General features: G+C 36.6%; 3 protein-coding genes and 1 long non-coding RNA gene across 6 annotated transcripts; 2 read left to right on the forward strand and 2 right to left on the reverse strand.

Moving 5' to 3' along the window:
- Positions 1–6665: 6665 nt before the first annotated feature.
- LOC147522684 (protein IQ-DOMAIN 29-like) lies at positions 6666–14488 on the reverse strand. 2 transcript variants are annotated; one of them, XM_086594724.1, is made up of 8 exons: positions 14180–14319; positions 12620–12752; positions 11426–11722; positions 9787–9930; positions 9541–9624; positions 7416–8562; positions 6883–6947; positions 6666–6788 (listed from the first exon to the last, which is right to left on the reverse strand). In XM_086594724.1, exons 2-7 carry the CDS (start codon positions 12707–12709, stop codon positions 6916–6918), a joined length of 1794 nt encoding a protein of 597 aa, XP_086450850.1. In that variant the 5' UTR covers positions 12710–12752; positions 14180–14319; the 3' UTR covers positions 6666–6788; positions 6883–6915. The 2 variants fall into 2 exon arrangements, with proteins under 2 accessions (XP_086450850.1, XP_086450846.1); XM_086594720.1 differs by having other exon boundaries at positions 6666–6947; positions 14180–14488.
- Positions 14489–17734: 3246 nt separating this feature from the next.
- Positions 17735–21034, forward strand: LOC147522685 (uncharacterized). The gene is made up of 6 exons (XM_086560478.1): positions 17735–17873; positions 17957–18056; positions 18836–19175; positions 19809–20286; positions 20366–20448; positions 20744–21034. The coding sequence occupies exons 1-6, from the start codon at positions 17834–17836 to the stop codon at positions 20780–20782; spliced, it is 1080 nt and encodes a 359-aa protein (XP_086416604.1). The 5' UTR covers positions 17735–17833; the 3' UTR covers positions 20783–21034.
- A 2989-nt stretch (positions 21035–24023) lies between these two features.
- LOC147522686 (putative LRR receptor-like serine/threonine-protein kinase At1g14390) lies at positions 24024–28327 on the forward strand. The gene is made up of 7 exons (XM_086594727.1): positions 24024–25879; positions 25980–26113; positions 26880–27123; positions 27216–27409; positions 27523–27578; positions 27687–27810; positions 27955–28327. The coding sequence occupies exons 1-7, from the start codon at positions 24628–24630 to the stop codon at positions 28189–28191; spliced, it is 2241 nt and encodes a 746-aa protein (XP_086450853.1). The 5' UTR covers positions 24024–24627; the 3' UTR covers positions 28192–28327.
- A 1152-nt stretch (positions 28328–29479) lies between these two features.
- LOC147522687 (uncharacterized) lies at positions 29480–31381 on the reverse strand. Of its 2 annotated transcripts, XR_015214004.1 has the most exons (4): positions 31237–31381; positions 30992–31056; positions 30878–30924; positions 29480–30351 (listed from the first exon to the last, which is right to left on the reverse strand). It is a non-coding gene; the product is annotated as an uncharacterized LOC147522687 (long non-coding RNA). The 2 variants fall into 2 exon arrangements; XR_015213999.1 differs by lacking the exon at positions 29480–30351 and having other exon boundaries at positions 30458–30924; positions 31237–31365.
- Positions 31382–72089: the final 40708 nt, after the last annotated feature.

Genomic DNA, 72089 nt, shown 5'->3' on the forward strand with positions numbered 1-72089 from the left:
TTCGGTATCAATGTAGGAGATGTCATCTCAAAATTACGCTCTGGAATAGCCGTGAATGATGGAAACTACGTAGAGGGAATTTTTCTCGGTCCACGGAAGTCAGGCGCTGCTTCATTATAAGAGTCCTGAAATTTTAGAATTCCATGTTTGTTGGTGCTCAACATCAGGACCAGGTCCGATAGATGAGGGCTGGTCGCTCACGATGGTCTGAAACCGGAGTTTAGATGAAAAAGAAAGTAAAACTTGGAGTGGATGGTGCGGGATGATGGTGGAATGTATTGTGGTTTGTTAGTGTAGAAAGAAGAGAGTTTTTATAGGTTTTAATTGTTAAAACGAATCGGTAAGTTGCAAAAAGTTTTAAGGCAATTTCAGGAAACAATAAAATTTGTCGGAAACAACTCATATTCTTGATTCAAAACAACCCTAGTATCTTTTTTATCTTTGGATTTAGACTAGTAACTTCTAAACTCTCTTATATTTCATCCTACCACCACATCTAATTATAGGTATGCCAATTCACGACAATATTCTCAACCTTTCCAAAACAAACTCTAAAATGGAGGATCTTCTACAAATCATGATAGAATAAATAATACCACCCCCAAACAATTAGGAAGGTGGGATTAACAATAAAATCTATGCACAATTTGAAAAGAACCACATTATATTAAAATTGAAATTCAAACAACATTTAACTACCAAATTCAAAGTTAACTACGAATTTAACAACGTAACATCCTATCTACTAAAAATAATAAAAACAACATCAAACGACAAACAAGAAGAAATCTAACTACTCTTCAAGGGGTGGGGTAAGAATAGGAATTTGAAGTGATCAAGAATGGAAAAACCAAACACTTTTCCCCAAACAAATTTTTGAAAACAGGTTTGTAAAAATTTGTTTTAAAACGGGTCTTTTCCCTTCGATTCCTAGACTTAAAGTGATATATATGTATTTACATCAGGTTTCCATATATCAATAATCTAAAAGTTGTGGGTCTTTCCACAAATAATTAACATGGAATGCACCATCAAACGAGAATTAAGCACCAAGATTTCCTATGATGTAGCTTAGTGGAATGAGAGTAAAGCCTTATAGATCTAAAAACCTAATCGGCATACAGTTTCTTCTTTGTCCTCCCACTGAAGGGATGCCAAGTAAATGAGCATGAGAAAATTGATGGTTTGGAAGATAATCGTGGGATGTGGATAATTTTGAGAAGGAAAAAAATGAAAAAAATGGAAAATTGTCAGGGTTTGTTTTGGGTGTTACTTCTTCACCAATTGGTTTTAGATAGTTATGAAGCATAGGAGAAACACCAAGGTCAAATTACAAACTCAATGGTTCTTTGAAAAGGTAGAGGGCGAGGGACATCGTGATGGAAGGTGAATGAGTGACATGAGGATGTGAGGTGGGTGAATGGTGTTCAACTAGTGTTCGAGGTCTATATCATCGAGCTTTTGAGATATGCAAGACATTCCTCAATAGGTGGGTAAGAAGAATCACCTTTGGGATAGAGGGCGAAAAATTCTTCTTCCGTCATTAGGTCAAGAGATGAATGGATGTCAATAGGAGAGAACTTCGAGTCGAAGGAAATCTTCCTCGATGTTATCTACGCCTAGGGAGTAGAAATTGTGATCCTTGTCTTCTTCCATAAGAGGGGTATCTACTAGTGTGGGGACTAAAGTGTCACCGTGACTAATGTGAGGTACAAAACTCTCAATGGACTTCACTTCTCCTTATATAGGCAAACCTAGTTGTCCCTGTTTTTGTCTAAACATGTTAACTTCTTAAAGATTTCCAAAAGAAAGAGTCATTGAGCCATCCCGACAATTGATTTGGGCATTGGCGGGTTGCCAAGAAAACTCCTAAGATGATGGGAATGGAATCATGAGCAACTTCTATGTCGAGAATAACAAAGTCGGCGGGGATAGTAAAAATCCTGAACTTTAACAAAGAATATTTTCAACTACACCCCTTGGGATACTTAATAGAACGATCGGGCAAACTGTAAAAGTCATTTTGGTTGGTTGAAGTATTGTTAGACCAGTTGTTTATATAAATAAAAAGGGAGTAAGTTAACACAGAGTCTAATAAAGCGGTTGTTATGAAGGTATCACCTAAGGTGCATTATCTGATGGGGCGACCGAGGTCCTTGTACTTAACAATTCCGTTATGTTAGGATAAAGAGGGATATTGTTAGTTAAGAATGCTTCGTGGGGTATGTTGGTTTTCCCTCTTCTTGGTGCACAACTCTTTTAGAAACTTAAGCGTGTCCATGTAGACTTTTTTATAGCTTCTAGAAAAGGTAGGTTTATAGTATAATTTTTAAACACTTCCCTAATCTCATCAAAATTCTCGTCATTTTTAAACACAACTAGTCTTTGGGGATATGGTGCTTTATATTATTTTTAACGAAGGGATAAAAGTATTATTAGGCTTTGCTTTATCTCTATCCGTTTTCCATCTAGGTATCCATATTGGAACCCTCTGGGTGTAGGGTCTTCACTTTCTATTATTGAATCTTGTAATGTTTTCCCTTTTGGTTGTGGTTTAACTTGGTACTTACGGTTGTAGGGTCTAGGTTTCTATTATAGTATGTGGTATGGTATCATTTTTAGTTTGTGGGTAATCTTTAGGCATAGTCACTTGGTTATCAACTACTCGAAGGCGAGCGAAGGGTAGTATTGTAGGTCCCCCTTTTGGTTTATATTACCATTACTTTTTGAATACTTTTTATTTCAAAGTGGTGTTTGTTGACTTAGGATTAGGCCTTTGCTTGACTTGGAAACCCGGTTTGGTTATTATTTTGGTTAGAAGACATGTCAATAACCTTTTGGCACAAAATCGCATCATTTGCATCGTTTGTTTCATCATATTAGAGTTTTGATCATCTTTGATCTTTCATCAAGTTGGAGTTTTGTTGCATAATTTGATTTTGTTTCTCAACAAGGTCACTACTACTTTGTCCGTAGATGGTTGTATTGGAATTAAAGCTTGTTGGCGTTCATGTCTTGATGTTGATAGCGGGTTATGGGTACTAAACCTCTATTACAGTCACCTAAGTTCCCTTTTTGTCCTTGATGTTGAGTTAAGCTGGTTGAAGTGTGATGGTTGTGGTGGTGTTTGTGCATAGACAAAGAGGACAATAGAAGTCGGAATGCTCAAGACTACAAACGAGACATTACAACCAGTAGAGTTAATGTTCATGACTGGAGTGGGTTGTTGTTGAGCAGAGATGGCATCTACCTTTTAGTGAGGGCATCGATAAGAGTTTTACTTCGAGATCATGTTTAACCTCACGAGAAGAAGGAGAGGAGCCGGGAGGAATCGTTACCTCCCCAATTGTTGTTCCTCTTAGATTGATCTTCTAAGAATGTATAAGCCTCTAAGGCTCCTTTACTAAGAAAACTACCCCGGTCATGATATCTAGAACCTCCTTATGGCAATGTGAAAGCCCCTTGAAGAAAGAACGAACAAAGCGTGTCTTTCGCAAGATTATGATGTGGGCATTCAATGAGAAGATCTTGAAAGCGATTCCGTGCCTCCGAAAAGGATTCATGAGGATTACGGCTGAAGAAATGAATCTTGTGAAGCATTTCATCCGTCTTTTAGTGGTGGGTAAAATTGTTCCATGAACAATTGAACAAGTTGAGCCCATGAGTCCCACGAGTTTGGCGTTTGGGAGTTAACCAAGACGCCTTTAATCGGCTAGGGTGAAAGGAAACACCCTAAGTTTAACTTGTTCGGACTTACGCTAGGATGATGGAATGTAGTGAGAACTTGGTCTATCCCACGCGATGTCTTTGGTAAGGCTTCTCGTGGTCTAAACCATGAAAACCCGGTAACAAGTTAAATATATTTAGGGGGATTCGAAAATCCCCACTAGGTCTAAGAACGATGCGACTTAGGGCCATCGTTTTGGGGCTTTATAAAAATCAGAGAGGAGTCTCTTGTTCTTTAGCCATTGATGCAAGTGTAGTGTGTGAAATTCTAGATAGGCGTGTTGTATTTATTTTACGAAAAACAAGCCCGATTATACTAGAATTAAAACTCCTCCAACGTAAGAGGAAGGAGTGGAAGAAGGATACTGAATGCCTCCTTTACAGCGTTTGAATAGCGTCTTGTATCGTGATTTAAGTGTATTTAACAAGTTAGAAACACTTAATAACTTTAAGGAATAAAAATATGCATTTACCTATGAAAATTGGGAACATTAGGATGAATTTTTCCTTGTTGAAGTACTAGGTAGGAAGCGGGTTGGGCCTTATAAGCTGGCTTCAAGGTAAGTTGAAATTACTGAATGAATAAGTATGGTCGCTCACAATGATTCTCCGGGGTTTTCAAGTTTTAGGCCTTTTATCGTACTCCAAAAATCTGAAATTTTTACAGTAATTTGCTAAGGCGTCTATCAAGTAGCCTGTAAAATTTTAGATCGATCGGAGAAAGTGAAAGTGGTGAGTATTCCCTTTGTCCGGGTGGGTGACGGGTTCGATCATTGGCCATTTGATAACCCGTAAAAATAATAGAACACTAAATATTAATGCTACAAGAACACTAATCGTAATCCTACCGTTCTTACGTTTAAATCAATTCTTTTACTCTTTCATAATAATGCAATATAATGAGTAAGGATTCGTTCCACTCTCAATCTATCAAGACTAAATAGAATTCAACTAATCAAACCAAAAGGAACAATGATGAGAGTGATGTGTTTGGTGTGAAATTTCTATACTACCATTCTCAACACAAGAACAATAATAACAATAAGACATAATTAAATTAAACTGAATTTAAAACTAAGATTGTGAATAAAGATAATTAACTTTATTGATCTAATAAAAAATAACAATGATATGATTGAATGAATAACAACTATTTTATTTATCTAATGAATGATATTCAATGATTTAAATAACTAAGCTAAAACAAAGAATGAAACTAATTAATGGAATGAAAACTAAGTAATTAATTAATCTAGATCTAACTTTTTTCTAACCCTAAACTCCATTAACATTAGCTTCCTAACCTAACTGCCATTAACAAAGAGTCAAGCTTTTTGTTTTATACATCCAGATCCAAAATCGTGCATGGGCTTGGAGCCAAGAATCGGGCCCAAAACCGAATTCTTTTCGATCAAAAAGGCCTCTTGTTGCAGTTGGCTTCCACAGACTTTTCGTCCACTTCTGCTCCTCTGATTGGGTCAAGGCTTGGACCATTGCGAAGCTCTTTCCGAGCGGTCGTTTTGACATAAGGTAGGCCTCAATCCGGTGTCCGAGTCCAAAGATATGGCATTGGAAGTTCTGCGACTTTTGCTCATTTATCTCGCTAAAATTATAATGGACTTTGAAGCTGAAATCGTAAAAACACGTAATGAGTATTAACTTTACTTATTATTCACATAAACTCTAACAGTATGATTATTAAGGGGTTAAAACTATGGTTTTGGGCTCTTATCAACATCATCATGACTGTATAGAGAATCCTATAACATTTACAATGAATTATGATGTTAGGTAAAAATTTGTCACACGAAAAATGTATATCAAAGTAACTAAGTGATGACCAAATTAGACCGTCTAATGTTTCATAGGCCACTCCAGTTGGGGCTCCAGAGTCTTAGGAAGTTAGTTGGCCTGGGGCATCTCGAACGTAAGGCTATTCTCATTTCCCAACACTTACTATTAAAATCAACCATAAATGGAAGAGATTGAGTTTGCATAAATATTTTGTAATCACATTTTGTACAAGTTATCCTCATAATGATCTCATAATAATTGATATTGGAATCATTATGAACAATTGTTGTGTATAGAGTTATCTCATCTTGGTCACTTGATTGAAACTTCTCTTCATTAAATAGTTCATTTTCCAAATTAAAATCATCATATTCCCATTCCATTTCACTCAAAAAAAAAAAAAAGGTTTTAGGGTTGTAAATAGAAATAGAACAAAAAATTTTGAAAAAAAAAATAAATGTGTAGAGAAAAAAGAGACGTGCGGGTTAAGTTTTTTTGGATTGAAAAATGAGGGAGTGAAAAAAAAATGTGGGTTTAAGAAAGGTTTCTTGAGAGTAAAAAAACAAAAATTGAAATTTGAGTGTTTTCACGTTTAAGTGGGATCTTCCTACTTTAGTATAGAAAATTGACAAATGTATGCATCTTCTTTTTGTCAGTGCCTTCTGAGTTCTGTCCAACCTCAAGGGACCCGGTTGGCGAAGGTTAGTAATACCGACTCTGTCTTTACCGCTCCATGCAACACTTCTATACTCTCCCTATCCAGCTGCCGTAGGCAACATGCATTGTTTTATAGCATTGACCTCGTGTCGTGCTGGATGTGTTGGGCCCACCTTCCTGCAGTGAAACCCTCATTATTGTGTACTAACTTCGTTTTACTTTGACTAATTAAATACCTCAACTATATGTCTATATCTGGCGTAATCATGGAGATATCAACTCCATCTATTCAGATTGAGGAGGGTTACACTCTGAAAGACAATCATTTGAATGACTCAATAAAAACCTCTATACAAAACGTCATGGAACTAAGCTATGAATGTGGATCATTTCAAACACTTACGCATAAAGTGAAAGGAAAAACCTTGTAACAGAGAACAATTGCCTATCATTTGTCAGAAAAGAAAAAATAGGAGCAAAATAAGAAATTAGATGTTAACAGAGGATCTCAAATAAGTAAATCAAACGGTAAAGCCTATATAGCTCTGTACACACTCAAGAACACCCCATAGTGTGGAAAACAAAACAATCTCAGACACAGTACACATCACCTGTTCATCAAATACAGATAAAAAGTTTTAAAACACTTTATCATCATAAAGGACAGAGAAGACTGCAGAAATGTAGTTAACTGGTCACGCCCACCTCCAAAATACCGCCTTAAAGATTCTTCTTGAATCACCTCCTCCACTCAACTTGGGTAACCTTCTCTGCAATTCATGAAATCACATATGTCAAATAGTGTACCATATATAAGCTTAAGGATGTAAGAATAATAATAAAAGTTACTAGCGTATAATGACCACCATTATTCATATGAATACAAAATTACAGTAACTCAGAAGCTCAATTATTCTGACAGCAACCTTAAAGCTCCGCCAATGCATATAGTAACTACATGAGAGATCAGAGAAACTGTCCACCACATGCTGTTCAAAAATCTTTAAAAAAATAATAATAGGAAAGTTTCGCAAAAAAAAACCTAATAGGAAAGTTTCGAAGGACTGAAGGCTACCATGAAACCAAGCATTTGAGTCGAGTGTAGAACCAAAACGAAGACACCATAAACAAGGATGCACAAGAATTATGCTTCAATTTTACCGAGGTCCAGAAATAGAAAATAGAAAAGTTTCACCGTTTCTGGAGAGAATAATACAGTCATATTTAAGATGTCTTACCATTACCATCTTTTGAAGACAATATGGATCTTTCATTCTTAACCTGCCCCTTGCCATTTCCTTGAGGTCTGTGTGTCCGTGGTGATAGAGAGCTCAATTTGCCATTGGTGGGAGACGGCAAAGAAAGCCTCCTGGTTAAACCATTCTGTTCATTCACATCAGGACCAGACCTTGGAGAGCCTTGTGCCCGGAGCTTCGCCTTAGCAGATTCTGTTGCTGCCATATAGCTTGGCAACTTCGGAGTGTTTTGTAAGCCAGTGTCTGGATAATCCTGCTTTACTAGCAAAGAAGATCTCCTCCTGCTCTGGCTCTCATTGCTAGCTTGGTCATCCTTCAATGTTACTTTATCACTTGTTACTGGAGTACTTTCATCCTTTTCACAGCTTTCGAAAGGTAATGAATCAAATGTAGGATTATCACTATTCAACAACTCAAGCATCCCATTTTCTGGAAATTGTTTCGGAGTACATTCCTCAAGATCTTTAGAGACTGGAACTAATGTAACATTCGTCATCATCTCAGCAGACTCAACCATGCCATGATCTTGAACATCTGGAGCTGGCAAGCCCAATAAATTCCCAGAAATACATTTTTGCTTCTCACTCTGCGTCCCTTCTGTATCAGCAGTTTCAGTTTTGGAGCTTGACACCTTCCTATGATTATGTTTCGGCTTCTCCGTCTCAGCAAGCTCACCCATTCCTGCTTCTGAAACATTTGGAGCTGGTGAGCCTGATGACCTTCTAGGAATGCGTTTTGGCTTCTCAACCTCGGCTTCATAATGATCAGTAACTTCATCTTTGGAGTTAGAAATCTTTCTCAAGTTACGCTTCACCTTTTCAAGTTCATTTTGTGAGCCTTCCTGGACCATATCTACAGAATGGACCACAATTTTCCTCATGTTGCGCTTGGGTCTTTCGGAAGTCGAAGTGGAATGAGTTGAGCCATTTTCAACACTTGCAGCAGGTACCTTTCGAACACTACGTTTTGGCCTGGTATGACTTTTTGAACTAACTACCTTCTTAGGTGGTGGAAGTGGTTCCGAAACACGGGAATTTGTCCAGCGCTCAAGCCAACTCCAGGCTGAGTTTGACTCCACCAGACCATATTGGAGACGCAGAGGCTTTGCGTTTGATGATGAAGCAAGAAGCTAAAAGCAATGGAACAAGCTTAGTCAACTGCCCAACTCAAGATTATAGCACAAACACAATGAACTACACAATTTCTTCATAGATACTGTAAAACTCCGGAATGTGTGAATAATTAATCTTAGTCAAAAGTGCACACCATAGCCAGGAAGCAAGAATAGGATGACGCAGTCCTTAAGCATGCAAATGTAAATGTCATGCAAACACACTTAATTAACCAGGCTCACATGATCCAACAAATAAGCATGCATCTCAGTATCTCACTCAACTCTATACCATATATATTCAGTGCTCATATATTATACATCAGCACGGTGTTAACATGCATCTATACTTGGGTTTACTAGTGTTACCCCCCCCACTAGATGAGCCAATTAGGATTTCCCCCCTGCTAGATGGGAAATTAGGGTCTCCCCCCCCAAACACACAGCACATCCAAGTCAACTTTGGTTGACCGTTATCCTTCAAGTCAAGCTAAGCAAAATGACACCACTACCCTCACCACTTTTAAAATGAACTTTGCAAAAAAGTCAGGGGTTGTGAGGGAAGTGGTGTCATTTTGCTTAGCTTGACTTGAAGGATAACGGTCAACCAAAGTTGACTTGGATGTGCTGTGTGTTTGGGGGGGAGACCCTAATTTCCCATCTAGAAGGGGGGAAATCCTAATTGGCTCATCTAGTGGGGGGGTAATACTAGTAAACCCTCTATACTTTATACCATAACATCTAAAACTAATTGGATTAGATCAGATGGTACTGGTTGTCCATCTGCTCTTTTTTGCTTTTGACCTATGAAACCTCCAATATGAGATTAGTGAAGGATAGGTAACCCAAGCTGATATGTAAGTTCTCAACTATATTTGTATCATGCATTCATGCTGCAGCACACATGCAAATCATACCAAAAGATGTACTTCTTTTAGTTCTTCAGGAATAACAAGCCTAGACGGCTAGACTCCAACATATAAAAACATAACTTACCTTACTTATAAAGGAGTTTCTCAAGAGCTCTTCTGCATTAGTAAGTGTATGTAATCCACGAGAACAGGTACGCTTAGTATCAACCTGGTAGAAGATGGAGAAATAGTAACTAGCTAGTTCATCGTCAATCATTAAACATATTATTTGATGCATATTTAAAACCAGACTTGGTGATCTCACTTGAACAGAGAAAGAAAGGGGGGCGTATAAACTACTACAGGAATTTTACTTTTGCATTTCTTATACCTTTTTTCCACGAACCACTGCCTGAAACTTTATGATTCCCTGCAAACACCGTAAAGTAGCAACCGCTTGCCTCCTCACCAAGTGACCACGAATAAGTGCCTGCAGCCTTATGATGCCCATGAGAGCCCTAAATGCCCTGCGAGCCTTCACAAAGTTGAGTTTTCCATCAGTGGAGTGACAACAATATGGGATTGGGGGTGGGACTCGAACAAATTTGATCCAATTCCAAATAAATTGTCATTATTTACTTTTATGGTTATGGTGCTGTAAAGTATTGTAACTTTTAACTAGCTTTCAAGGCCTTCACAAAGCACGGGCCCTCTATAACTAAAACATCATGATCTGATTTTGTACTGGATTGGAGGGTCTGATTGTGTCTTGGATGGAAGATCCCTCCGGGTGAGAAACATGTTTTCGTGGGTTTAATGGTTAATTGTAGGAACCTTCCATATAGGGTGTCGCACCCACTGCTGAACCTTAACTCGACACTTTTAAATGGAAACTTCCTTGGAACGTTGCTCCCAACTAAAGGGATCCTTGTTTCCTCGTTACAATTTTTATGCAACAAACACTACATAATTAAAGATTTAAGCTTATAATTCTTTTAAAAAAATAAAGAAACTATATCCATGACAGAATCCATATAAATTTGAAACTGATATAACTTAAGTTACTACTTATCTGCTAAACTTTGATTAAATAGTGGAGTGAAATATCTGCTGATTTAGATTCCTAAAATTTCATTGTTGCATATTCTCTCTTCACCAACTTTCATGTTTATAGACTAAACATATCCATGACAGAATCCATACAAATTTGAGACTAATAAAACTTAAGTTACTACTTCTCTGCTAAATTTTGATTAAATAGTGGAGTAAAAAATGTGCTGATGTGGATTCCTAAATTTCCATTGCTGCATATACTCTCTCTACCAACTTTCATGTTTCTAGACTATATATATATCCATGACAGAATCCATACAAATTTGAGACTGATAAAACTTAAGTTACTACTTCTCTGCTAAATTTTGATTAAATAGTGGAGTGAAAATTCTGCTGATGTGGATTCCTAAAATTTCATTGATTAAATTTTAGAGGCCCTCACAGTGTCATACAAGAAGTATGTACAATGCATGTCAAAACTTTACACATGTACTACTTAGATTTTCCTTTATAAAGACGAAAGAAACATGTCACATACCTTTCTAAGTAATATACTGCCTGTGTGGCTTGGATTGTATGCCATGTCGCCAATTCAGTATGTATAATTTGGTCATTTAAGAAGGGCGTGTTTGACGGAATAGGGAAGGTATGAGTACAAAGTACTTGAACCACTTAATCGTTTTGGGTTCTCAAATAAAAGGAACACACAACATTGGTGTCCCTTACAAAAGTCCCCAGGCCCCACCTTAAGAAACCCAACCTTATCAGTTTCAAATGAAACAAGCAAGCCAATCAATTGGGGTAGTCCAGTCGAACAATTTTTTTGCCCTCTTATCATGATAATAACAGACAGGGCTTACTTACTCTCTAGAGGAATAAAATTAAACTACTGAATAAACCATGTATCGAGCAAAAAGAGTAACCACTTTCCCTGAAGAGGAAGCGACGATAAATTTAACTAAGTTAAAGAATATTACCAAATAGCCTCTAAAAGCTGCCTGTACTTTGGTAACAGCTTGGTCCTGCCTGATTTTCTCTGGACCATCTAGTGCATTCAATCTTATGCTCCCTTTCCTATCTTCACCTTGATCTCCTGGCACAGAGACCACCCCTTCATGAGTAATAGTAGATGCTGCCCCCTGATGCAAATCTGAGTTATTTCCAGTAGTACAGTTTGCAACAGGCTCTGGCTGAGAAATCATGGGAGAACTCACAACCAAACCAACAGTAGGTGTCTTGGCAGAAACCAACACCTCCTTCTCATTTGAGGATTTCTTCAAAGAAATAAAATATTTGTTAGTAACAAGCAAATTTACATAAAAAAGTCACACAAGAAACATATAAAAAATTTGATTACTAATACAGTGATACTGAAGCTGCAGACAACTACCTGTGATTAAATGGATGGGAGGAAGACCGGGGGGGGGGTTACATTATAAACTAATATGCTGCATTATATTGAGTAAAACACTACCGCCTGACAACTTGAAGTTGTGAACCACTATCTATAGAAAATCACCAACCAATCTCATTTAACATGCTTACAAAAGGTGGCACATGCATGATTCTGGTTGTAGCCTATCATATAATCCTCATCCTACCTCTAAAGAAAATTTTCACTTGTCTTGAGTGTGAACATTTCTTCACAAGTGCAAGAGTTTTCTTTAAAGATAAGTTCATGCTAGTGGGGCCTAAGGCAAGTCCATCAAGCTAATTTGCTACCAGATTAGACAAAGACAACGAGTCCACCAAGCAAATAGAATACACTCTCAATCAGATAAAAGTTGAAAAATCCTGGAACAAGGAGAAAACTGCAGAACAGGGTCTGGATGGGATATCACATATGTGATATGTCCATATCTGGAGGCATATGCATCAACCGTATATTATCATGCCTATCATTATTGGTTGTTATATATTAATCGCATGAAAGTCGTTTTTCTGGTGCATACCCATAGAATTATGTAAAAGATTGACAAAAAGGCAACTCTGCAAAATCATAGCTTGAACATGTGAACAATTAGCATGTTCTTATAAATGAGTAACACATTAAAAAACAACACTGTAGCGGAACATAGGAGGTAATTAGCAACAATACCAGTTAGTTACCAACAAGAATGACAACGACAATAAATAAGACGAGAAGAATATTGAGTCGGTAAACCACTTACCAAAGCATCTTTTCCTTTTGATGAATTCGATCGTGATGCTTTCTTGCCAAAAAGCACAGTTTTGATCCATTTTCCTGGAGATTTCCCCATTCCAAGAAGCAAAGATCCAGATAACCAAGCTGAAGTTCACAATCTGTACGGTGTGAAACAAAGCACAATCAATGAATATAAAGTAGTTTTTTTCTTCTTTTTTTGTGTGGGGAAGGGTGTGGCCCATGACCCAAGGCCCCACCAAATCACAAAGCCCTAAAGATCCTCTCAAACAGATTATGCCAACATTCACAGAGATGCGGTATTGTGTAAACAGAGAACTCAGAAAACATGAGCACAAACTGCACCAGATCTGAAACTCATTACAACAATGCAATCCCTCAAAACCCCTGATCTACCATTTTGTATGACCAAGAAAACAACAACAAATATACAAAAAATGAAACTATACTAGGGGTATCAAAAGCACCCATAATGACACGAGTGGAGTAGCCCTGGGCAGGTGTGGCAGAGGTTCGATGGGGGGTTCAGAATGTCATGAGTGATGTAACCACGGGTCACCAATAGTAGAGAGAGAGAGAGAGACAACTTCATCTATGAATTTCCTTTGTTTTATCCTAATCTAACTAATTCCTTAACAAATGTGACACAAAGTAGGACACGCATTGACAAATGATGAGTCTTCTAACATGTTTTCAAACGTAATTTTCTTGGAATTAGCATACAAATATTGTATCACCTCTCAGCTACTGAGCTACAACAATTTTTATCCTAGTAAAGTATACAAGACACACACCAAACCTAACTCAAAAACAAGTCCAAACCCATCCCTTACATGAAATGCTTAAAAGAAAACCACCCAAGTGAATATTTAGGCACCAACAAGCCAAAGCACTCAAAACCTACTTCCACTACTAGGGCTAGCTACACTGCCACAGTTATATTAAGCAAGCTACACCCCATATTATTTTAGCCCCTTCACTGATTCTTTGCCCTCGTAGGCTCAAATTCCCGACGCAATTATGGAGCCAAGGTGTTATTGCATATACTAAGGAACTCTAAACATTCTCAGCCAGTAAATACATTGTCTACAAGACTACAAATCATTATGCAAAACACCCAACAGAACAGAAACAGTATAACTTATTTTAAAATAGAAGAAAAAAAAAACACCCAACAGAACAGAAACAGTAAACCTGAGTATCAACTCACTCCTAAGCACTAATTTCAATACCACTATCAACTACAAACAACAACACCCACACAAACACTCAAATGAATTTAAAGTATAAAACCAAAATCCACACAACCAAATCAGACCTCAAACTTTAAAAAAAAAAAAAAACATGCAGTTATACAAGCAAACACAAACACCAGATCTGAGCTTACTATCGAGACGTTACCCTTCAAAACCCAATATCTACCATTTATAATCTTCACCAAGATATAAAAATGACATAAACAACAAACTAAAACCCAATGTTGATAGATCTGAATAACATAATAACTAAAACACAAGATAGGTGAAACATAAGCTAATAAGATAAGTGCAGAGTGTTTGTTTATTACCTTGAAAACAAAATGAGTAGAGAGCTGGTGAAGAAGAGATATGGGGCTCACTCCACTCTCACTTTTTTTTAGCTCTTTACTCAAAACAGTGATGAGAGAGAGTTTAAAGAAAACAAACAAACAAATGAGAGTGAATTAATTAGGTGGATTTACTGGCACGTGGGTTTCACGTGTTTAACTCTACATTGAAACTACTTTGGTAGTTAGTGTAACTGAAGCCATTGAGGACATGTTGAAATAATCAGTTGGAGACGAACTCACTAAAGGAATCATAGCCCCCCTCTGAATTTAGAATTTATGTCACGGCCCTCTTCTATACAATAATTATTTACTCTTTTTGGAAACAATTGGATTGCAAGCTGCTAGTGACTTTATAATTGTTCCATAGACTGACAGACCATAGTTTGGTGTCAAAAACTAAATTGGCCTTTTTGCGACCAGACATAAAAATGAATTAGGAATCAGGATGCATAATTCCTAGCTAGGCAAGATAGTCACGGCCAATAAAGTTTCACGACAGCTATCGGTTTACGTTATTCCCAGAATTGCTCTCGTCTTTTATCCCCCAATTACTAACTCACTCGCCAGTGTCACCGACAAAATATGGTAACTTTTAAAACCACATTCAACAAAATTCCCAAACAAAATTCTTAAACAATGGGTTCGCATATTGTGATTTTGCTACCGCCAATATATCTTCAACACCACACTAAATTCCAATCAATGCTAATTGATATACACACCGACACTTATTATCGCTGGATTGACTACCAGTGTATAGTGATTCCAAACTGTTGGACAACATCTTGTCTAGCTAATCAAATGGCTCATGATAGATGGGTCGTTTGGTGAAAGCTACACCCAAATGGGACCGTTTTGATTATTCCCTTCTACCAACTTCGTGAGATGGACGAGTGGAATATACTTTGGCAAGGTGGTTGCAGCTAAATAATGGGAAATTAAACAAGGTGGTGAAGCCATGTTGTCCTCATTAGGACAGGTCGTACAAGAGCCAATGCTGGCTACTAGTGAGACTACAATGTTCAGTCACTGTGCTAGATACATTTTGGAAAAAATACATATATATATACACCTTTAAAAAGCCAGGTATGTCTTGTATTTAAAGAAGAAAAAAAATAGTGAAGATAAAATATTAAAATGTATCCAATTCATGATGGTTCCCAGAGTTGGGATTTGTTTCTAAAACATATATTCCATATTAATTCCAATCCTCAACTAGTTCTTCATTAAGTCGAATTCGACGGTAGTGGACTATCGGCTCATTCATTAGAGTTTTGAACATCATTTTGAGTAGAGCTATTAGACTGTCACAATAATTATAAAGTCAATTATGCATGGAAAATTTGTTCCGTTGCATTAATTACAGAGAGGATTCTATAAAAGAAAAAGTTTTGCTCAATTATTGAAATTTCATTGAGAGAATTGATCATTATATCTAAAACTAGATGTTCCTATATAAAATATACAATATCGAGAATAACCCATATGAAAACAATAGTAAGTATTAATAAAAAATGATTTCTTATAAGGGTGGGCAAAAGAATTGAAGATGAGTCTTTAAACTAACGTAAGAATTAGCTAAAGTTGGGTTTTAAGAGTTTTATACGAGTAGCATTTGCTTCTCTAGATTATGTTAGTTAAACTTTTGTGATTAGGTTGAACATTTGGTACACAAAATTTTAAAGTCACACATAATGTGTACAATATGGTTTAACACTTTAACTTACTACTATATTTTTTTTTTCAAAAAAGATAAATAAAATAAATATTTTATACATTATCGAATGTTTTAATGATGTGTTACCTAATGTCGAATTTGGCCTGTTTTTAGATTTAAAATGTAATATATTAATGTTATTTATTTTCTCATATAGGCATTCCTAAGATTGTACTTAAATTAGCTTATTTTGAGATTGAAATAAAAACTCATCTTACTTGAATCGAAAAAATAAACGTATGAGAGCATTCCCCAATCAAACACAGGCAATAACTATTACTTAATTTTGAGTAGTTTGAGAGTTACCAATAAAATCATCGCAAAGCAAAGGTTAATTAGTTTTCAACTTTTCATATTTGTATGAGATTAAAGAAATCGTCCAAAATGCCACAAACCAGATTGAAATAAGTTATTTATGAGTTAATCCAAATTGAATTGTAGATAAACACGAGTTTTAATTATATTATTTATAAAGTCTTCACCTTTTTTCCATTAATATTCACTCGAAGTCTCAAATTGCTTAATTTGTTGATCCCATACACGTGAAACCCATATTTTAAAATAGTAGTAATGATCGTTGAAACTATTTTATCTCATTTTCAACCATCGATATAAATCCATTTATTATTTCAACACTTTATTTTTTCAGCTTAGACGGCATATCAGATGTCACCGCCTCCATTGCCCATTCTTCCGCTCTTTCTTAATTTTATTTTTTTTTTGTCTCACTTCCTCTTTTTTGAGGTTATAAAAAAATCATAAAACATAGAAGCTGTTAATAATTAAGCATAATCCAATGGTTCTGGTAACAAGCACTCAAAACTCTTATTTATTGGTTTCTATCTTATTAAGTTTATATTTATTTGTTTGGTTTTTCAGGAAATATAGTGAAATAATCAAAGTTTTGATATCCACTATGATCTACGAATAAGACGAACAATGCAGTGGATGGGTCATTTGCTATTCTGCTCCAAAGAGGTTTTTTAATCTTTTATTATATTTATTAGTTTTTGTTTTATGGCTTTTGTTATTAGTTTTAATTCATCGAAATTATATTGGAGAGTTGTTTAGTTAACTATAAAGACTAAAGCAATAGAATTGTTAAATTTGTTGAGTCATTTCATACATTTTATAAACGAGTCCGTTATATGAACTCCACTACCAAAATTAGATTTATAAGATGAATTGAGGGCAAATTTTTTGTGAATATAGTTTTCTCATAATGGAGAGTTTTCCTACAAAAAAAAAATCAGCCTAAACTAACGAAAATATTTAACATTATCAAAAATTGTTTTGAAATTTGAAAAAATCTAGACTGTTAGATAATTTTATAACATTATAAGCAATTTTTGATATTTAGGTCTAGACATCTTTAAATGTGTTGTTTTTTTTTTCTTTTAAAGATGATCTATATTGTGGTGATAACATCTTCACTAAAAATCAGCTTCTAATTCATTGTTTTTCATGGTAAAATTTTTTCAGAGTTTATATAAATGGAATTCATACAACAGGCAAATTTTATAAATATGGGAAATAAATGATAAAGGTTACGAAGGTGTTATTTTTAAGAGGGTTAAATAAAAAAGGAAACATAATATGCAAACAAGAAACGTTTCCAAATTTTCGAAATTCACTTGCAGCCTTTCCACAGACATCAAACGGCCCAATAACAAGTCTTCAATGGGACCCAAGACGCGGGAGACGTTGAAACTAATTTCACTCATTTTCAACCGTCGATATAATATTTCAACATTTTTTTCAACGCTTAATTTTTCCCGCCTAGATGCCACATGTCACAACCTCCACTGCCCACTCTTTCTCTATATAAACCCTCTCTCCGCTCCCTCCTCCTTTTCAGTTTTTTTTGTTTTCCCACTTCCTCTTTTTCGAGTTTATCAAAAAAAAAACATAAAAACATGGAAGCTGTTAATAAGGAAGTAGAAGCCAATGGTTCTGGTAACAACCAGTTAAAACTCTTATTCCTTTGTTTAATTTCTATCTTCTTGGATCAGTTTATATTTATTTGTTTGATTTATCAGGAAATATAGTGAAATCAAAGCTTAGATATCCACTTCGATCTGCGAATAAGACGAAGGATGTAGCGGATGGTTCGTCTGCTACTTCTGCTCATCCCAAGAGGTTTATTACTCTTTTGTTATTTGATGTTTTGCACGTTCATTGTTGGTCTGTGGCTTTTTTTATGTTTCTGTTCGGTTAACAATCAAAACGTTAAGTTTGTGGAACCATTTCTTACATTTTCAGAAATTGTGAAAAAAGGAGTGTGAGGTGTGTTTTTAAAGAGATTAATTAAACAAGTTGGTAGTTTGCATTGGTTGTAATGAAATAATGAATGGTGTTAATTTGAGTGCCACTCATATGTTAAACAAACATTATAATGCGCTGCAAGTATAGAGCTTTATGTCATATGGTCACAAATTCACAATGCATTTCTATGTCAGGGCAAATTGTGCTATTGATCAGTTTGGCATACTTTAAACAGTGTGGTTTTGATTTTGTTGTTGTTGTTGATATGTATGCTTGACTGTTCCCATTAGAAACTAGAAACAATTTGGTATGAGTGAGAAATCTATGATGCATGCTGCCTGTTTATTAGTCTATTATATGTGAATTAGGTTGCCTTATGTAACTTACCTTTTATTCTGATGATTGTGTAGATTATAAATGTAGAAATTAACATTTTGTAAAGTACCAGTACTGATATATATACATGCCATCAGTTTGAACTTTGAAGTATAGTTATATAAGGCAGTTGAACTCTGACAATTGAGTATCCAAATTGGACGCTTCCCGTTAATAGTTGGACTTCTATTCTTTGAGTTTATTTCTGGGAACATGCTGATTGGTATTGGTACTTGAATAGTTGAATGCTTTGCTTACTTCTGGATGTTTATTTTTAGGGGTAAGCCTACATCAACTGTTAGCATAAGTGTGAGTGTTCTCGATCTTCCTGGGAATGACAAATCTGCCAAGCCACTAAGAAGGCTCTCTATTCCTGCAAAATCTTCTATCAGTCCCACCCCTAAGTTAACTGGCACTCCACTATCTGAGACCAGAAAGAATGGATCTAGCAAAGGGCAAGGGAGTAGTAGTGAAAAGCGAGTTTCAATGAGCAGAAGGAAGTTCATTCTTATATCCTCAGCTTCATATTGGTTATCACAGATCAAGCTCTCTGAGTCAGCTGCAAAGCACTTGGTTTCACTCGGCTTCTTCAAGCTTGCATTGGAGTCGGGATGCGAGGTGAGTCGTAGCTAGAGTTATTTTGCTCCTTGCATGACTATATATTTAGTAACATAATTTATGCATATTGTACGCCACTTTCATATATATACGGTACAGATGCATATTTTGAAAGAATGACAAATTCAACCAGTTTTGAAGAAGCTTAATCCATAGTTGAGCTTCTGATATGATCTTGTTGAAATGCACTATAACACTTCAAAATAAGTGTCTCAAATTGCACAAAAGTTCATATTATTATGTATTTGTCTTGGTATTCCTTTTCTTTCTTCCATCTTGTTTATCTCATGTCATTGACCAATGCTGTCAGGGTTTAGGTGTATAAACGGTCTCGTGCTACAATATATTTCAAAAGAGTTAAGATCGAAAATCATCTTTGCATGATCCAACACTTGATTTATTAACATTAGACTGAGGAGCCATGTATGAAGGTTGTTTATACTGTGTATAAATCATAGACTGGGAACCTTTTAAACATGTAGCCATTTCTTTATGCACATGAGATAGCCTCATAGCCATATAGAGTTAGATAGTTGTGTTATACATCCGAACCAAGTAGTAAGTTAGTTACTTGTCGGGGTGACTATTGAAAGCTTTTAAGACGCAAATTTTAACTTTAATTTGTTTTTGCAGCCTTTGCAGCATATGCACAATGAGTTGAAATCATATGTCCGTCGACACAAGCTGGTTGAATTTGGAGAATCTCTGAAAGAATTACTTATTAGCTACGACATTTCAGAGGATATTGAGCAGTTACAAATTTCAGAGACTTGTTCCAAGTTACCTGTGGAAACAACTCAATTATCTGAAGAAGGTGTGCACAGCTCATCTTCTGTTAATGGTGGCAAGAAACTGAAACCCAAGGCTTTCAGCCAAGAAAATGTTCAGGACTCCTCATATGTAGAACCAGCTAAGAAAGCTAATACCCAGAAGATTTCTCCAAGCAAGAACAGGGTATCAGCTGTTAGCAGGAAGTTTACGAAATCCAATACTGTTAGAGATATTGGTGGTGCGAATCGACAGAAAAAATCTTTAAGGCCTGCTAAGCAAGTAGCTAAAATGGAAAAGGCAAACACTGAAATCCCGGAAGAGAATTTTACTGGGGAAAAAGGTGAAATGAAACCGTACATTATAATTACTTAAGTTAAATTACAAATGTCGTCTTAACAAGTTTATTTTTATTTTTTCAGGTCCAGTTGAATCTTTGCTTTCTGGGGAAACAGATGAATCTTTGCTTTCTGTGGAAACAGAACATGAAAACAAAGAGAACAAGGTGAGTTTCCTTAAAGTCTTAAACCACTATTAAAAGTTTGGGTTTTGCATCTATAAAAAAAAAAAAAAAAAAGTTTTATTTCTGCTTTTCACTTTATCTATGAGACTTGAGATAATTTTACAAATGAACGTAAATACGGTTTGAAAACTGTAACGGTAATGTTCAATGAACTGACTGGTCTCTTTTGGCTCCTATTGTCATAGAGCATTCAAACATATGTGATGATTATCATGTGTCTATTTTTCCTTCATGTCCATCATTTAAGTGATTAAACTGTCATGTTATCTTGTTTCAGGATGCTCAAATGCCAGAGGAAATCAGCTTAATTAACTGAAGTAGAAACGTGGACACCGATTCACCGCCACGTTAAATATATACGTTAAAAGTAATACTCATTTAATGTGACTTCTATAACACATTGTCTATTAAACTCTTTTTTTTTTAGTGGGGACTTCTGTTGTAAAGAAAGTTGCAAAGGAGAAGACTCCAGATTGGTGTGATTCCAGTTTTTTTCTTTTCCTTTCATTTCATTTTCTAAACATCCGGCTTAGAAAGCTTGAATTGTTTCTTAGGTTTTGTTTCATCATTTTGTCTTGATTGCACAATTAACTTTTTTTTTTCGATAATTTGATTGCACAATTAACTGTAACTATGTATGATGTTTTGAAGTAGTAATGCTGTTTTACACTGGCTTTTGCGTTTCATGGTATGCTACATCATAGCATTCACAGCTCATGGCGCAGGAATGGACTTGTTTTTTCAATGAAAAATGGTGCACTTTTCGGATAGCAAAATGGCTTGCGCCTGGGCTTTGCTAATGACCAAGTCTGTGCCACCTTTACCTTGGGCCCTGGAAAGATAAGGATAAGTTGAGAGTTGAGACCAATATGAGGTTTTAATGTTTTATCATACAGGTCAAGCTTGAATTTTGTTTTCTATATGGGCCTGCTTGACCAGATTGCTTAGTTGGGCTCATGAATTCTACTTGTAACAAACGAAGATTTGGGGTGTGTGTGGGTGAGCCGCCCCAGGCCCCGGCTAGTGTGTGTGCCCTCTGCAGCAATAAATCAAATTACAAAATATATATAAAGGGGCAATATATAAATCCAAAGATGTCTTGGAGGAATCTTCAATGGAACAAGGAACATAGATGCAAGCTTCCATACATTCAAGTTTGCTTGTGGTTGTGAACTGTGAAGCTTCTCTATATATAAAAGATTTAAAATCAAATTGGTTTAAAGAATTAGCTATAAAGATTTGTAAAGTCCAAAATCTTTGTCTTACACTGAAAGAAAACATTAACAATTACATTTATGGTTATTGTTAAATACTAGTGTTGAGAAAATTAGAGGATTACAAACTTAAGAAAATCTACCAAATATTATTGCAGCATGTTGGGATTGTGAATTAACTAAGATACAATCAATAGACCCTTCTCGCCATCAATGTTTTGAATACCTGAATTGCATAAAGACGGGGTTTGGAATCAACAGTATCTCTTGATTTTAAATAGGGTGAACTGGTATTACCCCCCACTAGATGAGCCAATTAAGATTTACCCCATTAGATGAGAAATTAGGGTTTCCCCCCTAAATACACACAAAAAAATTTCGGTCAATCTACTTCGACTTTTTTTTTTTACAGATTTTTAGAGAAGACCCTAATTTCTCATCTAGTGGTGAGAAAATCCTAATTGGCTCATCTAGTGGGGGGTAATACTAGTTAACCCTTTTAAATATAATTGGTAGTTATATCAGCAGCTACATCATATGAATTTATCCAACTATTACCGAAGAAATGGTAACACTGACCTAACAAAAACAAGAAATGGTAAAACAGTTGAACAGACACTTAGGTGACGTGATTTTGTTGCATTTCGCAGAGTGAGATTCACATATCCATAATTTATCTTCTTTGCATTCCTTTAAAAATGTCATGTGTCTTGTTATTTTCAAATCTTATCTCACATTACTTTCATCCACATCTTTCCAGTTGTCTTAACCCTTTATCACATATAACGCCAAGTCGCCAAGCAATGTGATTTAGTGTTCCTACGCAATGATTCAACAATTGACTCTCTGGTTCTATTTCTACATTGTTAGTTAGCAATAAAAGCAATCAATGGTCAGGTTGGTTGGGATATATCACTTTCAGAAGTCATTAGTGATAGTAAGTCATTATAGGTGATGATGAAGTGATGATATGTATTTTTAGTTCTCCAAATACTAGTTTTGGACTTTTGGTATGAAGAAATTCTTATAAATATGATTCTAAAAGCTAGCACTTTGGCAGCATGCCAATGTGATATATAGATCGCTGCAACAACTACTCTTCTCTGTTTTCTTTTTGGTTATTTTTTCAGTTTTTTATCTTAGTAGTACTTCATTTTGTTCCTCTTTTGCAGTTTTGCTCGCTACCCTGCAGAGAATAAATGATAAGGAAGAGACATTCAGAAGAGGTTGATATTCGTTACATCAGGAAGTCCACTCATTATATCGACAAAATTGTAAAGGCCATTAGTAGTATGGTCATCACTAAATTGGTTATGCCTTCACATATGATCGAATCTCGTGCCAAAGTCAGGAGTCAGGACATCGATGTCGACCCCGAAACTTGAAAGTGGCCGAAAAACTCGTTCTGTATGACTGTATCGCATCATTTTGATAGTACCACACTACCACCACTACATAACAGGACTAATATATACAGTTACAGTGTAACACAAATACAACCAAACACTCATCCCTACTGATTTCAGCTTGAAAAGAAAAAGTAAAAGAAAATGACAGAGTTTCATAATACCAACTCACCAAGTACAACCATTGTTCAGAATGTCATCTATGGATGTTGGGTTGAAAATAAAATAAATGAAAAGGCAAACGAGGAAGATGTATATATTATTGAATCTTCCCAGAAAGTTAATGATCTAACCGAAAGTCCAGGACAAGGGTCTACAAGTCCAGACCACTAAATAATTCTTGAAGTATAGATATGATCTTGGTCGTAGACTCGTAGAAACCGTTGTTTTTACAAGTGCCACTATGACAGATTGACAGCATCTTTTCTCCTTGCAAACGTTCGAAGATATTCCATTCGTCCACAGCAGTGCATGCAAATAAAGTAATATCTTCTCATTTAATTTGACACTATTATAAAGTACAGCTCCACCGACACATATCTTTATGTAACAAGACAAAGACAACATTTTTAAAAAAAATTCCCTTGACACATAAGAAAATCTCAGGATTCCATATGTATTAATTGATGAAATGAAGTAATGTATGACTGGACCATGATGACTAATAAACTAGGTAACACCAACGAGATCAAATCAATACTATTCTTGAAATTATCAGGCAATGAGCATGCTGCAAGGAGCGTTATTGCATTATTATTATCATCGATCAATTCATCATCAAATCATTTAGAAGAAAGACAGCGTCAGTTTTTAATGAACGTAAAGCGTAATAAAAGGCTCACGTGCATAACTCCAATGACATTAATGTGCTCCACACCTTTCTTTATTAACTTATTCAACATACCGTTGATTCCACAATCAATGCCATGTTTGAAACTTTGACATATGGCTTCAACTGGTCAACTATTAACTTAACATTCACACTGCTCGACAGATAGTTGACAGTAAGTTGCCTAATTTGTGCACCACGTAATCATCATCATTCTCTTCTACCAGTCTACATTTCTTTCTGTGCACTCTAGTTTGCTCTAATCTCTTTTTCCAAATATTTCAGCTTTTCCTGATACAGTGATCACACTAAGTTTTTCCCAGAGATGTCAGTCAGTACAGTTATGGAAGTTGTTACTGCAGCACACTTGTACTGGTAGTTAATAACGTTCATTTTTTTTTGTACTAAATTTAGCAAACTTAGATTTTAGTTGTTAATTGATTACCAGGTTGATGTTTTTATCACTTTTCTTGGTGTGATGGAGACTTGGAGTGTTCGGAAGTTTGGTTTTTTCTCTTTTAATTTATAAGGCTTCACAAAATGTTCACGGTTCTTCACAAGAAAATTTAGTAGAATATTGAGCTAATGTGGAGTTGGGTTTTTTGTTTTAGATTCTTAATTTTTGTTGTTGTGATTTTCGTTACTTCTTTCTTGCTGAATTGAAGTATTCTGGAGTTGGGCATGGCTTGTTATTAGAAACTTAAACAATGCAATGAAGAAGCCTCAAGTTTTGCTAGCTATGGTACCTTGGATTTTCATTTTATTTCTAGTTCTTCCGTTCTCCTCTGGGCAATTATTATCGTCGGAAAGGCGAATTCTGTTTCGTCTGCAAGAGCTTTTAGAGTATCCATATGCTTTACAAGGATGGACTAATTGGACAAACTTTTGTGATCTTGCTCCATCTTCATCTCTTAAGATCAGTTGTTCAGGTAGCCACATAACTGAGTTAATTGTCATTGGGAATAAGCCTTCAACTTCTCTTAGTCCAAAACCAACTCAAGAAACTTTCAGAGTTTCTCAACAAACACTGTCAGAGAAGTTTTCAATCTATACGTTTTTAACTGTACTTACCAAGCTATCAAGCTTGAAGGTGCTTTCACTAGTGTCTTTGGGGATGTGGGGATCATTGCCCGCGAAGATTAATCGTTTTGATTCACTTCAAGTACTCAATCTAAGCTCGAATTTCATTTATGGTGAGATACCTCCTCAAATTGCAACATTGGAGAACCTTAGAAGTCTAGTTTTGGCTGATAATTTGTTCAAGGGGATGGTTCCTGATCTTAGTACCTTAGCAGTTTTAGAAGAAGTGAATGTAGGTGGGAATTCCTTAGGTCCCAAATTTCCTACCTTGGGAAGCAAGGTTGTGAGTGTTATACTAAGGAACAACTCTTTTAGTTCAGAGATCCCTTCAGAACTCAAGAACTTCTATCAACTGCAGCGGTGGGATGTCTCTTCTAATGGTATTATAGGAACGATTCCGCTTGCCTTGTTTTCTCTACCATCAATCAAGTACATTGATTTAGCTGGAAATGATTTCAGGGGGTCTCTTCCAAGGAATATATCGTGCAGTGATGGCCTCAAGTTTGTTGATCTTTCTGAAAACTTTTTGGTTGGAGACTTACCGAAGTGCATTAGATATAATTCTTCAGACAGGATAATGAAGTATACAGGGAATTGTCTGTCAACTGGCGACTTGAATTATCAACACCCAATCTCCTTCTGCTACGAAAAAGCGTTGGCTGTTAAGCCTCCTATGCAAAACCAGAAGAAACAGTCAGCTAGCAAGAAAGGCGTCACACTTGGTATCATTGGGGCGATTGTAGGAAGTGTGGTGGTGCTGGGATTGGTAGTATTGGTGATTCTTTGGAAGGTGAGAGTAAGGGAAACAAAAAACGATGCTCCTCAGAATTCAGTTGCAGGAAAATCATCTGTTGGCCTCTCACCAAAACTCGTCACTGACGCAAGTAACTCTCTCTCCTAAATCCATTCTCCGCTGTCTCTGCCTAGCTAATTTAATTTCAGTGTATAAAAATAAGTTTTTTGTGATTCTTGTTATTTTGATAGGGAATGTGTCTCCAACCATGATGTTTGGGGCACTTGGGCTCCCACAATATCATGTTTTCAGTTTGGAAGAAATTGAAGAGGCAACAAACAACTTTGACTCGTCGAATTTGATAGGAGAAGGGGCTCAAGGTCAGGTATGGAATTTTGAATTCCCCTTCTTAGTGTGATAATTATTATAATCAGTAAAGATGCTGAAAACGGAACTTTTTTTTTTTTTTTTTTTTTTGATTGGTAAGCCTGTTTTAAATGAGATCAGTAACTCTTTGATGCTGGCGGGGTTCGAACCCTAGACCTTTGGTATCATCACCCAAAGGTTTTACCGAATTTGCTAGTTGGCACCTGCCTGAAAACAGAACATCATTAGAACATTGCAATAATCTGTAGGAAATATGAGGAAAATGATTTATATCCAATCGTTTAGGCAAAGACTAACAACTTGTCCTACACTATAGTGTGCTCTGAACTAGGGAAATGTCATAGATCCAAAAACCTTGATGCGCAGATAATTCTTGAAGTTCACATGAATCTAATCTGCATGCAACTCTTTGGCCGTGGTCCCAGGATAAAATACATTTCAGGTGATAATCCTAAGATTTGGTAAATGACATGTAGAGACCAAGTCCTTCCAGTACAGGTTAGTGTCATTCCTCCAAATTGTCCAGTATAAGCAACCCTGCAACGGATGTTCACAGAAGTGTATTCTTCATATAAGATTATTCACAAATACACTATTTCGGACTGATGAACACCTCCACAAAATTTTAATGTCCCTGACTTATGGGAAGTGTCAAATTCTCAACGAGGAAATCTAATTAAAGAGGTGTGAGCTGCATACTGCTATATTTGTTCCTCACCATTGCTAATCAATTACGTTTTTCAACTGTATGATCCTTTTACCAGCTTTATAAAGGTTGGCTCATAGATGGCACTGCAGTTGTGGTAAGATGTTTGAAACTGAAGCAAAAGCACTCTTCTCAAACCATGGTTAGACAAATGGAAGTGTTATCAAAGCTCCAGCATCAGCATTTGGTTAGCATTCTTGGACACAGTCTCAACACTGATCAGGACCACCCAAATGCAGCTGACACCCTGTTTCTGGTCTTCGAATATGTTTCAAATGGAACCCTAAGGAGTCATCTTACTGGTAAAGCAAATAGGCATGACACATTGTTGAGATCACTAGTTCCAGAGAAGCTACCAAAGTATTTGACTTCCTTTTACATTTTTGTTTTCTAGACTCGAGAAAACGAGATGCACTTAAATGGTCAGAGCGAATGGCTGTTACGATTGGTGTTGCAAGGGGAATCCAGTTCTTGTATTCTGGTGTAACACCTGGTCTGTTTGGGAACAATTTAAAGACAGAGAACATCTTGCTGGACGAGAATGTCAAAGCAAAGATTAAAAACTATAATCTTCCTTTGTCATCTCTGGTGAGTTCAAAGTTCAATTGGATTTGGTTTATTTTCCATCAGTAACATCTAAAAGCTTCAACACATCGAACTGCATTGCATGCATTTAAAGGTTTTTTTTGAACTTCTTCTAGGTAAGTTCAGAAAGCCCTTATAATGGAGAAGACACGCCTGATAATCATCATAAGAGGTATGTGATCTCCCCTGTCTCTGTAATAATTTCCCGCTGTGTTGCTTGTCATGAACTCCAAGAGTAATTAAGAAGCTGGTTATTCATGCTAGTTACTTTCTTATGTAGTTATATGCATACTGCTAAAAATGGTGAGCGGCAAGATGTTTACCAGTTAGGAGTTATTCTACTGGAAGTTATCACGGGTAAACAGATCACATTGCAGAGCGAATTGGACAAGCAAAAAATTCAGGTATCTATAGTCTGCCTTTGCTTGTTTGACAATGGAGAAGAAGTAAACTTTTTTCTTCGAACATTGTCCACACTTCTCATAGTTCAATCATACCTTTTATGACGCAATCAAACTTGTTAAATTGAAGTACGTTTTGGTTCACAGCTAGAGCAGGGGTTACTAGATACCCCATTGGAACTACAAGAATGGGTGGATCCATTTATTTGCGGTACGTTTGCTTACGAATCACTAAGAAATACAGTTGAAGTCGCCCTGAACTGTCTATCGAAGGACCTGAGCCAACGGCCATCAGTAGAAGATGTTCTTTGGAACTTACAGTATTCAGTTCAAGTTCAAGAAGGATGGAGGCCTAGTAGTGCAAGCTTTGGTACACAATTTTAGATACCCAGTTTTAGAACATGCCAAAAAAGCAGTTTATGGGAAATACTAGATATGCAATTCATGCATTACTTTGTTACTGTATAATTCATAACATCTTAATAAACTTATTTTCTTTAGATAAAATATCAACAAGAAATATCAGTGTTATCAACTTTTGAGTCAATATTTTGAGAACAAGGGAGAACAAGGGAGATATTGAAAATTTAGTCAGGAAATGGCTTCAGTAAAAGTTGAGTCAATATCAGTGTTATCAGTGCTATCCGAAATGGCTTCAGTAAAAGTTGAGAACAAGGGAGATATTGAAAATTTAGTCAGGAAAGAATACTTCGGTTTTTTATTGTGCTTGGAGACCTAATTATTGTGAAATACTTCAACTCAAATACTCAATGCCTATTTCCCCAACAGTCTGGAGCCCAAATTATCTTTGGTAAAATTCACAGGACTTCAAAGTTCAGCTCCTGTGCCTCAGATTTTGTTATCTCTATGCCTGGAAGTTTGGATAAAAAAGAGAAGATAAGACACGAGTAAGATAATTGTAGTTGTCTCTATTTTTGCTAGATTTTGGTATTGCGTACTGGGGTCGTTCTTCTGCAACCAATGCAGTGATTTGTAGTATATAAAATTTGTATTACTGATGCAAGACTAAAACTGTGGTTTGTAAACTCTTCATATCATCTGATAAATATTGCGCTTCCTAATTTTCAAGCTAAATTGTTTCAGTGGGTACCATCAGGCAAATCGACTAAATTCTTTCACCAAAATATTCTCTGTCATATAAAAAAAACACAAAAAACATGAAACTGCTTCCCCATTTTAGCTGGAAAGTTCAACTGACAAAAAACGAAATGAAAAGAACAAAAGGATCGCATGTTACCATGTCACTGTGTAAACATTGCATGTCTAACAGTAATCCGTGTGTTATGTACCTAATTATTGGCATTCCACCGTGTTAGATATTTCATAACCGTGTTGGGTATCGATACATCATACATGTACCTGTGTCAAAGCTAGTTTCGTTAATACTCATAAGGATACTTACTGACAAATGAAGAAGAAACAGAAAAGAACCAAAGAGGACATGCATCGAGAAGGTGACAGGATTTTGAAGAAATTGGTACTAGAGTAAGCTATGGAATTAGATTAATTAGTTGGAGACATGTATATATAGGAACAACCAATGGTCCTTCTCCTGCTTCACCCAGCAGCTATACCAGGGGAAAGTTTTACTCATTGCAACTCAGATATTAAAAATGGCAGGATACATATTAAGGAGTATGTACTCAACATATTACATTGTCAAACAAAAAGAATTAAACGTCACTTTAAGTCAGTTGAATTGCTTCTGAAATTGTTAAGAAATAAAAATCATGCTTCTGAATGAATGGCAGAGTTACCTATGCTCATGCTGTTGACGCCACAAATGAGGTTAACAACATACTTTATCACCGACTCTCTTTTAACCATAAAGCTCAAATCCCTAACCCACGAAGTCACTATGTAGAACTACAAGTACTCCTCATTGTTAACATCTCCCCTCACCCGCCTTTATCTCTCCTACACTTCATCTCGTCTTCCAACTTTTCCACCAACTTAGGTGGAAACACCAAACGAGTAGCAAGTTGTATATCTCTCGCTTCTAACGTGTGCCTCTTCCTAGCTTTCAAAGTGGTCCTCCTTCCAATACGCATTAGATGCTTGGCTTCTTCAACCAATACTTCACAAACAATACTCAGAAAGCAACTCAATAGCACAAGCTGCATCCCTAGACAATGTCAAATTACCGTGCTTTGCATGGAGCACACTCAATAGGTATTGGTCAGTTGAATCCTCCACTTCGTCCTCCAAAGGCTCATTCACTCTCTCCAAAGGCTCATCCCCTCTCTGCACAACCCTTGTCCCTGAGCGTGGTTTTCTACATGTACTTGATTCAGGATCTCTTCTAAGAATATTCAATAGGTCATCCTCCTTCAAAGGCGCAGTCACTCTTTGTTCTGTAAATATAAACCCGGTTTCCAATTCATCCTCAAAAGGCTCATTCACAGTCTCCAATGCGTCAATCCCTCTTTGCTCATTCACCCTTAACCCATCGACTTCCAATTTCTCTGCTTCCGATTTCCCTGCCTCCAGTGATGGGCAGACTTCTTTCAAACCAGAAATAACCTACACAGCCAAACGATATTATAAAGGGTTAACTAGTATTACCCCCCTAGATGGTCAATTAGGGTCTCCCCCCAAATACACACAAAAAAAACACGGTCAACCCCATCTAGTAGGGGGAAAATCCTAATTGGCTCATCTAGTGGGGGTAATACTAGTTAACCCTTTATAATATCATTTGGCTGTGTAGGTTATAGTTGACTTATTTTTTGTGTGTACTTGGGGAGACCCTAATTTCCCCATCTAGTAGGGGGGAAATCCTAATTGGCTCATCTAGTGGGGGTAACACTAACTAACCCTATTATAAAACCTGAGGCGAATGACCCGTACACCCACAGCAAACAACCCCACACACAGAAAGTACTCCTTCAAAAGAAAAGTATCACTTATGTGCAACTAAAAACCCGAAGTTATAACTTTAATTGTCTGGGGTTTTGGAGCTTCTTTAGAAAGTTCAAAATCAAAAGAAGCACCCAACAAGGCCCGTACACTAGCAGCCAAAGATTTGGACGTTGCTTCAAAGTCATACCTGCCTTCAAACGCCATAACAATTTTACCACCACCATATGGCATCAGCTGAAATCAAAGATGCAAAGCTTATAAGAACAAGAGATCATAGAAGCAACAACAACAACAACCTTACCTTTTTCGTCATTGCATAATATCCAGCCGCTGTCAGTGAAAAGTTTCCAAGAGGATCGTTTTGAGCTGTCAAATATACAATAAACTTCAGATAACATGTCTACTTCTAGAAACATGGATTGATAGAATAAACAGATTCTGTTCTTCCGGGAGTATAGTTTCTGTTGTTAACTGATTTGTGCAAATACCCTACACTCTACAGCAAGAATTGGACAAATCAAAATACCCATTGGACACTTAACTTACCAATCCAATCTAAATGATCACCACTGGATCCTCCATATCCATACAACAGAGGGCATGAGTACTTTGTCTGGGTCCTGGCTTTCTATGAGACGTGGTGTTTACAAAAACAAACTAGGAACTGTACCATCACCATTCTTCATTTAATATTTCTTTACTTAATTTGACCTTTGAACTAATCTATTCTTATTGGACACCCTTAGGGAATGGACATTAAACTGCCCAATTTGTCACAAAATGCTTTCATGTCTTTCCAATTTATTGCTTCTATTGGGCTTACATTTGGAATGACCTATTCTTGTATTTGCCCTACATATGTTTGGTTGTGCATAATTAAAGTTGAAAAACATATGGTTTAAAAAAATCTCAAAAAATCATTTCAAACGGTTTATACCTGTGTAAATGAACATACAACATTTCAAGTGATCAATGTCAGCTCTATTTATGTCTAGGTCTTCTTTTTGGTGAACTTTCTCTGCTCATTTGGGGAATTAAACCATATTCATAGCAGTAGAATGTTAACCAACAGGGAGGAGAACATCAAAGAAATGAAAATGCGGAGGAACTTAGTTAAAGCATCGTTAGGATAGAAAGAATCAACTTTGAGTACGATTACAAGTAGTATAAAAATGATAAGAATACTAACCCGCATCAAATCAGGCTGCAATTAAAACAATGTCAGGCTTAAAGTCATCAGCTATCGGGATCAATATCCTTTCCCAGATCTCCATATTTGATCACCAAATTTAATACCTTCTAGGAAAACATTTACATTGAAGCCAAATGCATCGCCTTCTCCCCATTCTTCAATTTACCACCTCTTTAGGGTATGACTTGTCCCTACATAAGGATTGAGAACACATTATCTCAACAAGATAATAGGACAACAGGGAAAAATGATAAAGTTACAATGAGTGACTAGGAGAGAAATAGTATACCTACGTACACTAAAATAGAGAATTCTTTTTATCTCCAGAGAAGGCCTTTTGAATACCATTTCCATGATGGATGTCGAAGTCCACTAAAAGCACCTTGTTGATATTATATTCCGGCTGCAATCAACAATCAACTTATTTTTTGTTATTATTTGTTTCAAGTAACCATAAAGCTCCAAAAAGTTACTGCAATAACATAGATATCAATCACCAAAGGAAAAACTTAAATCTACAGCATCAAACTACCACAAATAGTTTGCACCAATAGTGTGTGTGAAGATTCATCTGGTCAATGTGTCACTAAGAAAAAAGCAAGCTATTTACTGGTGGTATATCACACAGAAGACACCAAAATATTGAGGAAGCGCTGGGTGCTGGGGGTCACTATTGAAAGTTATCCTGAGAAATACCTTGGTGTGCCAATTGTACAAGGCAGACTAAAGTATACTACTCTGAGATGCTTTGTGGAAAAAAATAAGAAAAAGAATTACTACATGGGCTGGAAGACAACTATCCTTTCAAGGGAGGGTGACGCTAGTCAAGTCGGTGTTATCAAGCATTCCCTTGTATAATATATCAGTCTGTAAATGGCCACCTAGTCTCATCAATGAAGTGGAGGTGGTTCTGTGAAAATTCTTATGGATTGGTAACCGGATGGGAAATGAAAAACAATAGTAAGCTGGGAGAAATGCTGCAAGCCTTCGGATGTGGGCAGGTTAGGTATAAGAAAATTGAAGGAAGCTAATCTGAGAATGCTAATGAAACTAGCTTTGAAATCATGATGTGGGCAAACTTCATGAGAGCAATTTTTTTTGATAAGAATGAAATCATGATAAAGAATTACAAGGTATCCACTATTTGGTCAGGGGTTAGAAAAGCTCTGAAGATTATGATACCTAGAACTCGATCAATGGAGTGTGGGTAATGGCAAAAGCATAGATTTGTGGAGATCAAATTGGCTAGAACAGAAATCAATACAAGAGTTGTTACGAATTCCCGATGAGCAGCTAAATGGATATAAAGCAAAGGTGTCAAGCATTACTCATCAAGATCAATGGAAACCTAGGTGCATTTTCTTTGGATTCTAGGATCTGTAAACCTAGAAATCCTTGGAACAACACCTAACAGCTTGTACTTTTTCTTATTCATTAACATAACAGAAACTTAACTAGCAAAAACAAAAAACAAAAATAGATATATTACCATACTCAGAAGAAATTGAGTCCCAACCACTATATTGTTGAGGATGCAGAATCCCATTGGCTTATCATGTTCAGCATGATGACCGGGAAGCCTAACAATGGCCATCCCGGAGTTAAGCCTCCCAAGTTCAACCTCCTCACACACCTATGAAAATACATCATACGTTCATACACAAGGTTAATTCATAGTACCAATAAATCTTAAAATATGATACCGTTGGAAAAACTCATAAACTAGCTTATTTTTTTATTAAAGAAATTTCAGTAAAATTTTAGAAATGTCGATTCGTATTTCTGTCTCAACTCTCAGCAATGTATATATGGATTACTCAATAGACGTATAGTTCAAGAGTAGCATTATCGGGCATAAGAGCTCCTTTCTCAGTAATGCTTTCTCTCTCTGGCACAAAACTTCAGGTACCATTAATAGGCCTGAAACTATCACGCAGTTTTGCACTTTTTAACAAGTTCCAGACCTAGAAAGTTTGGCCCCTTTATAAAATGGAATTTGTGCAGGAAAGTTTACGAATGTGTGACTGAAACTAGTCAAAATTGATGTTCACCAAATTAATTGATTCAAATTATTGCAAAAAACGTTTGAAAAAAAAAATACTCCTGTCTCCTTGCAATCGCATATTGAAATTTATGATAGAAAGTTGTTTTAGTCCGTTTTACCCTCAGAAGCCATGAACACTTTTGGTTTTGGGATGTCATCCCACAAGGGGGTGGTGAAAACCTGTAATAATAAGAGCATTAAAATAATTTTCACCTCCTTTTTGTTCAAATCCGAGTGCCCAATGCAGAGGTGAAAACGAGGGTGACTATTTTTCTAAATCATTACCAGGATGAAACCTTCAACCGAGATAGTGGCTGATTTGATAATTTTGGACGGGATGTTGGATTTCGTCTCGTGTGTTTGTTTTTCGGACGGAATGTTTCATTCCATCTCACATGATTTTTCAATTTTTTTTTCGTTTTTTTTAAAAAAATTTTTTTTTAGACGGGATGTTTCATTCCGTCCGGAGCGTTTTTTCAATTTTTACGTCCAGACGGAATCTAACATCCCGTCCGAGATTATTTTTTACCTTTGCATTGGGCAGCTTCATCTTGCTTTTCACCAAAACTGTGATAAGAGGGGGAAATACTACCTACGTGGAGGTGATAAGAGGGAGAAAATATTGACTTGCATTGGGAATACTCTAATGTGTCCATTTTCTACTCTCAAAAGTGAATCAAGACCGATGATGTGAAAGAGGAAAAGAAAATAGATGACCTGTTCTATACCCCTCCTCCCTCTGGACATTTTAATTACAACTCAGTAAATCTCCGAGAAGAATCCTTAGAATTGAGTATCCTACAGTTCAACTCCTATATATAACATATGATGAGAACATCTAGATAATAAAAGGGGTCTCTCTCATCTGCAACACACACTCTCTCTCCTCTTGTACTTGTGATGTTGACAAACACATTGATAGTTGCCCGTTAGATTCTCTTCACGATACGTACTGACGATTGTTGACAGTTAGATTCAACCCAACAAAAATGAAAACCTGGTAGTCATTTAAACTAGTAGAATTACCTATTGTGGGAATGAGGGAGTAGCAATTTATTGCTCTGCTATCAGCAACTATTTTGTAGTTTTTGTTGTACGTACATGAAACAACGTTGACCTCGATTTTTGTGCCAAACTATAAAAGTTTTTACAAACCTCCAAAGATTCAGTTTTTTTACTTCATCTTCTTGATTATCCTATCTTTCGTGATTTTGGTAAGATTTTTTATAAAGGACAAAAACACAAATCTTGATAATTTAGATTTCAATATAAATAACAAGAATTCTAATTAACACTAAGTGGGTGTTTGGATCTCATTTTTTCAAAAAATCAATTTTTCTCAAAAAATATTTTTCTGAAAAAATATTTATTCTAAAAACAATTTTTAAATAAACATGTTTTGTTGAGATTTTTTCTTAAAAACTATTTTATCAAATTAGTAAATTTCATAATATTTCTCGAAATATCTTAGCATATCTCGGCATTTTTTTACTAATGGGCAATCCATATGTCTTTGGAACTAGATGAGAAAGTGAGAAGAAAAAACTATTTTTAACTTGAAAAACAAGTTTTTGCTATTTATCATAAAACATGTTTTTTGGATCAATAAATATTTTTTGGGTGAAAAACTACTTTCTACAAAAATAGAGACCAAACATGTTTATTTTTTCAAAAAAACGTTTTTGCACTAATAAATATTTATTTACAATAAATAAATAGGATCCAAACACCCCAAATCAATTTGAAATTATACCTTCATTACTCTTCCAGTAGCATAATATGAGGAATAATCTGTAGTTTCAGGACTAAAAAATATTGAATTAAAATACTTAGCTAAAACATTTAAGCTATCTTGATCCGTAGTCTTCAAACCCTTAACCATGGCAATGTGGTATGCTGAGTGAACTTGGCCAAGAACGTCACCACCATAATCCACTACACCAAAATAAGCAATTAGCAACGGCTAAAAAGCGTTACTATTATTTTTTGCAACGCTTATAATGCATTACAAATTTGGCGTGGGTAAAGTGTTGCAAATATTTGTAACGATTAGATACCGTTGCAATTTCTAATTACTAACGGTTAAAAAGCGTTGCTGATTTAGAGTTTGTAACGGTCTATAACTGTTACTAATGTGTTGATACCTTGCCCCATTTTAGGGAGACTACCTGAACATGCAAAAAACAACCCTCCTATATATGCAAAACAACAAATATCATATCTTAGTTCATAGCTGAACTAATTCACGGCTTATTGCATTTTCTTACAATTTTAGTAAATAGTTAAAAGAAACATATACAAGTAAAAGGTTGAAACATATCAGACACATTTTGAACACGTATACATCTATCCACAAATTGTTGGTTGTTAAGCTCTCGACAAATACTTGTTAACCGACCAGGCTTTTCTTCCCAATCTTCTATAGTAAAATCGACGTGGCTTAGCATGAATTTGTCATAGAAGAGACCCACTTTTGCTTTACTGGTGGAATCCATTACAGAACAGAAGAGAAACATTTGAGGATTAGGGTTTTGGGTTGTTTAAAAATGAGAGTGAGTGATTGAAAATGAAATTAAAATTGAGTTGATGATATTATTAGGGTCGCGGTATTGACACCCCACTTTATTACTAACCATCATAAAAAAAATGTCCACAACAAGGAGTTACTACGAAAAGGTAATGCCCACAACAAGTAGTCGCAGCGAGATGGCAAATCCATGGAAGGTTGTTGCCGTGAGTCCTTTTTATTAATTTTTTTTTATAGCGGCCACCGCAAAAAAAGTCAGTTGCTGCGAGATGGTTGTGTTCACCAAAATAGAGTCTTTACTTGTATTAATTACCAAAACTCTTCTTCATCAACTTAATCACAAAATTTTCTTAGAGCGTATGAATTTTTTTGCCGCGAGATAACAAGACTATGCCTCGATTGTATATATTTTTTTCCATAGATTTGGTGTTGTTCTTGGAGCATATGAAGAACCTCTAAAGAAGAAGATGAGGTATATGTATGTCGTGTGTGTTTAAAATTTGAAGTGAAAAAAAAAATAACAAAAAAATGCTCCGCGACAACTCGAATGTGGGATATCGCTGCAACCCGAAGCCGTAGATTGTGGGATCTCGCAGCAATCCGATGCCGTGGAATGTGAAATCTCGCGGCAACTTACTGTTGTAGAACTATTGGGTATGTGGGGTGTAAAAGAACATATAGAGAATAACCATATTCATATAACATTTTGCTAAAGGGTGCCAATCCCATAAAGTGGGGTGTCAATAACGTGACTCCTTATTTTCACCTAGGTGGACACAAGTCAACCTTATTATGTCCGTTTGACAGTGTCATTTTTCTTTTAATGTGTTATTACTATAGTACTAGTAAATGGGCACGCGCGTTGCGCCTGCAACACTAAAAATGGATAAAACTTGCATGATTAAGTTCAACTAATGGAAGAAAATATTTTGGCTTAATCGTATGTCTGAAAGTAGCCTACAACACTGAGAATGGAAAAAACTTGCATGATTAAGTTCAACCAATGGGAGAAAATGTTTTGGCTTAATCGTATGTCTAAAAGTAGCCTAAATTGAACTTAAAATTTCATTGCTTAATGGCTGTATCCATCTAATCTACAGTTGTGATCCAAAATATTTGGATTTCCTATAATGTCAATTACACAAAATAAAAAGGCAATATTAATTAATTTGAAGCATGCAAACTGCAAAAAAACCCCATGTATTTGTCGTTCATAAGCTATAGTTTGTATACAGATAGATTAAACCTCAGTTATTTAATTAAACATTAGAGAGTAGTACATTTGGAATGTCAATTGATTGATCGAACAATTGACTTTTAAGAATAGGTTTTTACTTAGCAACAACAGTAAAGATACGACAACTTATGTAGAAACAAACTTACAACAACCAAATACACCAGTACACCACCATCATATTCAATGGGATTTAAACATCACAATGTACAAAAGAAGCCTCTGACCTGTGAAGCGGCAATTGAACTCAAAAGAGAACTCTGAATAGAAGTCATATTGATCTTGTTCGGCTTTCTGAATTTAGAAATGACCGGTCCTGGAATTGACGCATGAGATTATCGTACGATTTTCAACAGCCAACTATCTATCCTACACTTGCTAAGTGCATGTTTTCCAATGAATAATTATCCTCTTTGAATTTGAAATACATCATTTTTATTCTGATTTTGAGGTTTGATCAACAACACTTCGAAGATGGACCATATTCCTGTCTGGTTAACTTACAATATTTTCCTATAATTCTTTTATGGTTGGATGATCTAATAATTCATGGTATGTCCTCTCTATATGAATTATCTAACGTTAAAGGAACATATTAGACAAAAAAAATCGAGTGGGGCAGTGAAATAATGTACCTTCTAGTTAACATCAGAGTGCCTGCTACATGCATTGTTCCCATTCTAATGTTCTAAAGAGGTAACCCACATATCATGCCTCTGCCCATCGTTGACCTCAATTTTAATGGAACATTCCCTGCCACAATATTCAAACTAACTATAATAAGAATCACATTTATCCAAAAGCAAAAACGAAGAATCAATATTGATCAAATTGCAGACGGGAAAAGATATTCTACACACAAAAGTATGACTATTCATTTTGGGAAATATGTACGTTGTAACAATATGTTGTTAAGAAAACTTTGAAAGGAACAATTTCACACTGTCGTTAATGAAAACTTTTAGGTATGATAAAGAAAAACTAAAGGAAAAAAGTAAATAAAAGCTTTAGCCGTTATGCACACGCAATTCGCATCTCAGACTCTAGTCTATCCTAAAAATATGATAACTTCTTGGACCGGAAATCCAACAAATATTTGAGCATTTAATATATATATAAGGATGAGTGAATAACTCATACCTATTGCAAGTTTCTCTTTGTCAAATTAAAGTATCAGTACAAATTACGCGATGATTAGTAAGACAATGAATAGAGGAAGAATAAAAACATAGAAAGAGGAACTCACATAATCTTGAGAGAACCCAAAAAATGACATTTGTAATAGAAACCAACTCCACCAAATTCCAATCAAATTTGTGTAAAATGCATTACAGTCAAATATTTTGGAACTAAAAGATTTTCACAAAAGAAGAGTCCAAAAGGACAAAACTGAACCTGTCGAGATTCATGACCATACAACAGACGTTAGGAAGAAAAGGTTCAACCAACCCTTAGTAAGTAATAGATGAGAGTTACATTTTCATCATATACAACACCCATTGAAGTAAATGCAAACACATGATTATACGACCGTATGTTTTCTGTGAAATGTTTTCCAAGGTCACCTTTATCACGAAACAATTGAACTAAATCTGGTGGTGCTGATGGTCTCGGGAGATTTATTCTTCCTTTTGAGTAACATATTTCTGCGGTTTCATGAACGAACTATTTTGCTCCACATTTGTTGCAAATTCTAGGTTGTGGCAACATGTATGGGTGGAAATCTTCATCTCGAACGAAATTCATAGCACATCTATAAAACCCAGGGCTTCATTGTAGTGGTGATGACGTTGAAGGGTTATTAAGATAGTTGTCATCTGCATCCATTGTTAACAATCAATTATTTGAAATCAACGACTTTAAAGAGACAAAAAATTAAATGAAAAAATTACCTAAACTATGATATGATTATTCGTCGACATTGGGAGAGTTTGTATACGGGATGCTGAATGGAAAACAGTAATAGACAATGTCAAATATCTAAAAATTAAATTATTGGCTAGAAAGAATTTATGCAAGGGGAACTAAATACCCAAAAACAAGAAGAAAATTAAATAACAATATAGGCAATATATGTCAATACCTTATGTAGGAGACAAATGAGGTGCTCAAAATTGCCTCTGATATCTATTCCTGTCTCTAATACTATGCACGTTGTTGGCAAAACAAAGCAAATATCACATTAACCAAGAAAGAACTAAAATGATGAAAACTTGAAACATTTAAATAACAACTTGTTCCATTCCGGCAGTGTTAAATAGTCGTAATAATTCGTTTGAAAGGAAGAGAAGAGGAGGATTAGAGGGATATATTAAAATTGAGAATTCAAAGATGGATTGAAGGAATTTTTTTCTCTGCAACAGAAGGGTACGAATATGGAGAAAGGGTGACGAACGGTAGGCCCTTTTTTGAATTATGAAAGGGGGTGGATTATCGATTTATTAATGAAAATTGTAGGCAAAGTAGTGTGTTTGTTGGTCTAGAATTTCCAACTTTTGTGAGTTTTAAGTGTTGGAAACACGCAATGACTGATTTACCCTTTGAACTTGAAGTGGAGGAAATTTTGTGGGTGAAACTTTCGAGTACTCTTTTGGACCAAAAGATTGAGTTAAAACCGAGAATACGACAACTAGTAAACGGCGGCAAGTTTTCCCATTATATATAAGATTACTCAATAGAAACCACCAAGCCCATACTATTTTCCTCTAATAATTTTTCTAAAGCCGAGGGCAAATCAGCAATAATGCACTTAAGTCCGATTTGGTAATCTCCTAATTTGAAGTCTGTGAGTATGATCCAACTCGGGTTCTGAACTAGATACGGATTCCAAGTTTGGTTCCACACTTCCACCTAGGGGTGATAAAAGGGTCGGGCCGGGCCAGGCCGGGCTAGTCCGCCCCTCAAACCATAAAATCCCTTGTGATTGAGAGTCGGGTCAGCCCGCTCCTATTTTGTATTGAGGGCCGGGTCGAGTAGGGTCACCCTCATTTTTTAGGGCCAAATGAGAGCAGGGTCGGGCTCGATCTAATTATACTTGACTTTTTTTTTTTTTTTTTTTTTTTTTTATTTATTATCATACTTTGATTATATATATCAATTTTAACTAAGTATACAAAACTAATTGTTATGCCTTTAGAAAAAAAAAATAATAGATAGAGATGGTGGAAGAGATGATATTCTTAAAACATGCATCTACATTTTTCATACTTAACTATGTTGTTACTTGTTAGGTTGGATTTACTTTTATGTATGACTTATATACATATCATTAAATCAATTACAAAAAACGCATATGTTATGTTATATTCTAATTTATCCCCTATTGAAAACTAATTTAGTGATTTTTTTTTATACAACTTAGATAATTAGAGTATAATACATAAATATAATGTAAAATAACAAAAAAAACGTATAAGGGCCAAGTGAGGGCTTAATGAGGGCCGGGCTCATGTTTCAGAACCTAAACCCTAGCCCACCCTTTATAAGCATGAGGGCCGACCCGAGGGCCAATTTTTGAACATGCAATTTTGAGAGGCGGGTTGAGGGCTGAGGGCCAAATTATCACCCCTCCTTCCACCTATAACCGACCCGTTTCTATATTGGTTTGCCTATAAAACGTCACAACTTAGGAGCGACTTGTGTTGCTCTCCGTATTCCGTCGTAAGTATCTCCTTAAATCTTGATCCCAATTAGAATTGGTTTACGTCTGTTAGCCTTGTATCAGCAGAAAGTTTTTGTTACTGTAATTTTATAAATTGGTTAAATCCACCAATTTATAGGACTTGGCCTAAAATATTATGTCGGTTCAGATTGCAACAATGTCTACCTTGAAGAACAGTGCTTGTTCCGTAAATTCTGCCTTGAGAGGCTGTATAAGGAAAAGACGGAACGATGCTACCATGAAGAAGAAGAAGAACGGTTTGAAAATGTCTGTGTCGAGAGGCTGTAAAAGCAAAAGACGGAACGATGCTACTGTGAAGAAGAAGAATGGTTCCAAAAACCTTGCATTGATAGGCTGTAAAAGGAACATAAATAGTGACTCTGTCGAAGAGGAAGACAAGGTTATTGCCTTGCCTTGACGAAGATGTGGTTGCTAACATCTTGGTTAGAATCCCAGCTGATGTTCTTTATAACAAATTCAGGTATCTGTCTCAAGAATGGTCAGACATGCTATTAAATTCGAGTTTTACTTATGCCAACTCCCTCCACGCCAAGGATGGTATACTTTTCATGTACGATCGGTGGCACGTTAATGCTACTACTATGGTGATGGGATTCATGGAGCTTGAGGGGTTGGAGCTGAAGATAAGAGAATTAAACGTGTTCACAGAACAATTGATAATCATGTCCTCCTGTAATGGTTTAGTATTGGTAAGAGACGATTATACTGATCCAATGGCGCTTCAGATTATGAATCCTATGACCAAGGAAAGCATTAGAGTTCCTCAATGTGAACATCATTGTCTTTGGCACGATTTGGTTTTCCTTCCTTCTACTAGAGAGTACAAACTCGTAGACATGTTCTGTGATAATTCTGATGCTCTGGTGTTTCACGTGAGAAGCATAGGTGGTTCTTGGAATGATTCATATTGTGTTAGTGATTCATTGAGAGGTACTTCAATTAGATGTAGCTATACTTCTTTGGGCAGGGACGCTGGTTTGAAAGGATTTCTATTGATGGGATCTTGTATGTGAACTTCCGTTCGTATACAAAAATAGTGTCCTTCGATGTATGCAATGGAAGGGCGCAAGTACTAAAACACCCAAGTGAAGGAGCCGTTCGACTCACAGAACTAAGTGGATTTCTAGCCATTATAAATACCGATGGAAGTGATTATACTATTAAGTTTCCAATTAATGTATTGATTCTGAAGAGTATAAACAGTGGGGAATGGGAAAGAAAATTCAGAATTAGCGGTTTCCCTGAGCACGTTCACAAAGATGTTGAAAATTCTAAATTAGATTTTCACTGTGGTTGTGTTGTAGGGGTTTTAAACGATGGAGAAATATTTGTGTTTGCAGAAGACAATAAGATATATATGTATGACGTAAAAGAAAGACAGTGGAAGGTGACTGTATTGAATTCAGAACATGGAGATTTTCAATATTGCCAACGTGCTCATGTCAATAATTTTGTCTCTCTGACATAGTTATTTTGGTAATACGATTGATTCGTCAGTGTTCCTTTCTGTAAGACTATCTAAATTTCAATGATCATATATCGTATTTTCTTTGAGATCATCTCTAGTATGTTTGCTCAGTAGAAGTTGAACTATTTTTTGATATGGTACTCTTCTATATATATTTTTTCTATGCTTTGTCTTCACAACCTTCACTTGATCCTTCCATTTTCTTAGCAAGTGTTTATTAGATCACCCGGGGTGGGTGGGTGTTTTGGGAACGGTTCATGAGTTTCGGTGCATGTGAATTGGTATTTATATATGAACCTATTAGGGCATCTCCAATGGAGACTGTAAAATTACACCCTGCATAGGCTCCACTAGGGGTGGGAATTTGGCCCTAACGACCCTAACCCGACCACGACCGACCCGACCTAAGCCCTATAAAGCCCTCACAACTAAAGCCCCCTCAGTTTAGTTTGCCTAATTAGGGGCTAGGGCTAAGATTTAAAACATAGGCCGACCCTAACCAAGCCCTAACCGCCCTGTTTCATACTTTATTTATAAATACACATACCATAATTGTCCAACTCTTTGTTAAATATTTTTGATTAAAATAACATTGTCCTTTGTAATTTATCCAGGTACTTCCAATAACTTGTTTTATATATCAACTTGCTACGTGAAGAAAATGAGCCTTTAATAAAAAATAAGACTTTATTCCTTTGATCATCAAGTCAAAGTCCATAACTTATTATTCTCAATTTCTTTTCTCACTTATTTCTTATAAATTATATTTTTATTCACATCCAAGCCAAGTCTAAAACTAAAGGTTTCCTTCCACACCATTAAAGCAAAATACAAAGCAGACATTTGTAACATAGAAACCAAAAAACACCCTTTGTCAGAAAAATGACATTTGTAATCTCAAACCTTTCTCCATCACTTGTTCAAAAGCCAATATTTTCATTTCCATATACAAAGCTTGAATCACTTTTAAATTAGAAGAAAGGTAATATTATATTTGTTTGACTCTATTATAGAAATAATTTATGATATTACAAATAGTTTAACAACTTCCATGACCCTTAACCAAAACTATTATGTTTCTTCTTTATATCTATTACTTCTTCCTTTAAAATGATAATATAATTATTTGTCTATGTATTTCAATGTTAAATGTAAATTGAGGTTTGAGTACAAGGAAGAACAAATTCAAACTCTCGATGTACTTGAGTTCATTAGATTGTGGATGTGCATTTTAAATTTTGGACTTATCTGAGATTATTACTAGATTGGTTGGACTTTGAGTTTGTAGATTATTGTACATTTTTGTAATATAAATGAGTTTTAAAACCGATGTAGTAAAAAAAAAAATATATAGGCCCGGCCTAAAGCCCGACCACTAAAAGCCCTTAAAGAGGGCTGTAAAGGCTTGAGGTTTAGACTTGTGACCCGCCCTATCTTCTGACTTTAGGGCGGGCCGACCCGGCCCTAATATCTGAAGGGCTTTAAATGTTTAGGGCCGGGCTAGCCCGACCCGGCCCATTGCCCACCCCTAGGCTCCACCTAGGTGCCATTAGGATTTTACAATTCCAATTGCAAATTATTGTATAGCTCATAAATATCCACTCTCTATTGTTACAACGGAAAAGTGTAAAAAAGTTTGATTTTAAACAACTCGGATGACACTTGAAATGACGTCCCTCTTTAAAATTCTTATCTATTTAAAGAAGGACGTTACTTTAAGTGTCGTCTGAGTTTAAAATTTTCAAATTGTGACTTTAGAAATAGATAGGGACGTCACTTGGAGTGGTGTCCGAACGTTTCTTTTGGTCAGACGTGTGTTTAAGTGTCACCCAGGCTAGGAGTGTAAAAAAAATCGTTGACCCATCATTCGGTAGGGTACCCGGTCTTCACCCGCCACCCAAACCAGTACCGACCCGAAAACAGACCTGCCCCGCCCCACCACCGTTTTTATGCGGTCGGGCTATGGGTGTAGGTTCTATGCTCAAACTCGACCCGTCAAGCTGCCCAACCCGTATCGTGTCAAAAGCCGTTGACCCAACCCCGTTGACCCGCACAATTTCAAGACTCTAACTCTAATATATTTTGTATTTTGTGTATATTTTCTTTTAACTTTTGTAGGAATTTGAGATATATGAATACAAACTTATGAGTTCAACATCAATTTCACATATTCAAGTTTGAACATTGGGTAAATATCAAAAGTTTAAATTCAACTTTCGAATTTTGGAGAAGATGAATTATTCATCTTTGTAATTCTTTTAGTTTATATTTTATTGTTTTGTACCGTAGATCCTCGCTCCCATCTTCATTTTATCATGTTATGGAAATAATCAATTTACAAATGGATGGTAAATCACGAGAAAAAAGTTTCAAATTTATAGATATGGTTTTGGGTTCAAGTTCAAGTTTTTTTTTTTTTTTTTTTTTTTTTTTTTTTTTTTTTTTTTTTTTTTTTATCGATTGATTCCATTTTTTTTTCTCTATGTTGTGAATTGAAAATATATTACTTGCAGAATTAGAAAGTTTTTTTTGGGTGAAATTGGGTTAAAATGATAATTTCTGCCCAACCCGGATGACCCGCCTAAAACCCGTCTCGTAAGCTGACCCAATAGGTCGGGTGATAGTACTAAGACATAACACTTCAACCCGCCCCATCGGGGACCACAAGATTTGTATCCCCTAGACCCGCCCTGCCCCGACCCATCACTATTTGACTTGTGGTTGATCCGTCCCGCCCCGTATTGCACCCCTAACCCGGGCTATTTATCAACTGATAGCGAGATGGAGAATTCTTCACCCCCTCTATCAACTAATAGTCTATTACCTACGGTTTAGAACCCCCATTGGATAGAGTTTTTTGACACTTTGAGTGTAAATTTTCCACTCTATACGCTTTACACCCCCCATTGGAAATGCTCTTAGTATAGTTTTTATACAAATTTATTAGGTAGTGGAATGGTTGTTATAAAGTTTAGTAAGGCAGGAAAAACATATGCTTTATTCTTTTCTTGATTAATAGTCCCTTTTTGCGGACCGGGGTGGTGAGCTAGAAAGTAACACAAGTGAAACAAAAAACTCACTACCCATGGAAATTGTTTTAATAATAACGGCTTCAACTGGCGAGAGCAAATGATAAAGACGCACTAAGAAACAAAGGAAATTTGATGTTGGGGGAGATGAAACTGAACCAAGATAATGGCTGACTACGTACCCAATATCTATTATCTAGGGATCAAGTTTCAACGTAGTTCACATTATTGAGAAAAAATAGTTTTTATATGAATGAAGAGATTGAGTCCTAAGAGGGCTGTGTTTGTTTGTGTCAAAAGAACTGTTATCTCTTTGAACTTCTATCCTTATCTTCTACAATAATAAACCTAGACATATTCATAAATGAAATATCACATAATAGTTAATACACGTACACACGTATATATAGAAAGGTCTTAGCCTAAAGCCCAGCACGCTTATAGCCCTAGACCTATCCCAATATACCTAATCATTTGCCGAGTCAAAGGTCAAACTTGGTCAGTTTGTCAAAGTCAACCCTGGTCAACAGTCAAAGTCAACCTACCAAGGGTCAACATCAGTCAACCAGTCCTAAAGTCAATCTAATCAAAACCCAAAGACTAAGGCCCAAAGTCTAAAACTTAAGCCCATAAGTGAAATCTCAACATCAAACACTCAAGCCCACATATTGATTTCGGCCCAAACCCAACAAAACAAAAAAAAACTTCACTGTTCATCTTCCTCACCAACGCCTCCACCACCACAGCAGCCACCACAACCACCACTCGCCACCACTATTAAACCACTCGATTTTAACCCTCACAAAAAACCCCATATGCCGATACCCTCCAATCTCGATTCCCTCACACTTCAAAAATCGCATCCCATCCACGCTGGCAGGTGGCGACTTCACCATCACTCAAACACTAGCCAACCACACCGAAACCACTTTCGGTTTCAATCCCCAACTAAAAACCCCAACAATATTATGTAATCAAACTTGATTTCCCCACTCCTCACAATTGCAATTAGGCGTTTTGCGTTTTGGCTGACCATTAATGCTCCTTCAGAGCTTTAACAACCCCACTCCTCACAAATCAATCAACCAACACAACCACAGTATAAAAGTTCAAAGAATATACAATACAAGTTTCAACAATCAATTTTTAACAGTTCAATTTAAATCTCAGAGTTTCAATAGAGTTTAACAATCACTTCAGAGTTTTCAACAGTTCACTCTGAGAGTTTCAACAGAGTTTAACAAATCACTTCAGAGTTTAACAATCACTTCACTTTCAGAGTTTCAATGGTTTAATTTCAATCTTAGAATTTCAACATATCAATATGCTAGCATTTAACAAGTTTTAACGATACGACGACAATACCAAGGATAATAACAGAAGAAGGGCAATAAAAATACACGAAAACTATAGACAGCAAAATTATTTCTTTATACATGTCAAACTTTAGGTTCGGTGAAATAGAAAAATAACTATTCACCCGTGATTAGCTCCGACTATCAGCTATCAAAAAAATCTTCCTTTTCCTCTCTCAGTAAAACTCTTTTTTTTTTTCTTCTATAAAACTCTCTGTGTTCTCCTTTTATTATAAAACTCCGTGTGAACTCCTTTTTGTTTTCAAACCCCCCCTAAAACAAGGAAGGAAGGTTTATCTCCTAACCCTACTGGGTTTCCTATCCTTACTAATATTTATCTTATTTTTGTTTTATCTATTAATTATTATTATTATTATTATTATAGGACAAATAAAAGAAAAACACGGGGTGTTATAATATACTCACCTTAAAAGGATCGCGTCCCGAGATTCAAGGTAAAGTGTAGATTAACCAAACAAACAGTACGTCAAACAATAAATCTTTATAGAGTAGAAAGTTAACAGATTATATCCCAACAACTAAACTTTAAGTAATAATGTAGAACATGTCAGTAAGGAGATTAAATTAAACACCTCATTTATAGCTTGCACCCAATGATCATAGTAAACCAATATCAGAAATGAGACATACGTGTATACTCAAGTATACACACCTTAAAAGGAATCCACATATACAATATCATATAGATAGACATACTAATATACAAATCACATACTTTGAAAGTGTGTCCATATGTGTAAAGAACCCAAGAAATACGTGTATACGTTAGCATACACAACTCAAAAGAATAAACGTAATTAGTTTCTTCAATTGCCAACACTTATGTAAACTCATTATTTCTCAATTTAGCAAAACTCATATTCTTCGAGTTAAATCATACTAAGAAGGCAAGGTAGTTCCTCTCACACTGAGGCAGTTAGTTCCACTCTTAGTATTTCCTAACTAATCTAAGGCGTTTAACAATACATATACATATAATAATTTCCTTTTCAACGATCTTCCCTGTCAAAACTATTCGTTTAAAAACTCATATGTTTCATCCACCATTTTGGTGTTTACAAATATATCAACATTTCTCTCAGTGTCTCACGAACACCACATGTTCGAAATTGAATATATAAAACGTATAGGCTGATTCATATCATCAACGACCTATACTATGTCCACTATCACATAGGATCAAACACCTACAATATGAGGCATGCACACTGGCTCACACACCAACGATATGTAAGTATACACTGGTTCACACACCAACGATGCATACAAGCTCTCTACCATCACATTGGATCAAACACCAACGATGTGTGGTATGCACACTGGATCGCACTCCAACGGTGTACATGTATACATTGGATCAAACTCCAACGATGCATACAGAGAGATGTTATGTATATTGGATCACACTCCAACGATATACATAACTTGGACAATATCAACAATTCCAAATCCAACCTTTACCAAAGGGTTTATTTATTTCAATTTACTCAAATATGAAATTTTAAAATAACAATTTCTTTTTTAGCCAATACTTACTTAAAATAGAAAACTCCGTTAGGAAAATAATACTATAACATGCTGAACAATTTCGATTATAAATTTCATAAGAAATTAACCGTTAAAACAACCAGCATTTTATTTTCATAATCATACGATAAGTTCTTACATGCTAAGTACCAATAGAGGAACTAGTAAATAACAAATTCAAACATACCTAACATTAACCAATGCAGTTCTTAACATAGTGTCCCAAGTGTCCACATTTATAACATTTGCCTACTAGTTCATTTGGTTTAGAACATCTTCGAATAGTATGCCCAACTTCCCCGCAGTTTAAACAATTATCATTAAATTTCTTTAGTGAAGTACTAACGTCCTTATTCACATGCTTACTTGTTTGCCTATTATATGGGTGATGCCGACTTTTTCTCTGCCCTTGACGTGCTTGACTAGAAATAAGGTGTAAGCTGACTTGTTTTGGGGCATTCTCTTTAAACCTCTCATCTTTGGGTTCATTATCCAATTGTTCATATTTTAATGCCAAATCTAACACGTGATCGAAAGTTTTGAATCAAAGGGTATCAAATAACTCGATAGATATTCATAAATAGAACCAAGAACTTTGTGTAGCTAGGATTAAGCCCTTGGGATTAATTGACTTGAAATTTTGGATTTCGTGGGCTTAATGAGACACAAAGTGGGGGTTTATACAGAAATCAACTAAAGGAACGGACAAGCCTTGCCTTACTAAGAACTCACCATTCTATGAATCACCGGAGGCATAAGAGTTTATAACAAAGAAGAACTTCGGTCTTCTCAATAAAATTCCTATAAATTCAGTCAAAATACTAGCTCCTTCAAATACAAGTCTTAGCTAGAGATATTTATAACTAAACAAATACACAGTTTTTCCCCCACAAAACAGTCTTTCACTCATTAACATATAACAAACATATCATACAACTTGTCCTGGACTCGATCAAAAGACATACTGACTAATATATGGACAACAGACATATTACAAACCAAATTAATATTATGCTTTCCACACACTCAGCTAACAAATGTGCATGTTGGTTCAAATCTCTGGGACAAAAAATCACTCTACAAAAAACAAAAGACTCCTTAAGAAGAATCAACTTTTCCATAAGACAGTTTAATTGCCATGAAACATTATCCGATTGACCATTGACTACCTTCACCAAATTTTGGCAATCAAAGCAAACTACCAATTTCTTAAGTCCTCTTGGAGATGCTTTTTGTAAGGCCCACTTTAGTGCTTGAACTCTGCATCTTCAGCTCTACTAAGATTGATTTGCTTACTTCTCGTGAAGAAATGTCTTGTCTGCTATTTGTTAATAGTGAATCCAATACACTGCCTTTTTCATAATCGGATCATAATCACCATCAGTAGAAATGAGATATATATCATTAGATAAGTGTTGCAGTATTAAGTGTCTGATATTGGGTCATTGGGATTGGGTTGTATAATGGAGGAGCTAACACTACCCAGAAGTAGAGAAGTACTCATACATTTATAATTTGGGTTGAAGGCAATACCATTTCGATCTAACTAATTGAAATAATCCGTATTGAGGAGGTTATTAGTAAGATTTTGTAGGATAATATCATTGTCATCTGGTTGAGTAATGATTTGGACAACTAAGTCCTTGAAGGAGAAGTGTTACGTTTATTCCAACTATCATTCCTTAAAGACAAAGGAATACCAAACCAAATTAACTTGATGGATTGGCATTTAAAAAAGAGCATTGTTAGCTTAATGCGGAAGCTATCAACAACAAACTAGTTTAACCTTTAAAGGTTTGAACTTTCTACCAACAAAGTATTCAACAACTCTCCAAGCAACTACCCAAGATCAACACAATATCAACAACAAGGTAAACATAATCAATAGTAGAGAATAAAGTAAAGAATACACTCACACACAAGACTAGATATCGTGGTTCAATCAATGTGCCTATGTCCACCCGGCTAGCTCTATGATATATTGGATGAACTAGATAGAGGATTACAAAGAGGAGCTTTCTCTTTACTTACTTAGAATGATTCACTCAACACTCACAAAGAATGTTCTCTCTAAAATATCTCTATTTTCTTTTTCATAAAATTTCGGTCAAAACTATAACTTCTCTTTTATAGTTCTTTGTAATTTTAAGCTGGGCGGTGACTCACACTTTGAGAAAGTGGGTCACTCCTTGAAAGTTCCTAATGTGGGTGACTCATACTCGAGAAAGAGTGGGTCACTCTTTAAAAGTTACTATTTTTCAACATTCTCCACCTCGGTGAGGTTTTAACACATAAAATTGAGCCGAATACTATCCATGCTATCCACCAAGAAACTAGTCTTCAAACCACATCTCAAACTCGCCGTCAGCCGCCCCGAAGGACCTTGCCCACAAAGAGCTATACCCACAAAGATTCTTGCCAACGAAGAGTCACCCATAAAGAGTCATGCCCACAAAGGGCATGTCGTGCCCACAAAGAGATATCTTCACAGAGAGTCATGCTCACAAAGAGCAATAATGGCCACAAAGGTCCAATATCGGTTAGAGGTACTCTACTTCTTGCATTGTAGAGTACCTCTACAACCCAAAGCCCTCTTGCCCTTAGGCAATTAAACAAATTCCCAAGTACAAAACTTGTCATGAGCCTCCACCATTTCCTGCAAATCCACCGACCAATCTTTGCAATGGCCAATTCTAATAACTTCCTTGAAGTTATTTGGCTCATCACCCTTGATATTCAGTGCGTATGCAACCGAATCCGATCGACCATAATGCTTCACTAGTTTATCATGCCCATACTTCGTAACTTATTTCACACTTCTCTTTGGCTTTGATCTAGCCAAAACTTTAACGCTTTCAGGTTGTTGTAGCTCTACTTCTTATTGTATAGTTCTTTCATTAAGAACCTCACTCTCTATAACATCCTCTGACGCTTCCATCTCAATTACTTGAGATTCTATAGAATCACCACTATCTCCAGCCTTATCCGGCCTGCTAAAATATAGCACCGAAGTCTCATCAAAGGTAACCTCACTGTTGACTAGGAACTTATGGTTCTTAAGATACCACAATCCGTATCCCTTTCCTCCCTTTGCATAGCCTAAGAATATAGCTTTCTTAGCTTTAGAATCAAGCTTACTATCTTTCATGTGGTAATAAACAAGATCCAAACACGCTCAAAGTATCATAATCAGCTGGTTTCCATGTCCACACCTCATAAGGTGTCTTGCAGTCTATCGCCGGAACTGGTAATCTATTATACAAGTAACACGTCATGGCCACTACATCTGCCCAGAACTCTTTTCCAAGATTGGCATTGGAAAGAAAACATCTAGCTTTTTCAAGCATAGTACGATTCATTCTTTCTGCTAACCCATTATGCTGCGGCGTGCCCCTCACTGTCTAGTGTCTAGCAATACCCTGTTGCGTACAGAATTCCTTGAAAGGACCATAAGTATACTCAGTACTATTATCAGACCTCAAAGTCTTCACCTTTCTTTCGGTGTGATTCTCAACCATTGTTTTCCACCTTTTAAATGTCTCAAAAACTTTATCCTTGGACTTCAAGATATATACCCACACATAGCGTGTATAATCATCGATGAAAGAGACATAATACCGGTTACCTCTCTTAGAAGCCACTCTAGAGGGTCCCCACACATCCGAATGCACATAATCCAAGATGCCTCTCGTCTTATGCTTACTTGTACCCAACTTGACTCTACATTGCTTGCCGTAGACACAATGCTCACAGAACTCCATACTTGGTTTCTTCAAGTCTTTCAGTAGCCATCGATTGCACAACTCAGACAATCCCCTTTGGCTCATATGCCCAAGGCGCATATGCCATAATTTTGTGCACTCAGAATTATCACCACATGTACCCACTGCTACATCGCCTGTCACTGTACTACCCAACAAAGTATACAAGTTTCCATACCTTTGACCCTTTATAATGACTAAAGAGCCAATAATTATCTTTAGGACTCCACCATTTCCTACAAACTTGTGGCCTTTGGAATCCAAGGTACCAAGAGAAATGAGGTTCTTCTTTAATTCGGAAACATGTCTCACATCGGTTAAAGTCCTCACCACACCATCATGCATCTTGACCCGTATAGTTTCAATCTCTACCGTCTTATAAGCAACGTCATTACCCATCAAAATGGAACTTCCACTCAAGTTCTCATAGGTAGCAAACTACTTCCTATTTGGACACATGTGGTAGGAACACCCAGAATCAAGAATCCACTTATCGGTCATGTGGTCGTCTTGTGTAGACACCGAAAGACTTACATCATCCCCATCGAAGTCGGAAGCAAGACTTGCTTCACTAACGTCCTCATTCTCCAACTTATCACTTATCTTGTTACTTTTTTTTGGGCTAGGGCAATCACTTAGATAGTGCCATTTTTTCTTGCAATTGTAGCACCGTACATGTTTTAAAGGCTTCTTAGAACTACCCTTCCACTTGCTTGTGGAAGTCTTATCATTTGACCTCACTCTTGCCGTCAATTCTTGTGCTTCTTTATCAAACTTTTTTACTTCAAACCTTGCATTTGACATTTTAGGAGCCATTTCCACAAGTCACACAAAGCAACTCACAAGAAAAAAAAACACATGGAAATTTTATCAAACACCTTGCCTTCACAAATTTTGAGCACTATAGTTTTTACCAAAAACTCAAAATCTTAGGTCGTAGACCTCGCTCCGATACTAATTGTTGCGTCTAATGCGGAAGCTATCATCAACAAACTAGTTTAACCCTTACATGTTTGAACTTTCTACCAACAAAGTATTTAATAACTTTCCAAGCAACGACCCAAGATCAACACAATATCAACAACAAGGTAAACATAATCAATAGTAGAGAATAAGATAAATAATACACTCACACACAAGACTAGATATCATTGGTTCGAGAATGTGCCCCTCGTCCACACGACGAGATCAATGATTTACTAGATGAACAAGATAGAAGATTACAAGAGGAGCTCTCACTTCACTCACTATTTAAGAATGATTTCTCACTAATACTCTCAAATCTCTATTTTGTTCTAGGTTAAGTTCTCTCCTTTCTCACAAAGAAAAAGTTATGTTTTCTCTCTCTGTAATCCTTTATATAGTGGGTACAAAAGAAGGAGAAAATAATAGAAAGTTGGTCCTGCTAGGCCGTCTCCGACTTCTGAAAATTGGTCAGACTAGACTGTCTTCGAAACATGACCGAAGCAGTAAACTTAGAAGTGAGACGGTTCTAACAGGCCGTCCAATAGTGGGAAAGTTGGCATGACCAAGCTATCTATTTCCCATTTTTCAACAAGCATGGTCGAAGGTATCAGGATGGCTTAGTACTTTAGGCATCTAGGACAAAGGTTTTGTTGTTTAATATGCCTATCAGTGAGAAGTTGATTGGAAGGAAGTATGTTCTTTAGAAATTTTCAAGCAAAAGTTTTATTCCAAATACCTTTATTTATATTATAATAAATGATATTTATATCTTGCTGAATACAAAATATAATAAGATTTTATAGAAAACTTTCTATTTTTTTTTTCAATTGACCAAAAATAATTTTTAGGAGAATCAAAGTTTTGTAAATTAGCATTCACTTGCTTTTTCTGTAAAAATACCATTAATAAGGTTAACATTCCAATGATTGTCTATAATAATAAGATCCTAAACAAAAGCAATATCAGAATTATTTGGTTTTAGACTTTTTAGCCCAAAAGGTTTTGAAAAGAAAAAGAAAGGGTATCCAATTATCTTCATAGATAGATAAGCACATTTCTATCATGTTTAATATTATGACAAGGAATATAACAAATCTCATTTTTAATCTTAATAATGGTCTTAGTGGGGACCTTTGGTTGATATGGAACAATAATATTAACGTGCAAGTCCTTTTCACCTTTCAAAATATCATACATGTTGTTTTAATTAACATCACCACATAGTCGGAAACCTTTTTTCATTTCTTTCATCTATGCACCACCACAACCCCAGGACAGATAGCTGTTATGGAATCACCTCAAAACCCAATGTCCACACATAACTAAAGATTGTATGCTCATTGGGGACTTCAATGAGATGCAACATCCCTGGGAAAAATTTGGCAAACCTTTCCAAATTACGAGATCTTCCAGCGAGCTCTAGGCTTTGATCCATAAAGCCAACCTATCGGATATTGGGTTTGCTAGGGTATCTTTTACTTGGACTAATAATCAAACTTTGTTCAAACTCACTAAAGAAAGAATTGATAAAGCTCTCCTTAACAGTTCGGGTCTTACCACTTTCCCTAATGCTACTATTTTCACCTTACCTATTATTCACTCCAACCATAGTATGATATTTTTTTATACAAATCCCTCACATGACAAAACTAGAAAACCTTTTATGTTTCAGTCCTCCTGGACTATGGATCCTTCATATAAAAATGTGGTGGAAGATAGTTGGAATGTATCTGATTACTCTTCCTCTCAACACTTTCTGGATAATATGCACAATGTAACAAAAAATCTTTGTTCTTGGAACAAACATCATTTTTGAAAATTGGATTTTGAAGTTCAACATCTTCTTCAAACTTTGAGTCACATTCAACTTTCTGATCCTACTAACAACACTATTGCTCTGGAAATTGGCATTAAGACTAAGATCCATGATCTCAACTCTCGACAAGAGGCTTTATGGAGAGATAAATCTCGTTTTTTGAAGCTATCCTTGGGTGACAATAACACAAAAAAATTTCATAATTATGTTAACCGTCGAATGAGTCTTAATAAGATTTTGTGTGTGAAATTAAAGATGATAATGATAATTGGTTTGATAATAGGAAAGACATTGGTAACCACATTGTCAATTTTTTTAGTACCTTATTCACTACTAGTAATCCTATTATTCCTGATCATCTGCCTTATATTCCTAATATTGTTAGTAGTGTTGATAATGATAATCTTATTAGGCATGTCAATATTGATGAGTTACATGAGGCATTGTTTGCTATGGAACCCTGCAAGGCACCTGGGCTAGATGGGTTTACGCCTCTGTTCTACCAAGATAATTGGCATCTTTTAAAAGATGATTTGTTTCGTGTTATGCAAGATTTTTTCTCAAATAACTCTCTGCTCCAATCCTTTAATCATACAAATCTTACCCTTATTCCTAAAGTTCCACACCCAAATCAAGTGAAAAACTTTAGGCCTATTAGTTTATGCAATATTATATAGGCTTTTATCTAAGATTTTAGCCAATTGACTTAAACCTCTCCTTCCTGATTTAATTTCTCCTCATCAATTTGCTTTTGTAAAACATAGACAAATATCTGATAATACAATCATTCTACAAGAGATTCTTCAAAAGCTAAAAACAAAAAAAGGTGTGCAAGGTTGTATGGCTATAAAGTTAGACATGCATAAAGCTTTTGATTAACTTGAATGACCTTTTCTTTTCAAAGTTTTGCAGCACTTTGGGTTTTGTCAAAAATGGATTGATTGGATTGCTATTTGTATTACTACCTCTTCTTTCTCTATTAACCTGAATGGTTCCCCCTTTGGTAAGTTCTCAGCATTAAAGGGATTACGGCAGGGTGATCCCCTCTCCCCTTTTCTTTTCATTCTTTGTTCTGAGTGTTTTTTCTAGGCATATTTCTCATCTTCAAGCTAATAATAATCTGCATGGTATCTGTATAGCTAGGCATGCTCTCCCCGTGAACACACCTCATGTTTGCCGATGATTGTTTCCTTTTATTAGAGCTAATATTAATGAAGCCCATATTCTATTAAAATGCATGAATGAATGAGTATTGTTTGATGTCCGGGTTAGCAAGTTGATTTAGCTTTTGGGCCCAATTATAATTGGATAATTTGCGTTTGGTCACCAATTGATCGTTTATTAGACATTGGGCCAAAATTGACTGATGATCCATCTATGATTCTGTGTTTTTCGTGACTTCGATTTGTTGGGCCCAAAACAACTTTTTGTAATGCCTAAAACACCCTTGCGTGTTTATCTCGAGACTTTTCAAATATCATCAAAACCCCAAAATAACGGTAAGATCTGAGATATAATCTAACGGTCCCAATTAAATAGCCGTTAGAAGTCGGTTTCTTCACTCATCTTCACTCTCTATATATTGTGAGGAAGTTCCACCATGAGAGCCTCCATTAGCAGTTGTCCAATTTACAACTTTTTCAATTTTGACAACAAACAATGGGTGGAAGTTGTGAAATTGTTCTTGTCTCTTCTCCAAAGGTATGTTTCACACCTCTTGACATGTTAGAGCTCTAACTTCTATAATGGCAGTTCGTTGGCCCAAACGCAAAATAAACTATCTTTATTAGGACTAATCCCTAATATGGTAGATAAATTTGGCACTAACCACTAATATAAGCATCTAGTTTTTTTTGCAGGTCTGCCAGTTTTGTAAGGAAAAAGGACATTATGCTTCAACATGCTCTTACATAGGTCTTCACTGCCCTAAAGCATATTGTTGTGGCTTTATCGCGTGTGGTTATAGAGTACAATGAGACTAGAACCCTAGAGAAAAAGTTTCTTAGGTGCTCAAGGAATGGTTGTGGTGCTGTGTAGGAGATTTACTCAAACAAAGAGGTGATTACACAAGTCTGTCAACTATGCAAGGAAGAATCTCCTATTTGCAAGGGTTGTCTCCTATGTGAACAATGTCATCTACCTACTAGTGCCGGATGGTGTGATTGTGTGTGTGAAATCTTGTGAGAGAGTGTGAGAGATGAGAGAGGATGTAATCAGTACTCTATATGAATAAACATAATATTCTACCTATAACAGTTATTATAAAACTTCAAAAAGTATGATTAGTCTTCATTCATTCATTCAAACAAAGACACAGATGCTTAAGTTTGTAAACAACCAACAAAATACCAACAAAATGCTTCAACATTGCCATCAACAACAAATTCAACAGTTAGTCAGTATATCTCCACCATCAAAATAAAATGACAAACCAAAAACATGTCATTGCCTAATAAACTGAGTATCTCAACTAAGCAAGACATCCACTAATTGGGTTGGGATTGAGTAAGAGACTCACTGAACACAGGGCAAGGTGTTGATTGTCCTGGTGTGGAGGGTGGTTGTGAATCTTCACCTAACCACCAGCCCAAGCCTCTACCACCTCCTCTGCTTGCAACACTTCTTGTACTATATCTTCTTGGGTTCTCAGCTCTACCTTCTCTGCTTGCAACACTTCTTGTACCATATCTTCTTGGTTCTCAGCTCTACCACCAACTCTACCACCAGTTGTACCACCAGCTGTATCACCAACTCTACCACCAACTGTACCACCAACTGTACCACCAGTTATACCACCAGCTGTACCACCAACTTTACCACCAGTTGTACCACCAGCTCTACCACCTCTAGTTGCTCTAGGGATATCATTCACTACTTCATGAACTTCTGGTTCATTCACTACTTCATGCACATTGACATTGTGATCCCTACCTCTTCTGCCACCACCTCTACTTGCTATAGGGATATCATTCACTTAAGGTTCACCTTCATTGTTGTCCACATTCTCAACTTGAGGTTCACCTTCATTGTTGTCCACATTTTGAGGCTCAGCTTCATTGGCTTCATTGTCTTCATTGGTTTCATTGGCTTCATTATCTTCATTGGTTTCAACTGATTGCTTTAATTTTTTAGATTTCCTACCTTCACCCTTTCCTAGTGGACATGTCCTCCTATTGTGCCCTGGCTCATGACATTTCTTGCACTTTCTATTACTTGTCGCCTTCTCTTCATCATCAGCTCTTATTCTCTGTTTTCTAGGCCTACCTGGATGCCTCTCAAGTGGTGGAGGGTTTACATGGTTTTCTGGTTGAACCTGTCATTAACATTAAACAATGCACAAGTCAAACCCTTATAAGTAACCTAACCAGTTCATATAACAACATGCATGCACAAGTCAAAAGCAATTTACCTTGCCCCAATCTTCCTCATTATCAAATGGAAATATAAAAACAGCATAAGTTGCTCTGAATGCATTGATATGATAGTATGGACTACAATACCTGTTTATATTCAAATTTCAATTGTTATACTTAGGGTTTAGAATCCATTAGCATATCAATATCATATAATTTAAAGGTTAATAGTAAAAATTTACCTTGCCCAACTTTCTTTTCTTGGCCTCAATGGTCTGATCACAGCTATAGCATGTACACATGGAAGCCCAGTCATTTGCCAAACAATGCACTGACATTCTTGTTTAGACAAGTCCACTACAAATATTTTTTCACTTTTGATGTTGATGGAACAATAGGTAGTGAGTGACACTCCTGAAACCTTATATCTGGTGTGTTTCTTCTCAAGTCTTGCAATGACATCAGCAGCAGCTGGAATCAACTCATTATCTGGCATCTCACATGAAATCTCTCTTCTTTGATGCAGCAAGCTCATAACTGCCAGACTAGCTATATTTGTCCACAAACTGAATTAAAGGTTTATCTCTAATTTTTAGGATCCAGTTGTTAAATGACTCACTGAAATTGTTTGTTATAGCATCACATTTTGATGTGACATCAAAATGTGCCCTAGCCCAGCAGCTTTTGGGTTCTCTGTCTAACCACTCTTTTGCCTCTAGGTCATCCTCCTCCAACTGATCCATAAACATGTCATGCTCAGGTACCTTATATGCCTTTGCTGCACCCCAACTCAGACTTTGCAAGTAATTACCCTTGAAATCTTTCTTAAAATTCTTATACATGTGCCTAAAACAAAATCTATAAAACAAAGCAGTCTTCTTGTCAAATGCAACTGAAATATGATATATATAATAACTAAAATAATTGGGATAAGAAAACATAATTTGCTGTACCTGTGATTTGCAAAAGGAAATTTGGAATCAACAGCATCTATGAGTCCCTTTTTATGCATGCGATATGAATGTAAGAGTCTCAGGGTGTTTGTTCAAGTGTGGTTTTAGATTCTTCAAGAATTCATTCCATATATCTTTATCTTCCCCCCTGCATTTATATATACCAAGAGGAAATAGCCCATTTTGTGCATCTAACCCAATGACACTCAATACACAACCTCCATATTTACCTTTCAAAAAGTATCCATCCAGACCAACAACTGGTCTACATCCTTGAACAAATCCATCAAGTGATGCTTTATAGGCCAGGAAAAAACCAACAAACTCACCATCTTGATACCTATACCATTTTGAAAATGATCCTTCATTCCTTTTAAGTATTTGTGCTCTGAGTTCTGCTATCTTATGGTAACTAGCTTCATAGTTACCATTGATCCTCTCAAGCACTCTAACTTTAGCCTTCCAAGCAGTCCAATAAGAAAGTTGTACCCCAAATTGGTTGAGCACTTCCAACATTAAGTCTTTGGGCCTCATCTGTGGATGAGATCTTAGAAAACCTTCCAACTTATCAGCTACCCATGGTGCTTTTGCTTTTGCTTGTGCATTTTTGTTTTTTTCATCAGCCTCACAAGTGTGAGTCTCCACAAAGTTCCTCAACTTGAAAGTGTGTTTGTCACTCATAACAGTACAGTACACCCTCCAACCACATTCTTTATCCTTACACTTCAACTGGATCCTGCTCTTATTATTTCTCACTTGCTCATAACTAAACTTTTGGTATATTGTTAGGTTTTTCATAAACTCCCTACACTCTTTATATGTTCTCCATTCCATTTTGGGCAGCAGTTGCCATCTTGTTTCTGTGCTTGGATTTCCCTCTACTCTTTCTTGTTCTTCAGATGCATACAAATTCTTTGGTAACTTCACAAAAGAAGAGATGTCATCATCCTCATCAATATTATCTCTATCCAAATCTAATTGCTCATCCACCAAATCATGTACTTCATCATCATTGTCACCCTTGTCTTTAGGATTAGGCATAAAATCAATATCTTCCTCATCAGATGAAGGATCACTAATATAACCAGTAGTCAGCCTAATACTAGGACCATACTCAACTCCCACTTGTATAAACATATCAACCTCATCATCCTCACTAGCTCCACCATCTTCAACTTCATTGTCAACCAAGTCCTCAAATGCCACACCACTATCAATCACAGTTGTCCAATCCTTAATCACATCCTCTGCAGTAAGTTGAGGTTCCACTCTAACTTCAGCTTCAACATTAGAGACAACTTCAGCTTCAACATTAGAGACAACTTCAGGTAAATGCCCAAACAAGAGTTTCTTGGCTTTCATAGGTACTGTTGGTGTAGGATGAAGTCTTGGTGACTTTCTTAGCTGAACATTGATTGGGTTTGGAGCTTTTGGTGTTGTTGGGGTATTGGAAGGAACATGGTTAAGCCTAGGTGATTTCCTGACTTCAACCACCCTTTGTTTTTTGGCTTTTGGTGTTGTTGGGATTGATGCAGTAAGTCTAGGTGATTTCCTTATTTCATGGTTGATTGGGCTTGTTGGTTTTGATGTGGCTGGGATTGGAGACTGGTTTGTGGATATTGGAGGCTTGAAGGGCTTATTCAGACTGGGTTGGGCTTTATGTTGTTGTTGATTGGGCCCAATTTTGGGAGGGCCTTTACTTAGGATTGGGGTTTCTTTCAAAGTGGCCAATGTGACAAATAAATGATACAAGCCATTCCTTTCAGGTTTAATCAAATCCCACATCTTCAACATATCATTATCATTACTAAAATAAGTCAAATGTCCCTTAGCAATGAATTGGACACATGAGACAGGTTTCTCATCCCCAAAATTCTTATGTATCTCCTTAAGCAAATCAAGGTAACACATCTCATCACCATTCACCTCATAGTTACAACTCCCCACACCCCTATAGTAAGAGTAACTAAGCTTGCCAGGTGCAAAAGGCATCCAAAAACCATCATAGTGCAACCTAAATATCCTATCACCTCTCAAAGTACCCATAACTGATACAATCATAGAATAACAATAAGGGTAAATAACTGATATCAAGATATAGAACATATGATAACTTCATTTCATTTCATAAACTTCAAAACATTGAAACATCATATAAAAACCATAGGACCATTCATAAAAAACATAAACATAAGTTTAACAGCCAAACATAAACATAACACAGTAGCATCCTCACATACTTAACAACCAAACATAGCATAATAACATGAGTCCCTAATAACATTGAAACATGAGTCCCTAATAACATGAGTCCCTAATAACATAAAGCTTTAAAACCATCACTTCTTCCTCTTATTCTTGAGTGCAGTCTGTAGAGCTTGATACTCTTCAGGACACATTAAAGCTTGCACAACCATCTTAGGTTGTGCTTAATTGATTTCCTTGTCCAAGATGTGTTTGACTTGAACTTCCCTCACCTTTAGCCTTACCCTTACACTTACCCTTCCTAAAACAGTCCTCAAGATAATCCTCCTCATCCTCGAAATAATCCCTCCTCATCTGATGAATATGGAGGTAGTCCTACAGCCACCCTTTGTGCTTCTTTCTTGTCCCTATATTCAGAAAGATGCTCATGGACTTCCTGACGAGAAACGTTATCACCATGCTCATCAACATAAGCTCTGGCAAGCATAACCTTATCATTAGGGTAATTGTTATACCCAAATCTACAAACGCCCATTAAATGGGGTGGATAATCCTCACCCCTCCTTCGTGATGGACCCTTGCCCTTCCTAACACCCTTGCCCTTACTTTTGCCCATTTGATATTCAACTATATGACAGAGAGACAAGTTTGTGAGAGACAATAAGCAACAAGTTACTTTACAACACATACAATACAGATGAGTCTCACTTGAACCTATTTGACATTATTCAAATTCAAAGTGTGTCCAATTTTAGTAAAAAACACCAATTTATTTGTTTCCAAAATTAGGGTTTGGGACCACATTATTATTAAAAAAAATTAGGATTAGGGCAATTTTTAATAGACAATTAGATGTTGGGCCAATTATTTTAATAGCAAATTAGGGTTTGGTCAACCACGTAGATTTAAAAAAAACAAACATTCAAAACATGCAAACTGTAAAAAACAACTGAACAAACGAAACTAAACAATGAAGTGAAAAGTTTGTACTTACAAACTGACTTTCCTTGAGCTTTAATCCAAAGATCATATCATAAAGTGCTAAAAGCTACCACATTTACTTCCACCCAATAATCTAGGGTTTGAACTGATACTCCAAAATGTGCTACTTTAAGAAAATATGAAGAAAGTGAGTTGAGAGAGTGTTGTCTGAAGATGATGAGAGAGTGTTGTCTGAAGATGATGAGAGAGTGTTGTCTGAAAATGAAAGATGTTAGGGTGAGAGAGCGGTAAACTGAGTGTTTTTCCCGCTAATAGGATAGTTAGTGAGAGATTACGACACGTGTTACAACTAAACGGTCAGGATATAAAGTCGTGTTGGCCGTTGATCTCAAAATAATATTGATCTCTGCCCGTTCATTTTAATCACGTGCAGTACATGTGTAAGGGTAAATTAGCCATTTCAAAAAGTATGGACGGATCACCGTCAATTTTGGCCCAATGTCTAATAAACGATCAATTGGTGACCAAATGCAAATTATCCAATTATAATTGGGCCCAAAAGCTAAATCACCCTTAATTTTAATAAGTCTTCCCTTCTTTTTAGTCAAAATGTTCACCATCGTCATAAGAAACTCTTGTCTAGAATTATGAAAATCCCACTTTCTAATTCTAATAATATTTATTTAGGCATTGATTTTAATCTTAATAAACCAAATATGGTTAGTACTCGTAAAGTTATTAAAAATATCTCTGCTAAAATATCTTCTTGGAATTCGAAGCTCTTCTTTCTTTTGTTGGTAAAAGTGTTACTTCTGCTATTCCTATTTATTCTATGCATACTAACCTTTTTTCTAAATCTATTTGCCATCATTTGGACATGCTTCATGCAAAATTCTGGTGGGGGAACAAATGAGGTTGATCATAATAAAATGCATATGATAAATTGGAACCAGTGTTGTAATAAAAAAAAACAATGGGGGCTATGGGTTTAAACATTTTTATTCCCAAAATAAAGCCCTTTTATCCAAAATATGTTGGAAAATTATTACTGAACCAGACCTTTTCTGGGTTCGGCTTCTCCAAGCCAAATACTTTAGGAATGTTCATTTTCTGAAAGCTACAACAAAAAAATCGGCTTCCACTTGGTGGAAAAATGTAACCAAAATTAAAAAATGAGATATCTTCAATACCTTGTTGGAGTATATCTACAGGGGATAACATCAAAATATGGGAGGATAATTGGATTCCATCTCTTCCGTATAAAAAGCCTTTTGGTCCCCAACCTTGTAATTCTGACTTTGTTTTTGTGTCTGACCTAATTGATCATTAAACTTTTTCTTGGAAATATGATATTATTGATAGTATTTTTATACCTCATATTAGAGATGTGATTATTCATACTAAGATTCATCTCCATACTCATTCTCAAAAGATGTTTTGGTCTCTTGAAAAAAATGGTTGTTTCTCGGTAAAATCTGCTTATCATTGGTTTCTTAATAAGGATAGAATTATTTTGCTTAATACTAGTAATCATTATGGTTATCTTAAACAAGCATGGAATCTGATTTGGAAAATTCACTCACCTCTTAGAATTAAAACCTTTTTATGGAAAATGATGCATAATATTTTACCTACTCGTAAAATTTTATTTGATCGGCATAGCTGTACTTCTGACAAGTGCCCACAATGCGATTCTTCCATTGAAACTATAGAGCATGCTATGTTTACTTGTCCTAAGATTACTAAAATTTGGTTTGCTTCACCTCTAGCTTTTGTTTTGACTCTGGAATACTCTGTTTTCTGCGTACAAGAAGTAATCAACAAGATAGTTGGTCATGATGTAAATAAGGATGATATTTTAGCCTATGTTACTACTCTAGCTAATGTAGCTTACTTTATTTGGTTTGATAGAAATAATCTTATTTTTGACAATGCTTATAAAGCGCTTGATTTGTTCAAATATTTTGACACAAGCCCAACAATCTATTTTAATGAATCACCCTTCTGTTAACCTCAAGTACTCTATTACACAAAAACATGTGGAAAACCTATTCATGCTTTGTATAGATGGTGGTTTTGATCCAATAAGTAGTAATGCTGGTGCTGGTTTTACCATTAATGAATGGCATAAACCTTTATTTTTTGCAGGAAGCAAGCACATCGCAGTCAATTCCGCAAAAGAATCAGAACTCCAAGCCCTAAAGCTTGGGCTTGAACATGCGTCGCTCCTGGGTATAAATAAGTTAGTGGTTTGCTTTGACTGCCAAAGCTTAGTTCAAACCTTTACCAAAAAAAAAAAAAAGCTTAGTTCAAACAGTTCAAGGCTGCAGTTCATACTTATTGTGGCATGTGTCGAGTCTTTTGCAAGAGATTACCTCTCTGTCTATGTCTTTTGTTTTCTTTAAGATTATCTACTCCCCAAGGTCGTTGATTCAATATGCCCACCTCATGGCTAAAAAAGCAAAGTACGGACTTTCGTCGGGTTGCAATAATCTTATCCCAAGCTTAATGCAGCTGTGCTTTAATAGAGTCCAGCCGGAACTGTATCAATTATTTGTTATCTGTTTCGGCAATAAACTGCTTCAACACAACGAGAGCAATGGTAAAGAACGCACTAAGAAACAGAGGAATTTGATGTTGGGGGAGATGAAACTGAACCAAATAATGGCTGCCTTTACGCGTCCAAGATCTATTCTTTAGGGATCAAGTTTCCAACGTAGTTCCTTTATGAAAAATAATGTGGTATTTATATAGGTAGAGTAGAGAGTCCTTGTGGCTCAAGTAATCTTGTTGCTTGAGTAATTGTGATAGAATATAACTGTCAACTGATAATGAATCTGGACATAAATCAATGTACATTAGTGGCAAGCCATGTGGCTAAGGTTCAGCCTTAGACACATGAGTTAATGGGCCTGTACATTGATCCATGATATTGCAAATTGGGCTTTAGCCCTGTTGATTAAATGAATAAAATAAAGACCCCTACTAATGGGCGTTTTAATGTAGGTGGGGTCGAACATCGCTCTCTTTGTCATGCGAACAAAGGTCACATGGCAAAGAAGAGAAGATAACTGCAAGGAAAACTTGGAATAAGAAAAAAGTAAGCGGAATGTATAACAAAGTGTCGTATGAATGTAAACGATAAGACTATGGGCAGTCGGAAAAATTCGTGAATTATCGGAAATAATGTAAAATTAACATATACGGGACGTATTGTAGTTAAAAAATGGCGGAAAAAATGCACAGAAAAATTGCGAACGAAATTGATTGTTGAAACTTGTACCGAACGCATTACGTAATAATACGAAATTTGAATTCGACGATGCGTGCCAACGGAATAGCGATACTTGGATTATACCGTTGAAAATTAAACGCAGGGTCAGTTTAGTAATAAAAGTAATAAAAGTAAGGTAAATACTAATTAGACTCAAAGTGTTTCGGATGTGATAAGAATTGAGAGTAGAGATGAAGTTGGAGTTGGAGAAGAATCCCACCAACACTGGAAAGCCTCGTAAACCTATATAAGTGTTGTAGCCGCACATCCCATCTCATAAAAAATAATCTTCGCCAATCAACCGAACAGGACGAGGCGATAAAATGCAACTTCGTCCCAGATACGGCAAAGATCGTTCGTCTTCGCTTTGACTAGCGTGCACGTTTTTCCATCACTCATCTCACCCTTCCGCCGTTACACTATTGCCGATATTGCTAGATATCGCCATGGTTGGCAGGGACCATTGTTGTACGCTGTTTATGTGTTACGTTTACGCCGCTAAAGGTCCTCCCTGTGAGTCCTAAACTGGAACTTTGTGATTGGATGAATGGCGATCCAAGCCGTTCCATTTGTGGAGTCTTTTCGGCGAGTAAAACCAGAAAACCGTATGGGTGTGGTTGCCCTTAAACCCCACACCGCGGTAATGGAAAGGAAACAAACATTGGGGTGTCCCGTTAATTTTTTTATGACAGAGAGCACCTTGAACAGACTTCCAAAGATTGCGGCCGCTACACCCAATGCGCGTCAAAGCATATTGCTTGGAATCATAAAAGCATCGCGAGCATGAAGCCCGACTTCGTCGCGGTATGTCTTGTTGGTGTATTCTCTTCTTTTCTTGTTTTATTATGGTACGCATGGCCGTTTGAAGTATGTTCTTAGGAACTCTCTGTATCGAACATGTGGAGACGAGACAAAAGGGAACTAGTTGGTGTTGCGCGATGGGGAAAAATGAAGAAGAAGAAGGCGCCTGTACCCAAAAAGTTATAAACCAAATACGATATAGTGCAGCGCCTTCTAAGGAAGGGCATCATAACCGCTCTTAATAAACTGGCCATGTGCAATCGGAAGAGTTAGGAACAAACAAGATACGGTGAAACGCCCTCCAAGGAAGGGCACCGTACCTGTGTCCCATTGAGTTGGCCTGGTTCGTCCTTGCGGACTCAGTGAACCCGGTTTTCGAGCAATTTGACCCGATTATTCTTTTTGTTTTGTGCAGGTAGAACTACCGTACCAGACGGGTGAAAAATACTCGAGAAGAAAACTCGATGACGATCGCAGACTTGGTGAGGTGGAAAGAAGGTGACGATCTGGCCGACTCCACTGGAACCGCGCCGATGGTTATTTGAAGGAAATAAAGAAAATACTAGGACTCGAAATTTGAGATGGATGAAGTGTAACGAATTTGAAACGAAAGTCGAAGAAGATGAAGTAGTAATGACTTTACACACAATTAAATTGCAGGAACGCAATTCCGTTGAGCAAAGAAATAGCTTAATTATCGGAGTGGTGGCAAATTGCAGGGACAACCGCCAATATCGCTCGGTTAGTTAATCTTTACGAGAACCGTTTACAAAATGAATTTAACGGAAGGTTCGGGGCTCAAGAAATCTTGGCGTTGATAATGACCGAAAAGCCATACCGACGAAAAAAGGGTACATAAAATTTGAAGTTGAATTCAAGGATTCAAACGAAGTTTTAAAGGGTTTCCAAAAGTATACATCGGATGGGATAGATTGCACGGGCCATGCGAAGGAAGTGGAACTGGCCGAGTTTAAAGTGCCGAACAAATTTCGAGGTAAGCCAAAACATAAGTATTGAAAATTGTACTACGAGTAAACTGTTGACTAACACGAGTTATTTTTGTGTCTAACAGAAAACGCGAGTACACTACCAGACATTGAATTGGACAAGGAAGTGGAGAACAATCTTCGTTTCTTCTTTCATGAATGCTCTGATGAAAGATTGGTAGATCTGAGCTACTTTGATGATATCGTTGATTTCCGACATTATGGGGGTATCGAACAACGGCCCGATAGGTCCAAGGAGGCACATAGTGAAATGGCGAAGAAGAGTAAGAGTCTCAAAAATGCAATATTTGGCAGCGATAGCGATAGTGAAAAAGAAGATGGAACGGAGTTAACACAGCGAGAACTAGTGCTGAGTTTGCCAAGCAAAAAAAGTGAATTGTACAAAAGAAGATGTGCCACAAGAAAACGGGCGAACGGAGATCAAGAGAAAAAAACAACGTTACAATGTATGATGCCTCGAGGGACGAGACTACAATGCACAAAACATTCCAGACGAAAGATAATACATACGCAACATCAAGAGGAAAATGTATGTACCGTAGAAAACATATAAATGTAAAAGTGTGGTGAGATGTAATATCTCGCTTCGGTTTGGTATACGTGAAAAGAATGGCGGGAAAAGAACTAAACAGTTGATACTTACAAAAGATAGTGTGCAAATAAGATCACAAAGTCCGCGGAAAGAAAACAACCGCAAAACAAAATGCAGAGCAAAAATCCAACCACCAATCGCAAAGCACCGTCGGGGTAATACTTCATGGAGGAAAACCATAGAATCTTAATGATGAAGTTGACCGTTGAATTCTACTATTGCGTTAGGACGGTAAAAAATTTGTGTCCAACACTAATCTGATGAAATTGGTAGATGAAGCAGAGATTGTCAAGTTTGGAAGACGAAGTGAAGGGATCGCCCGGGATTACGCCAATGGAAGGGCTCGAAAAATATCAAAAGTGTGACCAGAATACGGAGAACATCGGAGAATATGACAGAGCAGTGTCAATGATTTTCGATAGTATGAACCAGGTATGATAGTATTTTTTTTTTTTTTATTTATTGCACACTTGTGTTTAAGTCTGAAAGATTGATGAAACCAGATATTTTTGCCGCAGTTAAAACGGCGGTAGTAATGGACCAAAGAAATTCATGAAAAAAGTCGCAAAAGAAAAATATCGTTCAATGAAGTCAATGCCTTAGAAGAAATAGAGAAAGTGAAGATACTCAACAAAAATTGGAAGAGGCAAACAAAGCGTTAAAGCGGAACCATCCAGAGAGTTAGAAGAGGCTTAACCGGCCGGACGGAAGAAGCAGAGGAGAGATCGTCATCGAAGAATTCGGAAAGCCCGCGGAGATAATGGAGGAACGAAACACTTAAAAGCAGATGTGATAGAATTGAAGTCACTCGTGGCGACCAAAGATCGTGAACTTAAACGCGTGCAAAAAAGAGGTAGAGAAAAATAACAAGTGAATGATGATTTAAACGAGCTGCTCGCCAATGATCATCACGCAAATGGCAATAATCGTGAATCGTCCGTGAAGACAATTGTGAGACTTTAATAGAAATGGGAGATGAACTAGAACGTGAGAAGATGAATTACAAAGATTTGTACGAGTTGTATATGCGAAAAGTTGGGAAAGAACCATTGGATTTTCCCAAACCAATGATCATGTGATTTTGAGTATGTAATACCGTAGAGCTAAAAATTCTTTTTATGAAAATAAAAATAAAGTATGTGTTGGCTATTGAATATTAATGTGATGTCAGATAACATACCTGCATAAAACTTTGTGTTGTTGATTTATAAATATAAAGAACGAGACGCCCCCATGTAGATAGAATAAACCTCCTAATATAGAACCATTGGAGAAAGTTATTGAAAGGCAAAGGGGACATGATCGTCCTCCATGAACCTAGCTATTCAGGTGTTAAAATATTGTAATCAACGCGTGAAGCTAATCGCCCGACAAACTGTTGGAGTTGTCACAGTTCAAAGTCGTCACCGCGGTAATCGAGACCAAAGTAAAACACAACGCCATTGCCTTAGTAGTGGAATCAGCACGGATACTGTATTGTGGGAGTATTGCAATAATTGTTCCGAGCAAGAATAACCATCTTATTGACTCGGATTTCCGTCAAGTAGGCATGAATGTGACTTACTTTGACCGAAAAAGTCATAATATGGATGACCTTTCTGGCATGAACATTAATGAATGACATTGTTGAAAGTAAGAGTACAGAAGAATAGAGTAATGTAAAATGACAACCAAACTAAGAGAATGGAAGTTGAATGTCTTTATTGATGGATAAAATAGAACGAACTACATAGATGGATAGATTTGTTATTGATGGAGTAATGTAAAAATGCAACAAATTTCCTAACGGTAAAACTTGCGAAGGTGGTAAGCATTCCATGGCTTCTCTATCATTCTTGCAGAAATAGTACGAAGGAAATATGACCCCTTAGATGCTGGACGATCTATGATGTAGGGTCCTTGCCAATTTTCTCCAAACTTTTCTGATTCTATAAGCTTTGGGTTTCTACAGAGAACCCATTCTTCAGGAGCAAAAGACTTAGGACGGATCTTCTTGTCGTAGTTCCGTTTCATGTCAGCTTGATAATTAATAAGTCATTGTTGAGTCCCTCGAGAGCTTAACCTCATCAATAAGAGCTTTTGACTGAGCCAAAGTAGTGTCATTGGAACCTGTTTCAACCGCAACTGACCGAGATGTACTGGAAATCAGTTCTGTAGGTAAGACTGCTTCAGCACCATATGCAAGGTTAAAAGGTGATAATGCAGTTGAATATTTTGGCGTTGTCCTATAAGCCCACAAGACAGCTGGTAACTCCTTGACCCAATTTCCTTTGGCGCGATACCAAGCGCCTCTTCGGGTTGGCCAAAATCACCTTATTGGTGGCTTCGCCTGCCCATTGGCTTCATGGATGATAAGGTGCGGAGAAGTTATGCCGTATCTTTAAATTAGCACGTAACCCGGAATTTAATTTCTTCAAAGATCGAATTGTTTACCATTATCTGATACAAGTGCCACAGAGATGCCAAAACGACAAACAATATTTCTCCACAAAAACATTTTGACGTTGGAAGCATGGATTTGGACCAAAGGCTTTGCTTCTACCCATTTGGTAAAGTAATCGGTGGCCACAAGAAGGAATCGTATACTACCTGGAGCTTTAGGTAAAGGACCAATAATGTCTAAGCCCCATTTGGCAAATGGCCACGGGCTTAGCATGGGATGCAACTCAGTAACAGGTAATTTACTCATATTATCATGCTTTTGGCATGGCTCACACCCTCTCAGATAGGTGTTTTGCATCCTTTTGCATCTCTGGCCACCAATAGCCCTGTGTCATAGCCTTATGAGCTAAACTTCGCCCCTTGGAGTGGCTTCCGCATAAGCCGGAGTGAATCTCTTCCAAAACTTGAAGTCCTTCCTGTTTTGAGAGACATCGCAACATAGGGTTTAAGTCCGAGCCTTTGCGATATAAGTGCAAACTTCCGTCAAGAATGAGATATTACCAAAACTTCCATGCATCACGCGTTTGATTCTTTCAAATGAAGTTTTGGTTCCGGGCGGAAGCGAAGAAACTTGCAAGTAGTGGATATAAGGTAGATTTAATCTTATAAGATCGGAGATTATCATCGGCTCGATAGTATCATATCGGGAACTTCAGAACTATCATCTGCTTCATGTGCCAACTCACTATCTGTTTCGGGAGCGAATTCAGGAGGAACAAACGGATCTACAGATTCTAATGGAAGATCCAAAGTATGGTCATGTTGTGAATTTTCCATCTCCCTTTTTCCGCCTCCGAAGTCATGATTGGTGCGATTATATCGTGGGTCGATTTCGCATTGCGCACAAAGCCAAACAAGTAATTGCTTTCATGTACATACAAGTCATGCAATTTTTTTTTCGGTAAAGTCAATGCTTGGCAATTTCTGGAACTCCAGAGTGATGTGTCTTGACTCTTCGCTTCTCATGGCGGCGGATAGATAAGCCAATGAATCAAAGATGGCGTATGTCATTTCGGGTCTTTGAGTGATAGAGATGCTATCAAATTGTCGAGCAAGGCTATGTATCAAACCAAGATAAGCCGCCATCACGGTCATCTCTTGCTTCAAAAGACCCGCCAAACCGATTGGCTACAAGGCGAGAATGCGGTATAACCGAGCTTTCGGCCCCAGATTCAAAGCCGTTCTCAAGGCACAAACCGCAGCCTCAT

This window comes from Coptis chinensis, chromosome 1 (assembly GCF_015680905.1).
Source record: "Coptis chinensis isolate HL-2020 chromosome 1, ASM1568090v1, whole genome shotgun sequence".
Classification (NCBI taxonomy): Eukaryota; Viridiplantae; Streptophyta; class Magnoliopsida; order Ranunculales; family Ranunculaceae; genus Coptis; species Coptis chinensis.

Bases quoted from the DNA above. Each gene is read 5' to 3' on its own strand.
- LOC147522684 (XM_086594720.1), bottom strand. From the start codon at position 12,709: ATGGGGAAATCTCCAGGAAAATGGATCAAAACTGTGCTTTTTGGCAAG. The intron at 9,625-9,786 runs GTATAAGAAATG...ATCTTCTACCAG, and splicing joins CAGTGGTTCGTGGAAAAAAG to GTTGATACTAAGCGTACCTG. The intron at 6,948-7,415 runs GTAAGACATCTT...CATGAATTGCAG, and splicing joins GTCTTCAAAAGATGGTAATG to AGAAGGTTACCCAAGTTGAG.
- LOC147522685 (XM_086560478.1), top strand. From the start codon at position 17,834: ATGGAAGCTGTTAATAAGGAAGTAGAAGCCAATGGTTCTG. The intron at 18,057-18,835 runs GTTTATTACTCT...GTTTATTTTTAG, and splicing joins ACTTCTGCTCATCCCAAGAG to GGGTAAGCCTACATCAACTG. The intron at 20,287-20,365 runs GTGAAATGAAAC...TTATTTTTTCAG, and splicing joins GAATTTTACTGGGGAAAAAG to GTCCAGTTGAATCTTTGCTT.
- LOC147522686 (XM_086594727.1), top strand. From the start codon at position 24,628: ATGAAGAAGCCTCAAGTTTTGCTAGCTATGGTACCTTGGATTTTCATT. The intron at 27,124-27,215 runs GTAAAGCAAATA...TTTGTTTTCTAG, and splicing joins CCTAAGGAGTCATCTTACTG to ACTCGAGAAAACGAGATGCA. The intron at 27,410-27,522 runs GTGAGTTCAAAG...AACTTCTTCTAG, and splicing joins ATCTTCCTTTGTCATCTCTG to GTAAGTTCAGAAAGCCCTTA.